The 71,609-nt window shown below is 46.6% G+C and overlaps 2 protein-coding genes, 3 long non-coding RNA genes and 1 pseudogene across 25 annotated transcripts; 2 read left to right on the plus strand and 4 right to left on the minus strand.

Annotated features, from left to right (window-relative positions):
* Positions 1-4,910: 4,910 nt before the first annotated feature.
* On the minus strand, positions 4,911-12,019 carry LOC120639216 (annotated as a pseudogene).
* Positions 12,020-19,037: 7,018 nt separating this feature from the next.
* Positions 19,038-22,509, minus strand: LOC120712560. Of its 11 annotated transcripts, none has more exons than XR_005690934.1 (4): positions 21,940-22,509; positions 21,430-21,527; positions 20,246-21,188; positions 19,038-20,154 (listed from the first exon to the last, which is right to left on the minus strand). It is a non-coding gene; the product is annotated as an uncharacterized LOC120712560 (long non-coding RNA). The 11 variants fall into 11 exon arrangements; XR_005690933.1 differs by having other exon boundaries at positions 21,899-22,509; XR_005690932.1 differs by having other exon boundaries at positions 21,806-22,509.
* Positions 22,510-23,497: 988 nt separating this feature from the next.
* LOC120712562 lies at positions 23,498-24,358 on the plus strand. The gene is made up of 2 exons (XR_005690935.1): positions 23,498-23,529; positions 23,695-24,358. It is a non-coding gene; the product is annotated as an uncharacterized LOC120712562 (long non-coding RNA).
* On the minus strand, positions 23,498-24,373 carry LOC120712563. Its single transcript, XR_005690936.1, has 2 exons — positions 23,817-24,373; positions 23,498-23,716 (listed from the first exon to the last, which is right to left on the minus strand). It is a non-coding gene; the product is annotated as an uncharacterized LOC120712563 (long non-coding RNA).
* Positions 24,374-24,762: 389 nt separating this feature from the next.
* LOC120712564 (serine/arginine repetitive matrix protein 1-like) lies at positions 24,763-26,991 on the plus strand. Of its 11 annotated transcripts, none has more exons than XM_039998377.1 (4): positions 24,763-25,454; positions 25,549-25,615; positions 25,708-25,780; positions 26,374-26,991. In XM_039998377.1, exons 1-4 carry the CDS (start codon positions 24,969-24,971, stop codon positions 26,456-26,458), a joined length of 711 nt encoding a protein of 236 aa, XP_039854311.1. In that variant the 5' UTR covers positions 24,763-24,968; the 3' UTR covers positions 26,459-26,991. The 11 variants fall into 11 exon arrangements, with proteins under 11 accessions (XP_039854311.1, XP_039854315.1, XP_039854316.1 ...); XM_039998381.1 differs by having other exon boundaries at positions 26,381-26,991; XM_039998382.1 differs by having other exon boundaries at positions 25,721-25,780.
* Positions 26,992-28,877: 1,886 nt separating this feature from the next.
* On the minus strand, positions 28,878-43,430 carry LOC120713473 (putative F-box/LRR-repeat protein 9). Its single transcript, XM_039999430.1, has 2 exons — positions 42,937-43,430; positions 28,878-29,641 (listed from the first exon to the last, which is right to left on the minus strand). Exons 1-2 carry the CDS (start codon positions 43,428-43,430, stop codon positions 29,140-29,142), a joined length of 996 nt encoding a protein of 331 aa, XP_039855364.1. The 3' UTR covers positions 28,878-29,139.
* Between the last annotated feature and the right edge of the window lie 28,179 nt (positions 43,431-71,609).

Below are 71,609 nucleotides of genomic sequence, written 5' to 3' on the forward strand. Positions count from 1 at the left end.
TCCACCGCATTGAATGCGGTAGATTTTGCTGTCGCCGACAGCTGGGCCCCACGATCGCGGAGTCTCCCACGCGCGCACTCGGCGATAATTACAGTGCGGTAACCGGCGGGCGTGGCATGACTATAGCACTGTTCCATCCGTCAGCCGCCGCCCACGCCTCTTCGCCTACCCGAGGCTGCTGCCTAAAAAGGCGTGCCCCGTACCGTGTTATGCGTACTGGGCCATGTAGCCCACGACTAGCGGGAGATTGGCGCGCATAACCGGTGACTCCGCGCCGTTTTAGCGAACCGTTACAGAATATCCCCCCCGGGGATTCCTTGCCGTCGAAGGAAATCAATTTTGAGGCCTTACTGATCAGGAGTTCGAAGCCTGGCCCGTCGTGGGTTCAACAGGCACCCCAGATCACCAGAGTCAGGGACTACATGGATGTGCCATACAAGCTACCCTCGAATGCGGAGTTTGAGACATCCTACGCAAAGTTCAAGGCCATTCGAGGGTGCCTAGTAGGGGGATCCCATCGAGGAAGAGCATCGAGCCCTCGGACCCTATCGAATGGGTCTGAGCCCCGCCTAGCGAACTTTTGCGAGCGCTTTATGTGACGTGTCCACAGACCACAAGCCGACCCTTACCGAATGGGGCACGGACGTCCACTTGAACCACCCGCTAACAGCTCACTGAAGCAGTCATAGCTCGCGGCCCGGGCATGCGTAGTATGGTGCGCTTCACCCCTCCTCCCTGCGGCAGGGCGACGAGGGTCGTAATAAAAGTCGAGGGTCCCCTGAACGCCTTCACGCAGGCCAGGGCTCGGTGGCTCCTCGCACGCCGCGGTTCAGGCCGCACCCTCGAATGGATCCACAACCGACAATTGTGAAGTTCCACGTGTTTAGCCAAAACCCCCACTCTTAACACGCACCCGCTAGATGGTTCAACAGGACCCCGAGTCGCTGCGCCAGCATGAAAAACGCTGAGGCCGGCTGAAAGGAATGCCGATGCCGGCTGAAAAGGGAGCTGAGCAGTCTCCCCAGTAAAGCAACCAAGCAGGGCGACGTTTATAGCCCTTGGACGAGTGCAAGCACTCCTCCAAGGCCTCGGGGGCTACACCTGCGGGTGCGCTGATGCGCCCCCATGGAGGAAACTTCACACATTCACGGATCGAATCCCCCGCAGACCAGCTCGAACACCCTCATCAGCACGACGGCGACATCCCCAGCGGCTGCGCCACGGTGCTCGAAGTGACTATGATCTGCATAGACAACTCGGAGTGGCCACCTCATTGCTTCTCCAGCGACGAACCCCGATCCCGGATCAGACTCCTCCAACAATGCTCCCCGGAGCACCGTTGCGCCCCCGCCGGGCAAACCAAGACCACCGCGGTCAGCACCCGAGTCACGCCCTCGAAGGGTTATGCCTCTGAAGGGCTGATGCTCACCCCTACAGAGGCTCGGGGGCTACTGTCGGGTACTATGATTAGGGGCACCCTAACCAGGGGACTAAAATCGCCCTAAAAATGCAAACACATGTTAGGTAACCGGGCCCATGAAGGCCTACAGCCTCCTTCCAATCCGGAAGAAAGGAAAAGACTCAAAGAAGCCCAATACGCGGCCCACGTACACAGTGTGGCCCATCCAAGCCCCCTCGAACCCGCGGGGCGATCTACACCGGACCCTCGACTGCGCCCCGCGTCTCCGCCTCACTCGAGGGTAGCGAGCTTACCCTCGAGAGAGCGGATCGACTCCGCCTCGCTCGAGACCACCCCTCGACGGAAAGGACAAACCACCATCCGCCCGCTCTCCTGCCGTACGGAGGCATTAAATGCCAACCACTCTTCCGCAGAGCCCGGGTCAGACGGCGTCAGGATGCCACTCTGCACATTGGCTATGATCGGAGTCCTGTCCGCCAACTCCGGTCACTGCTCCGCCATCCCGGACGCTGTGGCGTCACTGAGAGAACCTGCGACGTTGTGCAAGACGTGCTCAGCACTGCTCCAGCCACTGTGCTGCCAACTCCTTGTACTTCCTTCGTACTATCCCCTCTGCAGGAACCCTCGAGCGGTATGGGCATGACCCTCGGGCGCGGCCCGAGCCTTGACCAGATCAAGACCCCCGCCCGCAGGACCCTCGGAACACCGCCACGTCAAGCGCAGGGGACGGTACGTTCTACAGCAAATGCCACGCCACCCGCTGGAGCTATAAGGTCGCCGGCGCGATCTCCACAAGGCCAAGGACGATGCCCAGGACGACTGCCACGCCAGGCGCCATACCCCACAGTGTACTTTCTACAGTGCTCGACCACTGCACCCCTGCGATTCGAGGAGAAGACAACGACTTTCGCGATCTCCTGTACATGTACACCGCCCCTCCTTGTGTCTATAAAAGGGGGAGGCGGGCTCTGTCTTCTCCATCGACGTTCATCTGGGCTATTCTAGACACTTAGCACAACTCACAAGAGCACCTACGCTCTTCTGAGCTCCGATACCGGCACTCGCCTCAGTCAATCATCTCCTCTAGCAGAGACTTGGGAGCTTCCCTCCCTCTCTCGCCTCGTTTGTATTCCCTACAACAGGCACCCCCGGTGCAAGATAATACAGTGCCCTCGCACACCCCTTTCCTGGACGTACGGCCCCGCGGCCAGAACCAAGATAAACCGTGCGTTCCTGTGTTGCCTCTTGCATCAACCATCCAGGAAGAGAGACCACGCAGCACTTTACTAGTTGGTGCCGGACCGCCGGGTCAAGACACCGACAATGACAGACCCTGTGTTGACCAACACGAGGACCTGGGAAATTTGCTTCACTCCATTGTACAGAATCCAAATCGTTGCACGTGGTCTGCGGCTCTGCGCGGGCATGCCATTCAGTTTGACCATTCAACTGACAAGGTGAAGATGATCCTTTTGGAGTCAAAGGCAATCTACCGATCAGACCGATATGATCCTGGCACTGGTACTGTAGTAATAATGATGTAGACGAATAAAGCATGATAAATAAGTTATCAACCATGAGGCCGATTCCAGCATCCTGATGGCCATGAGCAACTTATGGCTATCTGAATTAGATCCATACTATTGATAGACAATAAAGCGTGAAAACTATCGGCTAAATAAAGTCGATAGGAAACAGAGCACTTTTGAGCTCTTGATCCACCATTAGTAAGACCATAAGCCGATGAAGGTTACAAACATTACTACCAGTATTTCTAGATGAAACGACAGCAATGCACCCGGAGGTTGCAATCTAGAAACACTGTCAGCAAAAGGTTAATCTAAACTTCACCAGTAGATAGATCTATTCACAATAGAACTCGATCCCAACAGCACTAGAGAGGTAGCCAAGATTATGATGCAACAAGCCGTTAAATAATCTATCCTCTATGTCAACAGGATAAAAGCTAATTAAAGCAGATTAGACAACAAGACAATAGATTATAAAGAAATAGTAGCTGATGCAGTCTTAATCAAGACTAGGATAACCGTGATTCTACCACTTCTCGCAAGATATCAAGTTGATGCAGCCTTACGAGATGTGATGAGAATCGATAACTAATAGATGTATCTAGACGAAAACCACAGCGATGTGTCTGATAGTTAAAGCCTAGAACACCAGGTAATGGAGACGTCTGGAGATGAGCCGGAGGCCAAGACGATGCAGCCCTGCTCATTGAAGAAGTCGCCGGAAAGCTGCATTACTCATACTCCTAGGGCAATAGCATGAACGTGAAAGGGGAAATGTGTAAAAAGGTAAATGAGTTTCATTGATCGAGATCTGATAAAAACTTTTACAATAGTCGGAGCTTACATTTATAACCTGGGCTTGACACAATTGCGTGGCAAGAAACATCCAAACAAAACATGCCTAACAAGCAATATATAATAAAAGGAAATATTAAGATGCACATACTCTGATTTTCTTTTTTAGAGTCCTTGCTAATAAAGCTTCCCTGACCGAAAGTGTCCCTCCTTGATATCAAATCATCGGCTTCCTTATACAAACTTCTAAATCATCAGAATGCATGCCCGCTCATCGCATATGGTCTCTGCCGATGCACGCTAGTAGCTGATGATCTCCATACTTCATACTATGTCAGATTTACTGACAAAATCAGATGTCAACAGGTTGTAGTAGGCTTCACAATGTATGTAAAAGACATATTATAATTTTTTCATCGTTATTTTTTCTATAATTTTATATCATAAGGGTCAATGTATTATTAAATATCATATCCTATCAAAATAATGATGAAATTAAGGTGTAAATTGGATCAATTGACATAGTTGAGGGGTAAATAGACTTTGATCTGCCGACACAAAGATATAACTGGCACAGGCGCACAGCCGACACAAAGTTTAAAGATTAGCCGTTAGGGATGCAAGTCTCATATTTTTTGGATCATTGGGTCGACCCAAAACTTAATAAAATGAAGTAGAGTGGCATGCTATGTAATTAATTTGAGAGAGAAAAAGAACTAATATGAGAAACCCAAAAACACCAATGGTAACCCACTTGCATTGCAATCGGCCGTGCACTTCACTATATTAGGACCAAGATTCTAAATAGCGGGCTAAGGGGTTTAGCGGCTGTACTCCGAAAACAGCTAATGGCGGGCTAAATGAGGCTATAGCGGCTAAATTATACGTGAGTTCAAATAGTGGCACCATGCATAAATAGCTATAGCGGTCTATAGTGGAAGCTATAGTGGGAGATTTAAAACTTGATTTGGACACGTAAAAGTATTATTGACCATCTCAACCGAAACAAAACATTAGACAGAATAACTCTCTGGGATAATGTGACGAGGACAGACATAGGTTCAACCTGACACGGGTTCACGCAGCGCATGCAAATTATTCTCACACACATCACAACCACAGCACTCGGGCCGAAGATACTGATGAAGAAGGCAGGGCAGCCTTGTTCACGACGGTACTGCACTCGGGCCGAAGAGCTTCTTGAGCGTCCTGACCTCCGCTTCACTGATGAAGGTGACCTTGGTCACGACATCCGCTGGCAGGGAGCTGCCGAACAGCGCGTAGTCGGCGATCTGCAGGCCGGGGTTGGGGCTGCTGTACGCTTTCAACACCACGGCGCTCGTCTCGCCGGTGTTGATCTGGAAGTGCAGCAGGCCCTGCGGGAACACGAAGAGCTCGCCCTTCCTCACCGTCCTGGTGAAGGCGACGTTGGTCCCAGCGCTGACGAAGCCGGCGAGCACGGCCCCCTCGACGACGATGATGATCTCGGAGGCCTTCGGGTGGGCGTGGAGGGGCACCACCCCGCCGGGGAGCATGTCGACGCGCGTGCAGCTGACGCCGAGCCCGTTCACACCCGGGAACTGCCCACTACTACAGAAATGCTAATTCGTTCCGGTTGGAAAATCCTTGTTGTCCCGGTTTTCTAACCGGGAACGCCAGATCTGGACAAAAGGGGTTCTTTTGTCTTGGGTCTAGCAACCGGGACAACCTTTTGTCCCGGTGGGTAACACCAACCGGGATAAAAGGTCCCTTTTTTTCCTGTTTTCCTTTTCTCAATTATTTTTCTATTTCAATTATACTTTTGCATTTCAATTAAACTTATGTATTGGAATTCAGTGCGTATGATCTCCACAAATATATATATATATATATATATATATATATATATATATATATATATATATATATATATATATATATATATATATATATATATATATATATAATTACTTGTATAATATTTGTCCTAAATAGTTTTCATATATACATTAATTCACTTATACATGTGAATTTCTTTACATATGAAAATATCTAGGACCAATATTATATAAATATATATATACACATATATATTATTGGAGTGCTTATATATATAATACATACATACTCATAAATAGAAATTTAATACATACACACACATATATTTACATAGGTATATTCGTTCTTAATTACATATATACGCGTATATTATCATATTTGCTGCGATTGTCAATATTAGATAGTCCATCATAATAGAATTCGCCTTTTGGATCGAGGACTTGATCAACAATAAATCCGGACAATTGTTCTTGAATCGCCATAATCTTTTCCTCCGGTATGAGTTTATCGCGCATCTCCTCGACCTATGGAAAAAGAGGATAATTAATTTCGACTAATTAAAATACGAGTTCAAATATTAACAAGTTTTTTACTTACTTCCTCCTCCCAATCTGTCCAGGCCCTTGGAAGACCTACCAGACCATGGATGTTCTCGCATACATAGTATGCGTATAAATTAGTGCCTTGTTTCTGCCTCATACACTTTAAGAGAGAAGAAATTATCAGGTATTTACATAAATATATAATAAAACTAATGAATCGTGCAACGAATCATCCAAGTGCGTACCGCAAAATCTGTCTTAATCTTCAATTTCTTGTCAAATTTGCCTGAATGATTTTTATCGAATTGTTTCCAAATCCTGTGCATGATTAGAACAATTATAGTCAAGTAACAAAGTGATTCAAATTATCGGTCATCGACAAAGTAGTGGTAGAATTATTTTTTCATCATGTTAAGAAGATTTTCGTATTGTTCTGGATTTCTTCTCAATGAGTCCATAACCACGAGTAGGCTCTTCTCGGGAATTATGACAATTAGGACCCAGTGTTCACTGCAAGATTATACGGAGACAATTCTTGGTAGTTAAGGTTTAAACAATTCGATTACAGAATAGAAAGAGTTAGACAGAAGGAATCACTCACGCAAAGTTGTAAGCAAATAATATCATTTGCTTGTTGTGATGAACGCTTATGTACTTGAACAAGTTTTGGAATAGCTCATCGGAAGTGTCGCGTAGAATCCTCAAATTACAAGTAATTGGGTTGATGAAGCCGAGGTGAGAGTATCCCTTTCTCCTGCAAGTTTGTATCTCCATTCTACATGATACCGAATAAATCAAGGGATCAGTATGTTGAGATCATGCAAAACAATACGTAAGGAGAGTAAAATAATTACAGAACCCACAAGCCGACCATAGAGATGTCGAGGTCCTCCTGATGGAATAGTTGGTAAATTTCTTCCCAGTTTATCCATATAATGGCCTTCCCCCGTAAGAAATCGTCATCTTTAATCTTTGCGCCCTGCATGAAGATACAATCGGCCATCGCACGCATGTAGTGCTGGTGCAGCTTATACATTTGCGTTGGAAGCACGGACACTACTTCGGGGGGTACAAGAGATTTGCCCAGCTCATACAGTCCATTTGACGACCACATCGGCCTTTGGAATATCTTCTCCCCCCTGCAATCTGAGCCGCCGCCAGGTTTGATTCTTTCAAAAATGTAACAAAGTCTTGTTGTTGCGTCGTCTGTCCCACTACGAGAGGCTCTATTGATTGTTTCTTTTGGGCTCCGAGCTGTGGAACGTCGGACGACGACGATTTTGATTGTCTCTTTTTTTTCTCAATAGTTTTGATAATTGTGCATTCGTAGTTTGAAGGGATATCTCTCGGAATGAATTTTCTCTTATTTGCTTCGCACATTCCCTTAAAAAATTTCAAATCTACAGGATTTATCACTTTCTCGGGCTCCGGCTCCGGCTTCGGCTTGAAGTACTCTTTAACTCTTTTTTGAGTTATCCGATCGCATTCTTCAAGGCTCATGTCCCAGGGTTTAATAGGAGCCTCCTTGATTTTCTTCTTCTTTTCCTTGTTCTTTGGAGGCTCCTTAGCCGGTGCAGCTACTTTCTTTGCCGGCGGCTGTTTCTGCTTCTTTGCCGGTGGCAGAGGGGGTGACCATGGAGGCGATGGTGACGCTTGAGTGTTCATCGACGCATGAGATGATAGTGATGGAGAATGTGCCGGTGAACCTTGTTGAGACAGTGCTGCCCTTGGGGGGTTTTGCGGAGATGGCCTTGGAGATGCATGTTGAGATGCCGGTCTTGGTGTTCGATCATCCGACTTTAGGACAATGTAGCGTTTATCCCATAGGATGTAGCCATGAATGGCTTCTGCTAGTGTACTCTCCCCATCGCCTCCAGGAATATCAAGCTCGAGCGTCTCCCAACCCTGGCACACCTGCTCCATGCCAACTCTTCCTTGCTAAGAGTATAGCTGGCAGGACTTAAGTATTGTCGTCCATTATCTCGCTGTTGTGGATGTAAGGCATCTCGTTCTTCCATACGTTGCAATTCTTGACGTGCTTCTACTGTATCTTTTGTCTTTCCGTACACTCCCAAGAATGCTATCAGGTTGACGCAAAAATTCTTCGTGAGGTGCATCACATCAATTGCATGACGAACATCTAAGACTTAACAATATGGTAGCTCCCAAAATATAGATTCCTTCTTCCACATGGGCGCCATTCCGTTTTCGTTCGGAACAGGTTGGCTACCAGATCCCTTTCCAAAAATAACTTCTAGATATTTTACCATGTTGAAGACGTCTTTACCACTACGGTGCATCGGTTTTGTTCGGTGGTCCGCTTGGCCTTTGAAATGCTTGCCCTTCTTTCGTACCGCATGCCTGATGGGAAGAAACCGATGATGACCTATGTATACAACCTTCTTACAGTGAGTCAACCATATATTATTGGTATCATCTAAACAGTGTGTGCATGCTTTGTATCTCTTATTCGAATGTCCTGACAAGTTACTAAGAGCAGGCCACTCATTGATCGTTACGAACAGCAATGCTCGTTGGTTGAAGTTTTCCTGTTTGTATTCATCCCATATCCGTACACCTTCATCGCCCCAGAGCAATAAGAGTTCTTCGACCAATGGTCTTAGGTACACATCAATGTCATTTTCCGGGCTGCTTTGGACCCGGGATAAGCACTGGCATCATGATGAACTTTCGTTTCATGCAGAGCCATGGTGGAAGATTGTACATACAAAGAGTCACAGGCCAAGTGTTATGACCACTGCTCATCTCACCAAAAGGATTCATGCCATCCGTACTCAAACCGAACCTTATGTTTCTCGCATACAAATCAAATTCAGGGTGCGTCCTATCTATTTTTCTCCACTGCGACCCATCAGTGGGGTGTCTCAACATCGAGTCTTTCTTGCGTTCCTCTTTGTGCCATCGCATCAACTTAGCATTATCTTTATTTCTAAACAGACGCTTCAAACATGGTATTATAGGCGAATACCACATGACCTTCGCAGGAACTCTCTTCTGGGGAGGCTCCCCCTCGACATCTCCAGGATCATCTTTTCTAATCTTGTAACGCAATGCACTGCATACGGGACATGCATCCAAATTCTCGTACTCGCCTCGGTAGAGGATGCAGTCGTTGGGGCATGCATGTATCTTTTGCACTTCCAATTCTAAAGGGCAAACAAGTTATTCGGCTTCATACGTTGTGGTAGGCAATTCGTTGTCCTTAGAAAGTATTTTTTAACAAGTTTGAGTAATTCACCAAATCCCTTGTCGGATACACCATTTGTCGCCTTCCATTGCAGCAACTCCAAAGTGGTGCCAAGTTTCTTCAATCCATTTTGACAATCTGGGTACAACAACTTAAGGTGGTCCTCTAACAACTTCTGGAAAACTTTGACCTCTCCGTTTCACTCTCACAGTCTGCCTTCGCATTGTGCAATGTCTGCCCCAGATTGTCGCTGGGATCATTTTCTGCTACATCTACTTCGGGCTCTTCCATGGGAATATCGTCATCGAATGCACCGAATCCAGCATTCCCGGGAAAGTGGTCGTCAAAATCTTCTTCTTCATTATCTTCTATGGTAACCCCCTATTCTCCGTGCTTCGTCCAACAAACATACTTCTCCATGAAACCATTTGCAAAAATGTGGCTGTGTAGGATTCTTGAAGATGAGTAATCCTTGTTGTTATTGCAATGAACACACGGGCAGCACATAAAACCATTCTGCTTGTTTGCCTCAGCCACAGACAAAAAATAATGCAGGCCATCAATGAATTCTTTCGAATATTGGTCAGCATTGTACATCCATTGCCGGTCCATCTGCATTTTAAATAAATCGATTTGAATTCTTTACACGTATCGAATAAATAAAATATATCAAACCTAAATTAAACTAAATGTAACATAACATGAATAATTAAAAGATCTGCAATATCCATCATACATCTTGATTAATTAAAAGGAGTACTTAATCCATTACAGAACTTAACAAAAGAGTATTATACATGAAACTTAAAAATTCGGACAACAACACATAGATTTTCAACCGTCCTTGCGTTGGAACGCAGAATGCTCTAACGGATTTCTTGCTGGCGCAGAAGAAGATGGCGGAGCTGAAACCTCCGAGTTTGGTGGTGACAAACCGTAACGCCGCAATAAATCCTCAAGATCAAACAGAGGTTCCTTGTCCCTTACCATGCATTCTCTATATTCTTTTTCCAAATAACGGAGCACTACCCTATGAAAAGCACTAGGTTTTTTGGACCGACGACCTACTCGAGTTGTGCCCTTCTCTCTAGAAGGACAACGATCACCCCCACCGGCGCCACTCCCTCCAGCTGCTAAAGCCATATTTTACTGAAAAATACCTTTATTTTTCACAAAATTATAAATTCTTACCATTACAATGCAAATATTATTTACTATTACAATTACTATGATCAAATTAATAACTCTTGCAAATAACAATAAAATCATATAAAAAAGACAAAATGTATCATTAATTGAAAGAAATCTCTAATTAATTGAAAGAAATCTCTGTAACTTCTAATTACTTTGACACCCTTTAGTTCCAGGAGTACACTCTTTTCAATATCCAGAAACCCTCTAGAAGAAAAAAAACTTTTATTTCTAAAAATGTATATGTCAGTAACCTCAACCCTGCGGTGATGACACTGCCTTTCGGGGGGACACGGTGCGGTACAAGGATGTCACCAATCGGCCAGTCGCAGCACCAACATTTACGATTAATAGGCACAGCACTTGGCACAGGCAGCGTGCTCGTTGATATGCTCTCAGTACAACAACGGCCATGCTGACTGCGTCAAATGCTGTCTTCTTATCAATCGGAAGTGCTGGTGATTAACGACGTAGTGCCATCCCCGAAAAGTAGTGCCATCACCGTTGGATGGAGATTAACGACGTATACTTATTTCGAAATAAAGATTTTTTTAGCTTCTAGATGGTTTCAATGTGAGCCTGAATAAATACATCACTAGAGTGTCAAAATAATCCATTCATAATACAAAAAAATCTAATATACTCATTTCATTAATTCGTTCATGAATACAAAAATCAACTATCCACGATATGGTCATATATACAAGTACATCACATGAAGTGTCTACACTCATTCTAAAAATTTCTACTATCCACATACTCATCTAAATCTAAAAAAAAATCACACCTACATATGCAATCTAAATGTCCAAGAAATGAGCTAGCTACACATTTTCTCTATTTCTAAAGCATGAAATGAGCTATACAAACCAAGGAAGAAGAGAAAAACAAGCCCCAACCCTTTAGCGCCGATGGATGGACGGGGAATCAAAGATCTTCACAAATATGGTGAAGAAATGAGCAAGAACTCCTCTCTCCCGAGCCAAGAACAGCAAGAACAAGTGAGCTGAATGGCTCGGGCGAGAGGAGAGGGAAGGGGATAAGGGGGCCAAGGAGTTTTGTCTCGGTTGGAGACACCAATCGGGACAAAAGGGGGGGCCTTTTGTCCCGGTTGGTGGCTCCAACCGGGACAAAAGACTCCTGTCCCCCCCCCCCCCTGCTGGCCCGGCTAGCCGTTGGACCCGGAACAAAAGCCACATATTGTCCCGGGCCCAAAAACTGCCGGCACAAATGGCCTGGAACAAAGGTCTATTCTGTAGTTGTGGCCGGACACCGGCCGAGGCCAGGCTGACGTTGAACGGCGGGATGACCGGGCCGGGCCTGGCGAGGGCGTCGGAGTGGAAGTCAGCGGCGGTGACGAGGGGCTTGGGCTTGCACGGGTAGCCGGCGGGCGTGTCCGGGAGTTGCAAGTTGGCGACGCAGAAGTCCTGGGTCAGAGCCATGGAGGAGAAGGGCAGCAGCAGGGAGAGCAAGGAGGACAGGACACGAGCACGGCGGCGGCCCTGCTCGGCGCCATGGTTTCCGGCCTGCAGGCTAGAGCTTACCGCTACCGCTGCGTCGTCAGTGTAGGCGCTACTAGGTGTGATGAACTGATGATAGCTAAGTGTGTGTGCATTGGATGTGTGATTCTTCAGGTGTTATATAGGAAAAGGAGCTGGGGTGTTCATCAGTTCATATCCGACTACGCTTGTCCTGGTTATCCATGACATTTGTTCGTACACGCATGCAGCGCGCTACCACGAGTAGTCCATGACATTCTCTGAGAGCGATGGCCAGCTCAAGGCGGCCACAAGTTCGCATCGTGTGCGTCGACCAATAATCAACCAACGTACTACGACTGGTACAGTGATGACGACGAAAATACACCGGCTGGGGCCAAACTTTGGAAATTGTTTATTTTATCTCCATATTTTCTTTTGAGAAAAAGTGTATGCCCGTTTTCAAAATTTGCAAAATTAGCATATTTGCTCTTTTTCATTGAGATCCATATAAGTTACTGCATCAAAGGGCGATGCGGCGAAAGTTCTATCCTTTTTGGAAGAGCGACAAGTACTGCTCAAGGGTCATGCTCATGCATTTCTATCCGCCGGGTAGCTTATCTTAAAAAAATTATATACTCCCTACTGATTCAAAATTTATCCAAAAAATAAGTTATTTTACTTTATTTAGTAGGTGCATGTGCATGTAACAATCAATTGGTGTCAAATATGGCTAATATAAATAGGGCAAATAAGACCATTTTACTTCCCTATTAATCTTTTATAAATTTCTAAGAATGATTTGTTTTTTGAGACGGAGTGAAGTATTGCTTAAGCTCTGCCAGATCAAAATGGACATGGAAAGTGTAGTTTTTTTATAAGATAAATTGCTTCGTAATTTAGCACATCTAGATTTGAGGTCATTTAGATGGTAAAATATTTAGATCTACATTTGCATTATAGACAAAAACTACTTTTAGTAAATTCTTTATTGGACGATATCTGACATCTTCTTGGACTTTGAAAAGTCTCAGTGGAGTTTCATGGACATAAATATCTAGATTGGGAACTAGGTAACCATGCCAGATGAGTTTCATGGTGATGAAACTCTCTTCACATTTCATGAAACTCCATCCTTCTCTCTACTTGCCACGCCAGCAAAATTGATGATATTTATTGTCATGAAACTCCCACTGAGACTGACCTAGCAATATGCCCCCAGACCTCCCATGGGGTTCAGTCCAATGCCAAAGAAAGTTTCTTCCACCACTCAGGCCATTAGGCCAATCCCAATGGATGGTTTTATTTTGTTGTTTCCAAGAGTGCCACATCACCAAAACACAAATGAAACCATGGATGAAACTCACCCCCCCCCCCAATGCATTGTTTCATGTTTGCTATTTCATAGGCTCTCATCCTATTTAATTCTAAGACTCATCAAGCGTTGTTAACTGTGCATACATGGTTTCATCTAGATGAAATTCATTTCATCTCTCTCATTAAATCAGTGCCACATCATCTAAAATGGTGACATGACACCCTATTTAATATACATGAAACTCTCATAAAATCTCCACTGTGAATGGCCTTAAGCATTGATTGGCTGAATTCTTAGCTAATACAGCTAGAAAAGAAAGTCTTGACTTCATAGCCTTGTTAGAAACAGGGAAAGATTTCAGCATCATGCACGCAGTGGTTAGAATATTTCAAACTAGGGTCTGTCAACTCTTATGGGTGCATCTGAAGGACATGAAATTAAATGACTAGCCCACTGTTATTTTCAACGTTTTTAATCATTGGAGGAATATAATGGGTTCTAGCTAGTTAATTTGTTCTAGATGTGGACAGCAACCACGGGGCGCCAGGAGGCCGAGCGCCCTGTCCTCCTCTTTCCACTCCCGCTCGCAGGAAAGGAGGCCGGGGTCCAAGCTAGCGCCGCCGTCATGGTTCCCTGCGACCCTTTCCCAACTGCGCGCCCCTCCTGACGTGCGGGACCACCCTGCTGTGTGCGACCCCATCTGCTCCACCCCCTGCATCGCCCCTCCCTCGAGCGCCACCACCAGCCACGAACAGAAACGGCCGCCTCTCCTTTTGGCTTCGATTCCCGCCGCTTTGATGCATCTCCGCCATGGGTAAGCGGTAAAACGGATTCTCCTCGACCTCATCTCTCTATTCCCCATCTTCCCGCGCTCTCCCGCGACCTAGTAGTGGGAATTTGTGCTACAGTACCCGCTGCCCTCCATGGGGCTGTTCTAAGCTTTTTGCAGATTAGATCATAGAAGATTCTATAATTCTCATAGATTTGTTTGTGTCTTGTCAAATTTGCAGAAAACACCTAGTAGATTAGATCTTTTCATCCCAGCACCAATCCTATTCATTTATGGATCTAACCATAGCTTTTGATTTATTTGCGAACTCAGATTTCTAAGTCTTGTAAAAATCAGCAGCTAGTCCTTCACGTCTATAGTTAATCGCAACTAGGTCCTTGCGATCTAGTTTCATCCACAGTTTTGGCGTTTTAGATCCGTTTCGACGCGTTCTTGTTGCGCTAGTCTCGTCTCAGCATAAGCTATCGTCGAGCGATGTTGTTGTGCCATAGTTATTGTTTTAAAATTAAATATAGATTTAATTTGATTAATGCTCTCTCATCTAGCGTTTCAACTAAAATCCAATTAAGCGACCTCAGCTTTCATAATTAATGTTAATTTGATTAGTATAAACTCAATTATGTTTGTAATTTAATTTGTTAATTCAACTTGAATCATATAAATTTGTGTGTTTAGACGCTCCCACATGTTTCTTTCAAATTAATTGTTTAATTAGTATAATTTATGCATAGACAATCATATATAAATTTGATTAAGTTCTATTTCGCCTTCACAAATAAAAGTATAATATGACCTAATTATAATTAAGGGTATTTTATTTTAAATATCCATTACATTTGTTTTCTAATTAAAATAAATGAAGCTCGTAGTTCTTTTGTTCAATAATTATATAAATCTTTCAATTCGATGGTTGTTTCTTTTGGAACCGTTGCTCTGTTTTCTGCATTTCTTGCGCTCTCTTAACCGTAGCAGCGAGCCCTATGCTTTAGTATGCTCTTTTAAAGTCTTTCTTTTGTTCTGGTGTATTGTTCTTAGTTGTACTTGTTGTTTGCTTCGTATGGTTGCCCGATGATTGCTTCGAGTATAAGGATCGATGTTCGAAGATTGAAAATCAAGTTCTCCAAGTGAGCAAGAGCTGAAGAGCAGTAAGAGTAGCTTTTTGTTGGAGAAAGGCAAGTGACCCTAACCATCCTTCTATCTATACTTATTTATGAGAATATTATGTGTTAATTAGAACATGGAGAACCACCTAAGAAAACAGTACAACCACAATACTATATGGATCTGGTTTTGGCTAATTAATTAGAAACTCCAACTTGTGACAATCTTACCGAAAGGGCAAGAGGGGATACATCGACGGGGTGTAGCTCGGTCCTCTTAAGGGTTTGATTTCGTTTATGGTCCTTGGCTAAGGTACCGCCTCATTAGGGAGGATTATGACCGCTTTGACTTGAAACTTTAGCGGGTTGTCACATGTTAGGAAATCTTTATAAATGCCTCATAGCGTCCCTATACAATCACACCTCGAAAGTGTGGTATTATGCCTGATCAGCACATGTGTGGTTGGGTTTGAAGTTTTATGAAACTTTTACGCGAACTATGGTGAAAATGTACAACCTCTGCAGAGTGTAAAACTAATATATCAACCGTACTCACGGTCAAGAGCGGCTTGGACCATCACATGATTAATTTAAATTAATGATATAATTAAATCATATTCTGGTTATTTCTTGTGGTCTTGCTGAGTACCAACTATAAGTGTACTCACCCTTGCTTACTGCTGCTCAGAAGGAAAGGTGTATGAAGTCTTTCGAAGATGATGCTAAGTTCTACGCGTACGCAACCCCCAGTCGATTGTCTATGAAGTTTGAAGCCTTCGTTTACAGGATAAGCTATATAACTTTGATAGTCTTATAGTTGTTTTTAATTCTCTTTTTCTTGATATTGTTACTAATTATTCACTTATAATGCCTCTATATGTATGAAACTTGATCCTGACATACCTATAGTTATGCATTCGGTTTGTCCTTGAAACCGGGTGTGACATGCCGTCGGCGGGTTCGAATAATGAGCCTGTAGATGATCAAGTCATGAATTCACCAGGCACTCAGTTTCCACCTTTCCCATGAACTTGTGATATATTGGGATGCACTACTCGATTTGTGGACTTATCGACTTATTACATTATTAGCGAACTTGTGGACTTGTGGATTTGTGATATATCTGTGATATTTATGTTATATATATTGTGATCGTTGTGATATATGTGACGGATGTGGTATATATGTGATGGATGTGATATATATTTGATATTTTCTGTTTGTCAAGGTGGAATGTAAATAAAAAAATAAAAAAAATGATGTTTTCAGCCACTTTGCCGAGTGCCGCACTCTGCAAAGGACCCCTTTGCCGAGTGCAATGGCGCTGGCACATGGCAAAGGAGCAAGGTTTGCCAAGTGCCGTGGCCGTGGCTCTCGGCAAAGAATCAAGGTTTGTCGAGTGCCAGCGACCGGGTGCTCGGTAAAGATTTTTTTTAAAAAAAAGAAAAAACAAAGAAAACTATGTTGAGGGCGACGCTCGGCAAAAAAAATTCAAAAAAAAGGAAAAGTACTTTGCCGAGCACCGCTGCGACACTCGGCAAAGGCTTGGCTGAGTGCCCGATAAATAGCACTCGGCAAAGACCTCTTTGCCGTGAAAAAATTCACCAAGAGTGGTTTGCCGAATGCGGCACTAGGCAAAGCCTTTGCCAAGTGCAAAAGGGGCTTTGCCGAATGCCAACCGAGCTCCAGTAGTGAGCCAGCCGAGAGAAAAAAGTGCGATAGGTTTTCACTTTTTAAACAACTAAGAGCATGTCCAACAGATGGGCTAAATCATTTTGTAAACCCAAATATAGCTATTATGAGGAAAAATCACCTCCAACAGATATGCTATGTGAGTTTGTAAGATAGCAAACTAGCCATCCCTAATTTTTCGTTTGCCATGGAAAGCAAACGCTGGACGCTGGCTATCTGGAGAAATCGCATGCAACTTGGCCTGCGCGCCCATGATATATCCCTTCCTGCGAAGCAGCAGAGCCGCTAGGACGTTGTTGCCTGGAAATTTTTCATGCGGCCAAGAATAGATATGTGGTAGTTGGTGTGATGTGGCAATTTTTCTAAAATACAGGATGGGAAATAGCAACTCTGTTGGATATCTCTTCTTTTTTGTGGAGTTCTATATATTTTACAAATAGCTAAAATGTCACATTTGGCTATTTATTTTACCACATCTGTTGGAGTTGCTCTTGTTTTACAAAGCGTTTCCATAAAACAGCTTCAGCTCCCCAAACGAAGAAACGACACCATTGCTGAGGCAGAGCTGAACTACAATGAGCTGATAAATCCAATACACATCTGAAAGGCATCGACATCATCTCAGGCTGTCGCCCCCAGCCACTCACCAAATTGAAGCCACCATTGGTTGAATCGTGACGCAAGACAAAATCAAGATTGGAACTTCATCGAGACCAAGCAGAGGACACTATACATCGAACCACGTCTGCCAAGAGATTATTATTGCAACCAGGATTAAAAGAGATTCGATAGTCCTTCAAAAAAAATCATTGATATAATGACAGTTCCTGGCTAGCAGCTATCGCAATCATGGCCTCATTGCAACTTTAACAAGTCACCCGTGTGTATTCCCTTAGTACTCCTGCAGTGAATCATCATCTTCTGAAGTGGTATTAGAATAATAGTAGTATTCATCCTCTGGATTATCAGAAATTCTAGTGGGAAGAGTCAGATTCTTCGCCCTAGCACATTTCATTCGCAGCTCCTTATCCATCTCACGCTTATCGAAATAGCCATTTATGTGCAGAGTTTCCAGTACTGGACAACTGTCAAGGATGGCTTCTAGCCCCTCAACCTCGAGGTCACAATCATATAGTTCTAAGGTGTGTAACTTGAGCATCAATGGGATTTCTCCGTCAATTAGCATCTTCAATTTATCCTCAGAGGGCAGAAAATATATCAAAATAAGTTTCTTGAGATGAGGGCAAGCTTTGCAAACGGATTGGAGCATGTTCTCATCCGTGTATTCAATATAATATTTCAAACAAAGTTCTAACTCCTCAAGGAGGGGGAGTTTCATGAGTGCTTGAACTAAATCTTCACTTGATTCGTAGTCACTGTAATGTTCACTAATGCAGAGGCATTTCAAAGAGGGTGCTCTGCAAGAAACATAAATATATACTCAATAATGCTAGAAAGAGTAGTGATGTAGATAAACCATGCATGTGAAGTGCTACATCACAGATCTATAAATCTAAAATTTTCATATCAATTATATGATATATAACAGTCCAAACAATCATGTCATATATGTTACTGTCTTCACATGCATTGCAAATTATTAACTTGCAAGATTTTATAGGAGCGACCCAAGATCTATTATATAAAATGGTATTAAAAATGGAACTTATGAGATTAATTGGGACAAAAATTAAGCTACACCTTTGCGTTAACCACGATCTAACTGTCTAGATTAATTTAAAGGATAAAATATTTACTGACAGAGCCTATAAATAACGAGTGTAATAGAAAAACTGCACCATTGGACTTTGTGATGTTCTAACGGTCTAGATCTGCCCAAAGCCCCAAAGAATCCATACCTCTTCGAATTATATTGTAAGACTAGTTGAATGCCCGTGCGTTGCTACGGGAATAAAAAAAGTGTAAACCGATGTACATCTGTCAACAAATAATAATTCATCATATTATCGTTACTGTCGCAAAAGTATTGAGATAAATCGATCCCGTCAGTACACCATTGTCCTTCCCACAAATCACGAATGTTACGACAAGATAGTCTACAACAAACTCAATCACCAGTTCACCAATCAACAATATAACTCTTCCTTCAGAATAGGATAACCATATATCGACAAGCACTTATCTTCTCAGCATTCTTGAGACAATGATTCTCTTATCTTTTTTTTTCTGATGAAAACGTGCTTATAGTTTAGTGTACATCTTCAAACCACATTTTTTACGAATATGCCAATAACACATTATGCAGTCTGTCCTTTCGATTTGGTTTTCAGTAAACTTAAAACTGGACTGAATGTGGCGTTGCAAGAAAATGAGCTTCGGAGTTCAGGTCTGAGAAACACGGCTCCATCCCCTAGGAAATCTAGTGCAGGTAATAAGCTGCTTTCTTTTGTGACACAAGAGGCATGTTCCTCAGTAGTAGCATGCTTGTAGCTTCAATCTTCTGCACCAATCCTTGGGCACCTAAATGCGTGTAGCTCTTTCATGGCACCAAAAGATATGGTAGTTGCTTTCGAAAAAAAAGATACGGTAGTTCAGGAGACTCTAGGCTTGATTTATTACTTCTCATTCAAGTGTCTAGTTGCCATAAAACAGTAAACAGTATCAGAAAGCCATCACAAATCAATTTGTCCACTGATTACTTTTCTGAAAGTAAGTTTGTTATTTTCAGGCATGAGAATAGGCAAAAGAAAAGAGGGCTACTTGCTAGTACTTATCAGGGGAAAAGGAATAATTGCCACCACCTCAGCCTCCCTGATCCAAAGCCATTGTAAGAGAAATGTATTTGCTGTAAAAGAGAACAGCTCAAGAAATTAGAAGTAGATGAAAGAGCAGAGATTTGATAATAGAAGGGTACAGATGGAATGTTTTAATTGGAACCGTACATCCGTTCTAACTTTGACACTTACTACCATTGGACAACAGCTATGACGTTCTCAGCACTGTCAAGCTATGGACAGGATAAACAAAGTCAAATCATGGCACGTCCCAAGCCTAATAAAAAATGTCAGAACAGTAATCCCCCAAATCCCATTTACTATTTTTAGATCAGATAAGTAATATAATATCTACTTACATCACTTTTCTCCTTCATCTATCCATTTAAACCAGCGAGCTCATAAATTGCTTACCAGGTCACCATCAAGCTGCCATTTGCCTTGCAGCATTATTTCCCATGACATTCGCAGACTTCCAATCTGGCAGGAGGATGGAGAGCATCATCTCAACATTCTCAACATGGCTTATCACATAGAGCTGAGTAATTGGTACATGAAAATTAGGTCAATACTATTTATACATGCAGACTCAATATGAGAAATTTAATTTTAAGCAAAAAAAAGGGCACCTTAATAAGCCTTCCTGCTGTCAACTCAATATTTCACAAATCACAACTGGGGTGCTGGAGCAATTGTTGAAGCAAGGACCCATATAAAAGAATAGGCAGGGCTCATTTAATAGGACTTATCTTATTCAACAATCAACATATAAAAAAAATAGGCAGGGCTCATTTAATAGGACTCAAAAAGTGTTGATACCTTGAACACCAGGTAGGTCGACATCAAATAACAATAGTTAAATCCAAAACATGAAAGCCAAAACTGGTCTTCTAAGTGAAAGCCGAAATTAATTGATCTGCTCAGTGAAAGCCAAAATGTGGCAATGAGCGCAGAGATCCCAGAGAACAATGTGGTACCAAATCGAACCGAACCGAAAATAGTACAAAGAATTGCCAATAGTTACTGCTATACAAGAATCATATTGTGCAACAACGAGAATTCAGAGTTCAGAAGCTTGGAGTATGCAATTATCACCACTAGATGTCCACAATGCAACTTGAGTGTCAATTCATTTATGCAGGCATTCTTACAAGAAACAAATAGAGTGTAGCCTTGTAGTTACACCTGGTTTGCACATATCTTCCACTAACAAGAAAACTCAAACTGTTATGCTCTAATAGATTGATGGAACTTCAGAGTAATGATCCACTTAAAGAAAACTTTATAACAGTATTCTACATTTACGCATAATGATCAGTCAAAGATGACAAAAGAGGAAAAACTCAGCTGGTGGCATATTTAACACATCACATTTCGTAACAGTCGTTTGATTTTTCAGTGTAAAAATAACTCAAGAAAGCATCAGTATGCGTAAATGTTGGTTGACAGTTATATAGAGATGAAAGGACCTAAGTAAGAGCTTAAACATATCTGCAGCTATGTAAAATCAAACCTGTTCTTGCCTCCTGTATTCTGGTGCCTGCTGCAATTACTGTGGCTGCAAGCTTATTACTGCAGAAATTGAACCCATTGCAAGTTACAAATTATACAATCACAGACACCCATTGGCGAATATTAGAATTCCATGTTGACCACTACCAGGCCAATATAAGCCACACCACACAACATACCATCTTTTCCTCTCATCTAGCGAAGTCAGAGCTACTTTAGCCCGACAAAACACAATCATTAATCTGCAGAACTATATATTCACTGGTCACCAGCCAACGAATAACTGACCAATCGCACTCACCTCTTCGATCTCAGATCTAAGGAAGAACGACACCCCAAGTATCTGGTATGGTTGGGAGCACTGGTGCAGATCACTACTCCCAGCAGCCATGGCCCAGCCTGCGCAGATGTACATGAAAAGAAACGAGCAAAATTTTCCTATGACTTGCAAGTTCACTTCAGTGCCCAAAAAAATAATTTCAAACTGATAATCCAACCGGACACAAACAAATAATCATTTAATTGAAATCTAGCAAGCTAATTTGGTGGTTTGCATCTTAATAGAAACAACAAAATTAGAAGAAACAAGGAAGCAAATCAGTCATGGTGCAGGCCTGAATGTGAAAGATACTATAGCCGCGGCAATGCGAGGCGAGCAAACCAGAGAGGGTGACTACCTTGCCTCGGCCTGCAGGTGTCCTACAGGCTCCAGCAAGGTGTCGATGGGATTGAATATCAGGGCCTCAGCACGCAGCAGTGAACGGGCCTACCTCCATGGCCTTCGTGTACCCATCGGCAGCGGTGTCCTTACCCATCTCGGAGGCGGTGAAGTACTGGCCCGTCTCCTCCCCCTCGTTCCTCATCGCTTTCCTCCCACTGCAGCTAGGCGGGAAGCGCCCGAGCGGAAACAGAGGCGACGCGGCACGGGGAACAGCTAGGTGGTGCCCCCAAGACCGCCAAGGGTGAGCGGGCATGGCCGCATGGCAGTCGAGGCGGCGGACGGAGCCGTGGCAGCGCGAGCGGGCGTGCGTAGGAGTGGCGCCGCGGCGCGGGAAGTCAGGGGCCCGGAGGCGGAGGATCGGAGGAGGTCGCAGGGAACCGTCGGCGCGTTTGCGAGGGAGGGGGAGCGGTGCGGTGGCGGTGGACCTCCTCGAACTGCGCTACTGCGACCTCTCCCGACGGGGCGAGGGCAAGTGGCGGGTCTCGGGCCTTCGCGGGGGGACACGGAACCGGTGAATCGGCCGGAACTGGCAACGGCGAGCGCAGGCGGAGGGCGACGACAGCGCGCGATGGGGCGGGAGAGTGGAGGCGACGGCAGAGAGGGGCGATGCGAGAGGAGAGAGGCGAGCTGAAACTGTTCGTGGGCTCGTGGGAGGTGGGGGGCAGGGTTTGAAATTTCGGCGAAATTTCGCCGAAATTCGGCGAAAAATTTCGTTTTCGCTACTTACCGGGAAAAAAAATTTCGGTTATTTTTCGGAAAATTTCGTTTGAAAATTCAAATTCAAAAAATTTCGGCCAAAAGTTACCGAAATTCGCCGAAATTACCGAAATTTCGGAACGAAATTTCGTTTCCGCTAGGATTTGCAACGAAACGAAATGGTTAACCCTGGTGGGGGGAGGCGAGGAGGGAGCGCGGGGCGTCGGGGCGAGGCGGGGCCGCCGAGAAGGAGGGGTGCGCGGAGAGGAATCGTCGAGTCATGGGAACAGTGCGCGAGCGGAAGATGGAACCGCTGGAGCGATGGCCAAGAAAGAATCAAAGAAAAGATGTTGAATTGTTTCAGGGCCACTACAGAAACCACAAAGTTTACTCCCCTGCTAGTTTCTCTTAGCAAAAGAGTATCTTTAGTTAGTATCACACCTCTTTTGAGGAACCACATAAAGACTTGGTTTCCAAAGGTACCTTGACCTGTCAAATTTCCTATGGGAAGTTGGTGCCCATATTAGTCAAGAACTTGTACATTGAGCTAACTGAGTAGGAATCGTTCTTGTTCAAAGATCAAGTAGCCCTGTCTATACTCGATTGTAAATTAATATTCGCAATATGTGCCACTAGGTGATTCCATTTTAACAGTTTCGTCCCAATTTATTTCCCTTCTAAAAGAGACATTTAGTGGGACACTGATTAGAATTTCTGAAACCGTAGCCTCTTTCTTGCGAATAACATTATACGAATTCGGGTAATGTTGCTTTAAAGGAAGGTTTCCTAACCGGATATCTTCCAAGAATATGATTTGTGAACCATCCCCTAATTTAAAATTTACTAGCCTCATGCATTGGTCCTTTACTAACATTAAGCCCATCCAAAAATGTGAATCCCCATCTTTCTTACAGACTTGAGTTAATGTCTTGTTTTTAAAGTATTTATTTCGAGGCAAAATTTGCCACAAGACACCGTTAAAAGGTGAACTTTGCTATAAACCACTAAGATTTTTTGTCACTGCTGGGAGACACTGATAAATCATGTACATTTGCCACAGGACACTACATCTATTATTCTATCCGATTTAATAGAAGAGCCACGGGATATGACTAATTTGCCCTGCTGCCTTGTCTTCTCCTCCCGCAGGCCATTTTCAGTGCTCAAATCACTATGAAAGCTCTTGATTAGTCATTGTGAAATGGGGGCTGGGATCTTTGGTAAATGGAGATCCAGGGAGCCGACTGTGAACCTTGGGTTTCGGCGTGTACCTGGTTTAGTGAATTGTCTGGAGACCTTCAGGCTTCAGCGGCGCTCCGCACGGGGCCTCGGGGTGGCCATCCTCGTCGGCTGTGCGCGCCTGCCGCTTCTTGGCTGCCCCGGCCTCGCGCTCCAGCGGAGCCACTCGTCCTCGCGGCGGCACGCTAGCTCACGCGTGCGGCTAGCTGCTGCTGCTCGAGCTCGGCGATGTGGCGGTGAGATGCACACCGGGGAAGGCTTGTCGCAAAGGGCCCCTACCACGCGCGGCCGTCGTCGGGGAGGGGCTGCGCGCTGGAGGAATCGGCGCCGCTAGCTCCGTTCGCGAACTTCTCTGCGATGCGATAGTTTCTGGAGAAAGAAAATGGCATGCGGGAGAAGATAAGGTAGGAGGGGCAAACTAGTCATTTCCCGTGGCTCTTGAATTAAATCAGATAGAATAATTCATGAAGTGTCCTGTGCCAAATGTACAAGATTTATCAGTGTCTCCCAGCAGTGACAAAATTTTTTAGTGGTTTATAGCAAAGTTCACCTTTTAACGGTGTCTTGTGGCAAATTTTGCCTTATTTCGAAGGACGGCGATGATGATACATTGGAATAATGTGTATCAGGCCTCTCTCTCTACCTCGATGATGGTCGATAAGCGTCAATGATGGGCTAGTGACAGTTTTGGCTTACTAGATCTATTGTTCTTCTTAAGATCTTGGCATATTTGGTGTGGTTATCAGAGAACACTACTACAGAATATATCATTGCCAACGCCCCATCACCGCCGGTTCCAAATGAACCCAGCGGTGATGCTCTCGACAACATCACCACCGGATCGTATTACGAACCGACGGTGATACGTAAGCATCACCGCCGGATTGTAATATGACCCGACGGTGATATGTTCTCCACCTATTTTTTTCATTCTCCCCTCCCCTCTCTCTCGGTATTTTTTTCCTCCTCCCACTGGCGCTGCCCTCCTCCCCATTCCCATTCCTCCTCCTGCGCCCTCCCATGGCGGCGGCGCCGGCCCTCCGTCCCATCCTCCTCCCTCGTCCCGCGCCCTCCCATGGCAGCGGCGGCTGGCCCTCCGCCCAATCCTCCCTCCTCCCACGCCCTCCACCCTCCTCCCGCCCCCTCCCGTAGCGGCGGCGGTGGCGGAGGCCTGCGCGGCGGCCATGGCGGCCGGATCCGTGACCCGCCCGCATACCCACAGCCGCAGGCACCGCTTGGTGTGCCTCCACGCCGCCGCAATCACCGCCCGGTTTAGGGGCTCGCAGTGCCTCCACGCCGCCAGCCGCCGGAGATCCCCTTCCTCCCACGCCAGCTCGCGTACCCAAATCGCGACGCCGTCTCCTCCCACCGCTAATCGCGCGGCCTTCCCTCGCGACGCCGCCTCCCACCGCTATCCGCGCGGCCTTCCCTCACCTCGCCGCCTCTCCTCGCCCTCCCCATCTCCCGCGACCTCCCTCCGTCTCCGTCTCGCTCGGCGACCTCGCCGCGCAGACGCCCTCCACGCCGCCGTCGCCCATGAAGCCCGCTCGTCGCCGTGCGCTGCAGACTCGTCGGTACCTTCCTCTGCGGCCGGGGCGCCCCTCCTCTCTTCAAGGCTGCTGCCGCCCTCCACGCTGGCGGAGAGGAAGGCCGTCCCCCTCGCATCACCTTCCCCCTACCCGACGCGGGCTCGCCGCGCCTCACTCCCCCACCTGAAGCTCGGACCCCTCGCGCCTCCCGTGCGCCACTCGACGCCGCCTCCGGCACGAGACCCCACGGCCCGACGCTTCCGAGACCGCGGCGCCTCCAAGCTCCTCCACCGCACGACTTGGTGAGAAATCCAGCGACTCCAAGCTCCACCGTCCCCCTCACATTTGATTTTATATTTGTTGGGATTCGATTCGCAACTGTTATTCACAAAAGTTTGGATCGGCGGCCTCGGCGGCTTCCAGATCGGCATCAAACCGTCAAGGACCTCTACAACGGCATCCGCGAGGTACATGTCCGCAAGATGGGTGTGCGTATTTGACACTGATTCCGATTTTCTGGTTTGCCCTCTAATCTGTATGGGAATTCCTCATTGCTCGATCTGCAGCCTGTATAGACAAGTTTTGTATTTCATAGTCAAGCTAATTGCACGTTCTGATGCTAATTTACTTGAATGGAGCAAATAATCTTGTCGTGAAAAAAAAATAGAACAGATTTAGTTAGCTTATGGTATGGTATGCAGTTGGAAATTGATTTGTTTAGAGTTAAGGTGCGAACATGGTCCTTGTTCATTTGTCTTATTTAGAGCAGATAATCTTATTTAGAGTTTAGAGAAGATAATCTTATTTATTGAGGGATTATACAGGCTTCCAAGTGATAAAAACAGGCCTTGCTCCCTGTTTGGTTCCTGTTTTTGTTTTATCACAGTTTGGGTAGTGGTGTGTGGGAGGAACAGCCTGCTTGATCCAAGTGATAAAAACAGCCTGCTTGATCTGTTTGGTTCCTGTTTTTGTTTGATCAGAATCTGGGGCAAGAATCATAACTCACACTGGCGTTGATATTATTTTATTTGCAATTTCATTTAATGAATTGGCTGGACAGCATGCAGATCAAGATGCTGCAATGCAAGGGGGTAAATGGCTGTGGACGAAAAGGAGGATGGCAGATCATCCAATCTTATCGTTGACAACTGGCTCTATCAGACCCCAGGTATTTTGTCCTAGACAAGATTTTACAACTGCGAGTGATAGAACATGAAATTGCTATGATGATATGTCTGAACATGGAAATAGACAAGATTTTTATTTACAAGGTGATTTTTTTCATTAGGGAAATGGAAATTTTGTTATAGTTGTATTAACAAATTTTGTTATAGTTGTATCAGCTAGCTTAGTAGTAGCTGATAGGTTGAATGCATGTTTAAGTAATGAGATGAGATTACCTAATATAATTCAGTTAAGCTAATAACTGAATCTGCTTGTTTAAGTAATGATAGGTTGAATGCATGTTTAAGTAATGAGATGAGATTACCTAATATAGTTGTATTAACAAATTTTGTTATAGTTGTATCAGCTAGCTTAGTAGTAGCTGATAGGTTGAATGCATGTTTAAGTAATGAGATGAGATTACCTAATATAATTCAGTTAAGCTAATAACTGAATCTGCTTGTTCTTGAGCAAATGAGGTGTTCCACAATGATGCAATATTATTATATGAAAATATTTTTTTATGGGAAAAAAGTCTTCACCGCCGGTTCGTGTCTTCAACCGGCGGTGTTGATGTCCCCATCACCAACGGTTCCAAATACGAATCGGCGGTGTTGATGTCCCCATCACCAACGGTTCTGGAACCGGCGGTGATGGTCCCGCTATCACCAACGACTTAAATCCAACGGTACCCAAAACCGTTGGTGATGGGGTTTAAGAACCGGCGGTGATAGGGGTGGCTGTAGTAGTGGAAAACAATTGATTGGTCATTCGATATGGCGATCTTGACATCATCTTTTCGTCTCTTCTAAAGTTTGATCCGACATATTCTTCAAGATGTTGTGATGAAGGATTCTAAGCATGCATCCTTTGGAGTTTAGAAGTTTTCTCCGGCCATCTTTCAGTGGGTACTAGATCTGGTTGTCAGCATTGAGTTTCTTTTTCGGTCTCTAAAGTCTTGTTTGGCGACGGTGTTTGTAGGTGTCCTTTCTATTTAGGGAAATTTTGCTATGAGACACTTAAAATATGTGAAATTGGCTGTGGGACACTGGAATATTTTTTCTTTGTTGCAGGACACTAATTTCTTTGATGTCGAACACTGGGAGGTGGTGTCCTACAGCAAAGAAAAAAAAAGGGCAATGTCCCACGGCCAATTTCACATAAGTGGAGTGTCCCACAGCAAAATTTTCCTTTTATTTACTATGTACACAGTGCTATCTTCAAACTCCGGCAAGCAATAGAAGTCCATGGGAAGAAGACGATGGATTTGGTAATTCAAGTACTCTTATTTGTTATATATTATTTTGTGTCATATTGTCCATCTTTTGTACTGATCTTTGTTTTGGTTAAAATATATCAGATGTGACACTTGTTTGAGAATCTTTATAAAAAAATATTTACGCCTTTATATGTAAAATGAAATTCTTGTCAACTACAAAGGTGTAGGTAGCATTGAGGACTTCAAATTTAGTACACACTACGTCCATATCAATTGATGTTTGAAAACTTTTTAAAAATGAATATAAAATTCTTAGAAATTAAAATGAATATTTGTGCATCTAAAAAATCTTAAATAGAAAAAAAATATCAACTAACAAGTTGTAAATCGCGATGAGAGCTGCAACTTTGGTAGAGACCATGTCTACATCCATGGTCATTTGAATTTTTTTAAAAGTTGACTTTAGTAACTTAAAAAATTTGTACAACTACGTACAATATCTTAAATAAAATTTTTCATGTACAAATTGTGGACCGCGGTTTGCTCTACAATTTTTGTATAATAAAGTATGTAGTCATCTAATTTCATTAATAAAAAATCATGATCTTTTGAAAAAGAAAGAGATGATATGAAATGTGGGTGTTGCCACATACACAAAACCACCCAAAACATCCTCTAAAAATGGCCATAAAGGGTATTTTCTTCTGATTTGAAAGATAATGTGTATATGTTCTCTAGTATTGGAATTTGATGGTGTTTTCAAATTCAGCGACGTTATGGAATAAATCCGACTTGACTCTTTTAATAATTAACATAATGTTCTTGACGGTGATGTAGCAAACTAGTTGTACTAATATATATTGATATCATCATCATCATAAGTAACAACAATAACAACAACAACAGCAGCAACATAGCTTGTTAGTCCTAAGCAAGTTTGGATAGGATAGAGTTGAAACCCAACAAGATACCCAAGGCACGGTTCAAGCACTTCAATTGCAACTTTCCAGAGCATTCCAATCCAAACATAGATTTCTTGGCATATCACAAGCTTTTAAATCTCTTTTCACTACCTCCACCCATGTCAACTTCGGCATTCCTCTGCCTCTCCTCACATTATATATTGATATAAACATATATAAAAAAATAAATTTAACAAAAAGTCTAACAAATTGTGAAAGTGGAACAAAAGCCAATATGTTTTCTCATCCACCATTTCCTGATAGGAAGTCCTGCATGAAGTAATTAATGTGATTATTGTTGCTACCAAGATCATAATAGATTTGAGTCTATGAAAAACAAATTATTATGATATAACGACAATAGCAGGTTTCTTTGTAACTGAGACAAATGAGGATGGGAGGCAATTTCTAGCTGGTAGCTGTTGTAATCTTGGCCCTCTCAATGCAACCTTTACTCCTTCTGTGAATCAGTACTAGAAGATTAATATTCTTCCTCAACGTCATAAATGTCGCTCCACTCTCTGGTGGGAAGAGTAAGATTCTTCACCCTAGCACATTTCATACGCAGCTCCTTATCCATCTCACACTTGTCGAAATAGCCATCTATGTGTAGAGTTTCCAGTACTGGACAACTGTCAAGTATGGCTTTTAGTCCCTCACCCTTGAGTTCGCACTCATATAGTTTTAAGGTGTGTAACTTCGGCATCAATGGAATTTCTCCATCAATTCTCTCCTTCGAATATTCATCCTCGTTGCACTCTAGGTCAAAGGACGCAGCATACATCAAAATGAGCTTATTAAGATGAGGGCAAGCCTTGCAAATGGATTGGAGCATGTTCTCGTCCCTATCTTCAATAATATTACTGAAATAAACTTGTAACTCCTCAAGGATGGGGAGTTTCATGAGTGCTTCAACTAAACCTTCATATGATTCATAATCATTGTAATAATCATCAATGTGGAGGCACTTCAAAGAGGGTCCTCTGCAAGAAACAAAAATTCAAACTAGTAAACAAATAATAATAATAATAATAATAATAATAATAATAACAGCAGTAGTAATAATAATAACAATAACAATAATATTAATAATAACAATAATTTGATTTCCATTCAAGTGGTAGTGAGATAAAATGAGATACCAGAGACAAAAAGTACATTGAGCCAAAAACTGGGAAGGTTATGAACCATCTCGTGCAATGTTTCTCTCATATGCAAAAAAATTTAGGTTGAAAGAGACATTGTAAGTTGCAACATTATTACAATATATGTTTCCATTTTAATGCCTAGCCAAAAATAAATAAATAAATATGAGGGAAGTCTGACAGCATTTTGAAATTGTGAAACATATAATGACAACACCTACAGTAGGCAATTTTTTCCCCAAAAAAAGTGTGGAAAGTAAATGCCATATTTGCAGTGAAAACATCTTCACAGTCGCCACTTTTTTATGAAAATAACTTATGGAAGTAAAGGCCATATCTGTAAGATCAACCTTATGTTTGAATCCGGACACAAAAAGTTTGTAAGATGGGCAAAGTTCATCATGACAACACTATGAAACCAGAAAATGAATATAATCAGCATAATATACTATATCTGGCTTGGAAGTAGAACAAATTAGACTCTAGCTATATAATAAGCACTTGAAAAGTGCAAAGCATAAATTAGTATTGTTATACAAATTCCAAATAACTGCTACTGTGGCATTTATTATTAGAAGAAGCTCTATAAATTGGACTTTATAATGTAATGCACTTTTTTTAAAGAAGTCAACAGGTGATGATAGTGTCCACCTAAATAACTCTGCACTAGCCAGCGAGGTCGAGCGCCTTTCACGTGGTTAGGTCATGAATGCTGAGATACAAAGCAAGAAGGCAAGAAAAGAACACAAACCAACACCATCCATACAAGGAGAATACACATCAACAACTCTATATATAATGAACAAGTAGAATCTCTCTACGTAAATACTCCCTCCATCCAATAAGACTGTTGTTAGAGCACTCGGCGTGCATACCAAGACAACATAACAATAGTGGCCCTAGGCTAGCATATGTTCTCTCTCTCTGCTCGTCCTTTCTCATCCTTGCTCTGATGGATTTGGTGCGCGGAACTGCTCCAAGCAAATAGGCACTCTTGGGTGAGCGCACCACCCCTCCGGCACGGGCCGCTCTAGTGAGCGCATCACCCCTCCATCGTGGTCCGCTCCGGTGCGCGCGCCACCCTCCGCCGTGGTCCGCTTCGGGGAGCGCGTGAAATGTCCCCTCATAAGAGAAGACTTAAATGTGTTACAAACATCAGTCCTAGGAGGCTGATGACACATTTATTACATCAGATGGTTCATTACCATACAACTCTACGCGGTAGTGAGCAGAGAAGCGCCACTATCACGAGGATTACAATCCTCACACACGCAACGATATTAAATATAAAAAGAAAGTCATCAGAGTCTTGCGCCATGCGGTATCTCCTGCGGGTGACCCTAATCCACAGGCAAGGCTGGGTGCAGGACGGTACCCCTACTCAACGTCGTCAGGTACAAAATCTGGATCTTCTTCTGTAAAAATAAAGAATGGGGTGAGCACAAACGTACTCAGCAAGTCCAACCACACCCACGGAGGGGGTATAAACAGAATATAATGCATAGGGTAAGTCAAGGATAAGGTTAAGGTTCTTTTTGCGAAAAGCTAGATTTTATGCAGGGGTTCAGTTGAAAGAAAGTATTTTCGAAACCAGTTTTCTTGTATCGAGTATCACAAAGGGTTGATCCTCACAGGATCCAAGTTTTAGGCTGCTACCGGACTCCTCATCCGCCGTAGCACACGGCACAACTGCCGGATACATTTCCAAAACAACTCACGCCATCCCATCCCAGAATAAACACTAGTTGTGAGACCACACCGTAACTCGCCCGTACCGTGGGCACGGACTATTCGAATAGATTTTAACTCTGCAGAGGTGTGCAACTTTACCCACAAGTGGGGTACCACAACACGATCACCTTAGTATTGGTGCAGATCCCAACAAAGCCATTACCCACCTTAGCTAGACCTGACTAGCCACCACGAGATCCACCAAGGGGCCATTGACCTATCTCTGAGGTTTAACCGGGGCCTAAGTCACACAGAACATATCCCTTCTCCTTGGTCACCCGTTGCTCTCAGCTCTCCTGATGGCTATCAGACTAACTAGTGGGGTTTATGCTAAGCCGTTGCCCATACAACGGTCGAGTGGTTTGCACGAAAGTGGAGTTAGGTGAGATGTAACACCAACTCGGTCCTTAGGGGTGACAAGATGGATACCTCCCTTCCTTGCCCTGCCACATAGGCACGAGCACACCAAATCGGCAAATCACACAGAAATGTCATCCATCCCGTCTAGACTCATCTTTCGAAAATCCACTTTTATCCCTTCCCACACACACACCTTTTCTTTATAAAACAAGTTGTACAAAGTCACAAGTCCTAAGCGTTCTAGAATCGATTAACGTCCAAGCAAAAACAGACATTAATCTAGGTGGTTAAGGAATGGTCATAACAAATCAAGGGGTGGCTATCCAACCGTGTTTTCAGCAAGTAAACATATGCAAGTTTATAAAACAGGCCAATAGGTTGTGTTTATAAAACTAGGACAAAAACATGCATCAAAGGGCGGGATTGAACTTGCCGTCTTCGAAGCCTTCGGGGAGGTCCTGGTCCAAGCACTGTCCTTCGGGCTCGGGGACGCGGAACTGGTCCTCGTTCACGGGCTCGCAGTACTGCTCGTCAACGGGCTCTCCTTCGTTCACACCGTGGTCTACGACACGTACAAACAAACACACAATCAAGAAAAAGAAATAAAAGTTTTATCGTTGAGCTTGAATCGGAAATAATTAAGATATGGAGCTCGGAGTAACATTTTCGGGCGGTTTCCTAATGGCATGGCCAAAACTTTATTAGAAATGGCGTGGTCGGATTTGGAGGCACTCGGAAGATTTTTGATGCATGAAATGATTGGTTAAGGAGGCGTTTAAGGGCTGAACCGTGGTTAGGGAGAGTCTAAAATAGGATGAGCAGGTAGTATATGATTTTATAGGAATTTAGGGGAAAGAATCAATGGAATCGGAGTTTATATGTGTGAGATATGGCTGTATAGTGTGTAGCTATTATTTAATTCCGAAAATGATTTGGAGCCTAGCTTCCACGGGATTGGCCGGGGTGGGTTTTGGTTTTGCTTGTGCCTCTCGAACTGGCGCATGGGCTGCTGGTTTGGGCTTCGTGTTTAGTGGGCTGGTACCTAATTTACTTAATAGGCTTGCTAGTCTAAACAAAACAGGGTGGGAGAGAGGGTCACGGGAACGAAAAGGGACTTCGTCCCCGTTTTCCCAGTGCCGCCATGGCAGCATGCCCGAGCTCTCTGAGCTCCACGGGAACGGCGCTACCGGCCTCCATTCTCGAAGCCAAGGGTATGGTGAGAGAGAGAAGGGCAAGGGGGTTCAATCTTGGGGCTTCCCGACGGGGGTTGCTGCTGAAGAAGGAGGGTGCCACGGGCGGCCATGGATGGCGGCCTGCGAGCTCGTGGGGAGCTCTGCTCGGGCAACGAGAGGGTTAGGCGCGGCTTGGGTGAGGTAGAGGAGGGTATGGGGGTGCTCACCGTCGAAGCAATCGTGCTGCGATGGCCTCGTGGAGGAGATCGACGAGAGTGCTCTGCTTTTGGGGAAAAACAGAGGAGGCGGAATTAGAGCGAGGAGGAAGACGAGCGGCGTGGTTAGGTGGTTCGGCGAGCTTGGGATGGTGGCGGAGAGCAGCCTGAGGTGCCTTTTATAGGCGCGGCGAGGTGGTGAGGCGGTGCGGGGTTGGTGGAACGCGGCGGTGGCGGCCGGCGAGTGGTGCGTGGTGGCTTAATGGCGCTCCGGCTGCTCGCCCGTTGTCGTGACGCGGCGGCGCGGGCCGCTAGGTGGGATGGGACGCGTCGGCCAGCGTCACTGTGGTTGACGGCGCGTGCGGCGAGGGCGGGGCACGGCGAGCGGCGCGGGTACGGCTCGGCGGACAGCGCGGGCACACGGAGGCGGGGCGTGGCAGCACTGTGTCCATGCGCAGCGACGGCCAATGCGGCACGCGTGCACGCGGGGCCTGTAGCGGCGCGGCTCGACGCGGGGTGAGTTCGCAGTGCAGCGGCTCGGCGGCAGCCCTGCGCGTGGCGCGGACAGGAGCGCGCGCGTGGGCAGGCCGGCGGCGAGCGGCGCGGACGCGTGCGCGTGGGCGGCGCCGAGTGGAACGACGCGTTCGCGCGCGCGGAGGGGACAGCGGCGGTGCAAGCGTGCTTGCATGTGGGCGCGTGGGTGTGAGTGTGCGTGTGTCTGTGCGAGGGGCGGGGCCGGCGTGGCGCGCACGGCTCGCGTGAGCGCTGTGAGCGCGGGCACGCGCAGCGGCTAGAGCAGAGGGGGCAGCGGCGAGCGGCGCGGCGGTGCACGTGGGGCGAGCGGGACCGGGCGGCGCGGCTTGAGCGCGAGCAGAGGGAGGTGGGCACGCGGGAGCGGGGCAGACCGGGCTGAGCGTCGCGCTCGGGGGAGGAGAGCGGGAGGGAAGGAAGGAGAGGGAAAGAAAAGAGGGAAAAGAGAAAAAGGAAAAAGGAGAAAAGAAAAGGAAAAAGGGAAAAAAGAATGGAGAAAAAGAGAAGAAAATAGGGAAAAGGGGAAAAGGGAAATAAAATGGGGAAAAGAAAAAAAAAGGGGAAGAGGGGAGTGAGTGCGCGCCGGCGGCGATCATGGGGTGCGCGGGCCAGGGGAGGCGTGCGCGACCGGGTGCGCAGGCTAGGGGAGGCATGCGCGGCCGGGTGCGCGGGCCAGGGGAGGTATGCGCGTGCGGCCGGTGCTAATCGCGGTCGGCGGTTGCGCGATGAGACGGTGGCGAGGAAAAAGAGGGAGAGAGCGAGGTATGGTCGGCGAAAAAGAAAAGGTGGCATCGACTAATAGAATCGGGTATTCGGGACAGAGAAAAGATTTTCGGGAGTTAGAGTCCAGGTTCAGGTTTTTGAGCTCAACGACGAAAAGAGTTTTTGAAAAATTTTAGCGTGTGATTTATTTGGTGAATTTTTCGGGTCGTTGCAAACCTACCCCACTTAAAATGAATCTCGTCCTCGAGATTCGGCTGGCTCCTAAACAGGTGGGGGAAGTTCTTTGGGGAGAAACATCTGGGTACTCATTTACTGCTGGGATTTCTTCCAAGGACTTGGTTTTCATGCCAAACATCCTTGGGTCTGATCTACTTTCCCGGGTATGGCAGGTCACTCGTATTCCTTCTGGGTTCGTTAGGTGTACCATTTGTCAGCACAACCCATAAGACCATTGTGCCAGTCCATTCGTCTATTCCCTTGGACTTTACTAAGTCTGCTAAAAATTCTACCCCACTTAAATTGATCCTTATCCGTAGACAACCTAGTTGACACATGATGTCACCTCCAAACATCCGGGTTATTAGGGGTGTCTTTAGTAGTACTGTAGGTATATTGTGTTTTTCCACAAAACTCGAAGATATGAACGAGTGTGATGCTCCCGAATCAAATAACACTGTTGCAAGAGCTGAGCTGACTAGGTACTCACCGAGCACTATGCCCTGAGCTCCTTGAGCCTCTTGTGCGTTGATGTGGTTGACGCGGGCTCGTCCAAATGACTGCTGGGGCTGCCTCATCTGCTGACTGTTGTTGTTGGTGTTGTTGTTGTTGTTGCGGGCGGGCACTCGGTTGGCACCTGAAGGAACTGGTCTTGGTCCATTCACAGATTTGGAGAAGGTTGAGGCTGCCGGCTTGTTGTTGGCATACGGGCAGTTAGCAATGAAATGCCCTGTCTCTCGGCAGTTGAAACATGCCTTAACATTGCTGTTGTTGGTGACCTGGCTTGCATTGCTGTGCGGGGCCTTCATGGAGTTCTGGCTCCTGAACTGCGTGTTAGAGGCTTGTGGGGCTGTCACCTGAGACTGGGTTCTATACTGCATTGGAGGCTGAGATCCTGGTGCAGTGTAGCTGAAGCTTCTTAGTTTCTGAAAGCGGTCCTGCTGGCGGGCCTTGCTTTCCATAAACTTGCGCTTGTTGTCCTTTCTTTCTTCAACTTTGGCCCTTTTAGTGAGAATGGCCTTGTTCATCAAGGTGTTGAAGTCCAGGTAGATCTGAGGGGTAAGTAGGGTCCGGAGTTCTGGGTTCAACCCCTTCTTGAACATGTCCTGCTTCTTTTCATCATCATCCACTTCCTCTGGTGCATATCGGGACAGTTCCATAAACTGATGGGTGTACTCTTCCACCGACATGCTTCCTTGCTGCAGAGCGTGGAACTCATCCGCTTTGCGCTTCATGGTGGCCGAGGGGATATGGTAGCGGCAGAATTCCTTCACGAATTCACTCCAAGTGATGGTGGGGGCATCTTTGGCAGCAGCGCAGTAATTCTCCCACCAGGCTAAGGCAGACCCGGTGAGTTGATGTGCTGCCAGCAGAACTTTATCTCGATCCGGGCACTCGAACGGCTCAAGCTTCCTCTGGATCACACGCAGCCAGTCATCTGCATCCAAAGGGTTGCTGGATCCAGCAAAGGTGGGCGGCTTGGTCCTCAGAAAAGCCGTCAGCTTGTCATTCATGGTTTGTCCTCGGAGCTACCTGTTGACAAGGGCATTGGCAAGTGTTTCCAGTATGAGGGTCTGGTTGTGTATTATTTGTGCTAAGTCTCCGAGGGGTGGTGGTGGTGGCAATGGCACTTCTCCTTGATTTTCCCCTCGGTTCTGGCTCACTTCCTGCTCTACTAGTGGAGGATTCTGCCCATTAGGTTGTGCTTCTGCATCAGTGACTGCAAGGTTTCGGATGCGGGAGGTCCTCGTAACGTTTCGGGAAGCCATCTGTAGATTGGGTAGGGTTTTGGAGAGAGTGGAATTTAGATTATGTGATGTTTAAGTTGTTTAAATCGTATTTTTGAAAAGGCAGAATCTAACTTCTGCCGATAAACACACAAGCAACAAGCATACAAACATAGCAAACAACAAACACAAACCACTTCATTACTGCAAGGGGGTACAACACGGGGCAAGACTAAACACGTACTATACGTCTGGGTACAGGTTCACACTACGGGTACAACATAAGCCAGTAGGGTTGGGAGGTACAACACTATGGTGACGTCGGATATTTTTACTCGCGGGGCGAGCCTTCTTCTGGGGCGGAGTGTGTGAGTAGTCCTTGCTCGCCGTCCTCTAAGTTCCCATTCTCCTGGGGTTGCGCAGCAGCTTCTCCTTCACTGACGGCAGTAGACCCTTCGGGGTTCTCGAGTGAGGCTTGCGGGGTTATCATGAGTGGTCCCCATCCTATGACGGGTGTCCCGAGTAGAATTTGGTCCTCTCCAATTGCCGGGACTGGGGTTCCACTTCTGGTCCATTCTTGCATACGCCGGTCTCGGGCTTGCATGAGGTTCTCCTGAGCAACCGCTTCACTATTGACCGCGGCTGCAGCTCTTGCCTCAGCTTGGGCTGCTCGTACCTGTTGCAGTCTCACCGCGAGCTCTGCTTGCTCGGCTCGATGGGTCTGTTCCCTCAGAATGTTGGCTTGCTTGTCAAAGAGCTGATCCAAGGCAGCTAGGTAGGTAGCCACTTGGTACAGAGGGTCCACTTCATGGCGGCGCCGTTCCAGACTTCTCATGCGTGCTTCCCAAACTGGGGTTCTGATGGCCGGCGGAAGGAAGCTCATTGGCGTGGGGGTTAGGTGTTCTTCGAAAATCCGGCACAGGTAGCGGAGTGTCTTTCTGATGGCCAAGGGATAGGTGTCTTGGTGCCTAAATCCCGTAGCGGTCACTCGCCATGACTGGATGTCGGGGTAGCGGTCACTTCTGGCGATGACTATGATCACCCTGCAGCGCAGAGTGCAATGATGCTCGTACTCTCTGCTGTAGTACCTTGGGCGTTCCGTGACGCCAAGGTTTTCCAGGGCATTGATCAACAGGCTGGGGAAGCCAGGTGCAGCTTGGCAATCGGCCTGGGTCCATCCTTCCTCAGCCATCTGGAAAACGAAGATTAGGTGAATCCGTTTTGCATAAAAACGGTCTGCGAGGTTAAACAGGGTTGGGCCTAATGGGAAAGGCTTGGAAAAAGGGTCTCGCTCCTAGGGGTCATGTCCTACGGCCAACCTACGGCTCTGATACCACCTGAAGCGTCCCCTCATAAGAGAAGACTTAAATGTGTTACAAACATCAGTCCCAGGAGGCTGATAACACATTTATTACATCAGATGGTTCATTACCGTACAACTCTACGCGGTAGTGAGCAGAGAAGCGCCACTATCGCGAGGATTACAATCCACACACACGCAACGATATTAAATATAAAAAGAAAGTCATCAGAGTCTTGCGCCATGCGGTATCTCCTGCGGGTGACCCTAATCCATAGGCAAGGCTGGGTGCAGGACGGTACCCCTACTCAACGTCGTCAGGTACAAAATCTGGATCTTCTTCTATAAAAATAAAGAATGGGGTGAGCACAAACGTACTCAGCAAGTCCAACCACACCCACGGAGGGGGTATAAACAGAATATAATGCATAGGGTAAGTCAAGGATAAGGTTAAGGTTCTTTTTGCGAAAAGCTAGATTTTATGCAGGGTTCAGTTCAAAGAAAGCATTTTCAAAACCAGTTTTCTTGTATCGAGTATCACAAAGGGTTGATCCTCACAGGATCCAAGTTTTAGGCTGCTACCGGACTCCTCATCCGCCGTAGCACACGGCACAACTGCCGGATACATTTCCAAAACAACTCACGCCATCCCATCCCAGAATAAACACTAGTTGTGAGACCACACCGTAACTCGCCCAGTACCGTGGGTACGAACTATTCGAATAGATTTTAACTCTGCAGAGGTGTGCAACTTTACCCACAAGTGGGGTACCACAACACGATCACCTTAGTATTGGTGCAGATCTCAACAAAGCCATTACCCACCTTAGCTAGACCTGACTAGCCACCACGGGATCCACCAAGGGGCCATTGACCTATCTCTGAGGTTTAACCGGGGCCTAAGTCACACAGAACATATCCCTTCTCCTTGGTCACCCGTTGCTCTCAGCTCTCCTGATGGCTATCAGACTAACTAGTGGGGTTTATGCTAAGCCTTTGCCCATACAACAGTCGAGTGGTTTGCACGAAAGTGGAGTTAGGTGAGATGTAGCACCAACTCGGTCCTTAGGGGTGACAAGATGGATACCTCCCTTCCTTGCCCTGCCACATAGGCACGAGCACACCAAATCGGCAAATCACACAGAAATGCCATCCATCCCGTCTAGACTCATCTTTCGAAAATCCACTTTTATCCCTTCCCACACACACCTTTTCTTTATAAAACAAGTTGTACAAAGTCGCAAGTCCTAAGCGTTCTAGAATCGATTAACGTCCAAGCAAAAACAGACATTAATCTAGGTGGTCAAGGAATGGTCATAACAAATCAAGGGGTGGCTATCCAACCGTGTTTTCAGCAAGTAAACATATGCAAGTTTATAAAACAGGCCAATAGGTTGTGTTTATAAAACTAGGACAAAAACATGCATCAAAGGGCGGGATTGAACTTGCAGTGTTCGAAGCCTTCGGGGAGGTCCTGGTCGAAGCACTGCCCTTCGGGCTCGGGGTCGCGGAACTGGTCCTCGTTCACGGGCTCGCAGTACTGCTCGTCAACGGGCTCTCCTTCGTTCACACTGTGGTCTACGACACGTACAAACAAACACACAATCAAGAAAAAGATATAAAAGTTTTATCGTTGAGCTTGAATCGGAAATAATTAAGATATGGAGCTCGGAGTAACATTTTCGGGCGGTTTCCTAATGGCATGGCCAAAACTTTATTAGAAATGGCTGTGGTCGGATTTGGAGGCACTCGGAAGATTTTTGATGCATGAAATGATAGGTTAAGGAGGCGTTTAAGGGCTGAACCGTGGTTAGGGAGAGTCTAAAATAGGATGAGCGGGTAGTATATGATTTTATAAGAATTTAGGGGAAAGAATCAATGGAATTGGAGTTTATATGTGTGAGATATGGCTGTATAGTGTGTAGCTATTATTTAATTCCGAAAATGATTTGGAGCCTAGCTTCCACGGGATTGGCCGGGGTGGGTTTTGGTTTTGCTTGTGCCTCTCGAACTGGCGCATGGGCTGCTGGTTTGGGCTTCGTGTTTAGTGGGCTGGTACCTAATTTACTTAATAGGCTTGCTAGTCTAAACAAAACAGGGTGGGAGAGAGGGTCACGGGAACGAAAAGGGACTTCATCCCCGTTTTCCCAGTGCCGCCATGGCAGCATGCCCGAGCTCTCTGAGCTCCACGGGAACGGCGCTACCGGCCTCCATTCTCGAAGCCAAGGGTATGGTGAGAGAGAGGAGGGCAAGGGGGTTCATCTTGGGGCTTCCCGACGGGGGTTGCTGCTGAAGAAGGAGGGTGCCACGGGCGGCCATGGATGGCGGCCTGCGAGCTCGTGGGGAGCTCTGCTCGGGCAACGAGAGGGTTAGGCACGGCTTGGGTGAGGTAGAGGAGGGTATGGGGGTGCTCACCGTCGAAGCAATCGAGCTGCGATGGCCTCGCGGAGGAGATCGACGAGAGTGCTCTGCTTTTGGGGAAAAACAGAGGAGGCGGAATTAGAGCGAGGAGGAAGACGAGCGGCGTGGTTAGGTGGTTCGGCGAGCTTGGGATGGTGGCGGAGAGCAGCCTGAGGTGCCTTTTATAGGCGCGGCGAGGCGGTGAGGCGGTGCGGGGTTGGTGGAACGCGGCGGTGGCGGCCGGCGAGCAGTGCGGGGTGGTTTAATGGCGCTCCGGCTGCTCGCCCGTTGTCGTGACGCGGCGGCACGGGCGGCGAGGTGGGATGGGACGCGTCGGCCAGCGTCATTGTGGTTGACGGCGCGTGCGGTGAGGGCGGGGCACGGCGAGCGGCGCGGGTACGGCTCGGCGGACGGCGCGGGCACACGGAGGCGGGGCGTGGCAGCACTGTGTCCGTGCGCAGCGACGGCCAACGCGGCACGCGTGCACGCCGGGCCTGTAGCGGCGCGGCTCGACGCGGGGTGAGTTCGCAGTGCAGCGGCTCGGCGGCAGCCCTGCGCGTGGCACGGACAGGAGCGCGCGCGTGGGCAGGCCGGCAGCGAGCGGCGCGGACGCGTGCGCGTGGGCGGCGCCGAGCGGAACGACGCGTTCGCGCGCGCGGCAGCGGCTTGTGCGGCGTGAGCGGAGGGGACAGCGGCGGTGGAAGCGTGCGTGCACGTGGGCGCGTGGGTGTGAGTGTGCGTGTGTCTGTGCGTGGGGCGGGGCCGGCGTGGCGCGCACGGCTCGCGTGAGCGCTGTGAGCACGGGCGCGCGCAGCGGCTAGAGCAGAGGGGGCAGCGGCGAGCGGCGCGGCGGTGCATGTGGGGCGAGCGGGACCGGGCGGCGCGGCTTGAGCGCGAGCAGAGGGAGGTGGGCACGCGGGAGCGAGGCAGACCGGGCTGAGCGTCGCGCTCGGGGGAGGAGAGCAGGAGGGAAGGAAGGAGAGGGAAAGAAAAGAGGGAAAAGAGAAAAAGGAAAAAGGAGAAAAGAAAAGGAAAAAGGGAAAAAGGAATGGAGAAAAAGAGAAGAAAATAGGGAAAAGGGGAAAAGGGAAATAAAATGGGGAAAAGAAAAAAAAGGGGAAGAGGGGAGTGAGTGCGCGCCGGCGGCGATCATGGGGTGCGCGGGCCAGGGGAGGCGTGCGCGGCCGGGTGCGCAGGCTAGGGGAGGCATGCGCGGCCGGGTGCGCGGGCCAGGGGAGGTATGCCCGTGCGGCCGGCGCTAATCGCGGTCGGCGGTCGCGCGATGAGACGGTGGCGAGGAAAAAGAGGGAGAGAGCGAGGTATGGTCGGCGAAAAAGAAAAGGTGGCATCGACGAATAGAATCGGGAGTTGGAAATCGGGTATTCGGGACAGAGAAAAGATTTTCGGGAGTTATAGTCCAGGTTCAGGTTTTTGAGCTCAACGACGAAAAGAGTTTTTGAAAAATTTTAGCGTGTGATTTATTTGGTGAATTTTTCGGGTCGTTACAGCGCGCCACCCCTCCGCCGTGGGCTGCTTCGGGGAGCGCGCCACCCCTCCACCGTGGTCCGCTCCGGTGAGCGGCAACACCCTCCCTCGAGCTCCATCGTGCGGCCACGCCCACCCTCTTGCGCCTTCTCTTCGAGTCGTAAGGTGGGTGACGGAGAAGGAGCCACCACAGCAGCGCAGCTCGCCGTCCAGTCGCGCGGGCTTCAACGGAGAAGCAGAGGCGGAATAGATCTAGGAAGATTTGCCTCCGCGTCGGTGTTGCAGGAGTTCTCTACCTCCGCATCCAGGCGAGCCCGGTTCCACCTCGCAGTGCCCACGCAGGGTCCTCACCCATCCGCGACCTCACCGTTGGAAGAGGAAGCCCGTGGCCACAGGCCTTGTCGGCAGCGGTCCACTCTGCTTCTCCCTCTCTCCTGCTCCTCCGTTCCGGGCTTCCGGCATTCCTCCATCAAATCCATCGCGCGCGGTCGTCGGTGCACCTGCCGCGGTGGCCTCGCTTCGCTACCGAATCTCGGCCGCGCTAGCCCACCGACGGGCGGAGAAGATGGGGGGCGCATGCGAGAGCCGAGTGGATGAGAGAGGAGCACACACGGAGGGAATAGTCCTGTAGGCTACTCGGCGGTGGGCCCTGCTGCTAGAACGACACTTTTATTGGGACATGTCTCAAGAGCTAGAACGATAGTTTTATTGGGACAGAGGGAGTATGAAGCGGTTGTACTTTAGGCTAGACATCCTGTATTTGTAAGAGGTTCTGCACAATAAAGTTCCTAGCTAATAGAACAAAATTTATAAATTGTCATCTCCTCTCCTATATTATTCTATATAATAGCCCAAGAGTCAATCCAATTTTTGACTGAGAATAGATGCAATTTTTTTTGAAAGCACCCAAAAGCACTGTCGTGTAAGATTTTGGGCGCCCACGCTGACCGGACTCAACGCAAACGAGGCTGTCCGATTAGTCTCGGAACGCGCCATACTGAAGTACTTACACCACCACGCACACACGCACACGACGCACACCTCAGCACCTGCGGGAACACTGTTCCCAGTGCGAACCCGGCGTTGAGCTGCGCTCGAACGCGGGCGGCAGGCGCCTCAAGCGGGTAGCCTTACCAACGGGCTACACGCGTGTTCGCAGAATAGATGCAAAATGAGGAGAGACGATCATTCCAATCTTTTTCAGTTTGCTAATTTGCAATAAATACAAATAAAAACTGCGTCAAAGAGAGGTTCAGATCGGTAGTCATAGTACCTTTCCACAAGATTCGGCAGATATTCATCATCAAAGTCTCCTTTGAAGGCTTCACACTCTCCCGCGGCGCGATCCACGGCGACGAGCTTCATGGCCATCTCCACACCGACGTGACGCCAACGCCAGTGCTTGTCGGAGGCCTTCTCCATGCCGAGGCGGCGCCAAAGAGAGGGTTCCTCAAGCGCGACGCTGCGCCACGGCTTGCACGCGAACTCGGCGCCCAGCATGACCTCGCGTGGCCCCAGCCTGAGGAAGATGTCCAGAACAATGTCCCGGGGCAGCGAAGCCCAGTCCCTCGCCTCCGCAGCCTGCGGGGGAGGTGCCGTGCGCCCGTGCCGGTGCCGCGGCGGCGGCGGCGGCGGCTGGAGGGGCACGACATATCGTTTATTATTGGCACGACGAGGGAAGAGGAGTTCCGGCCTTGGACTGCCGGCCTTATCATTGCCACGCGATGCACGTGGGCTGAGGAAATAGAAGGTGGACCCCCGGTCCATATATACTTCTGGGATTTGATTTTTGGTATAGAAAATTTTATACTCCAACAATTGAAGTGCCGAGTATATACTTACGTATACTAATACGGCGACGATAGCCCCGGACGTCCGGAACCCGGCGCGCGTCCGGACGCCGCTCGCTCAGCGGCGCGGCGCGCTTCCGCCGCCGCGTCGCGCCAGCGCTCCTCTGGCGGCACTCCCTCCCATCCCCGCTGGCTTTTCCCTCTGATTTCACCCTTCGATTCCTACAAAATCGACTGCCAATCGCGAGCTGGGAAACCCTAACCAAATCGTCCACAACCCCCATGGCACATCTTCTCTTGACCGTGCTTCTCTAGACCATGCATCCAGGTGGAGGCCGCAAACCAACAGAAGTCGAGGATGAGACACCCAGGCGAAGCATAAGAAGGCAAGGAGAAGGATGCAACATGCGATCTACTTTTGAAACATCTAGACGTAATAATTGCAACATACATCAGAAAATAGATGCAACATTTGAAATATGCGTTACAAAAAAGATGAAACATTTGAAATATGTGTTTGAAACAGTTGTAAAAACAACTAAAAACACTTGAAATCATTTGCAAATATGCACATCGCCTAGTAGGTCGACGCCGCCGAGGCCGGGGAAGGACGCCGCGCCGCGCCAGGGGAACCCCTGCGGGGGAGGACGACACACCGGGTGGGTCGACGCCGCCAGGACGGAGGAAGGACCCGCCGAGTGAGGGAGCTTGGTCGTCGAGGATGATGCTGGAGGCGGGGAGGGCCCCACACCGTGCCAGGGGACTCCCCATGGGAGAGGACGCCGCGCCGAGTATAGGTCGATGCCGACACCGTCGAGTGTTGAATACTATTCAACGCAGCAGCGGTGCAGCCCCAACTCCGGCGAGGGAATTCGGGAATCGCGGCATTGATTGCTATTGATTTTTGCATCCTGAATCCCATCCCCACTCTTGCCCCTCCCACACCGCCCAGGCATGCGGAACCGCCGAAGATGCTCGACGCCGGTTCCGTTACACCGCCCAGGTGATTCTGGTGGAACCGCCGGCGATGCTCGACACCGGACCGTCTCTCTTCAAGACCATCCCCGCGCAGCACATTTCCATCCTCCACGACGGGGATGCGTCAGATGAGAAGCTCTCCTCTTCTAATAGGGGGGCCACACATCGTCATCTGTGGAGGCACTATGGATGTGATCTGCTTCGGTGTTACAATATAGGACGATCCAGTTATTTTCATATGAAAGGATCACCAGGTACAAATCACACACCCAACCCAAGCAATTGTTGACTCGGTTGTTTTCCCCTTTCCATTCCTAATCTCATCTCACACCCGTGTAGGATCTGGGTGATGATTATCCGGTCTTGGGGAATTAGAAGTAATTTACAACTTATTAGTGTGTCAACTAATGAGATTTTTGGTGGGCAAGGTATCTGTATACAGTCTAATCTTTTTTTCCTAATATCGGACAGATAACTGCATATCTTCAGTTGGAGAAGCTGCAAGGTAGAAGGATGATGGGTCGGATCCATGCATGGATGTTTATTCACTTTCTTCTGTTCTTGGAAAGAGTATAGTCAAATTTTATTCATCAGTGTATATGAAGATATCTAGGAGTAATTATTTCTTTATTGTATAAATATTACTTGTTCATACATTTGGAATTAGGACTAGAAAATTACTCCAGTAGAAAAATAAAAAAGGACTAGGAACTCCTCGATTGGCATAGAAAATTACTCCTTCATTTACAAAATACTTCTTATTCTAGTAACTAATTACTCATGTCCTATGGTCATATAGTTCATTCACTTTACAAAAATAAAATTGAGTCAGATTAATTACTCCACGTCTAACTACTTCTTTTTCTATAAATAATTACTCCAGGCAACTTTTCAAATTTACTCCTTTGTTCCACATGACTAACTTTTGTGAATAACTTATTGTTTCACTCCTTGACTAATTACCCCAAAAAGTTGTTTAGGTATGCCATCTTGGTGGTAAAATTGGTCAGTGGGATAAAAGATAAACTGCACCATTAAAATTGCCTTCTTTGCAACCTCTGAAATCAATTTTACCATTGCGGATGCCAATTCATCAGACTTTTACTATTGCATGCGTTTGAGTGTTGCTTGCATATACATGTCTCCTCCAAAATCTAGTCCAGCGGCAAGCAAACCTTAATTGCTTCTAGAATCCGTCTGTTGCTTCAATTTTTTATTAATTGCAATGAACCTCCATGGAGGGGGCACATACTGCATAAAAAAAAGGTCATGAATGCATCATTACAGTATAATTAGCCATCAATCCTTGGACAAATATGAGGATAGAGATTAGTCGTTAGACCCTGGACAAATATGAGGATAGCGATGGTTATCATGCTTGTCCAATTCACATCAATGGGGAGGTGACAATGTCATTAATGGCAATAACTTAAAATGAGCCTTACACCAAAATTGTATCTAGGATGCTACATGTTTTTTACTACCCGCAATGAAAATGGAGTAAAAATTGCCCAGAGTGCTCATCGAAGTTCCGGGCAAAAGCGGCCGTGCACGTTGAATACTACTCGTTGAGATTGCTTTTTACGGGTTGTGAGATAGATTCGTTGATGAATTACTATCAGAGGACATCATTGGATCTTCAGGAGCCAGTTGTTGTTAATTATGATCACAAAACAAAAGGTTTTTACAGTCACGGAGTAGGGATACACATTTGTCGTGTGTGGTAGACAGTAAATTTTTTACTTTTCAAACAAATCAAACATGTTGCTCGCCATTTTTACTTCCCAAATATTATGTATCTGATGCCCCTAAACTCAACTCACACCTTCTTCCATAGCAAATAAAAACTTAAATCATCCTTTCATGAAAAAAAAAATAAAAACTTCAATCGAACTCATTCTTACGGATATATATTAGATGTGTGTCGTAAACTTTTTTACTCCCCAACCAAATCAAACAAAGCTGCCATGTAATGCTTTTTACTCCTGCTCACATCAATACTGTAATTGTTAGCTTGTCGGAGGTCCGGCGACCGTGCGCGACGACCTGCCAACTTAAATCGTGCCAAAACCACAGTGGAGGGCTGCCTGCTCAAGTGAGCATAACTCAGGACACAATGCTGACTACGGTGAAACTCTAACTTTTTTACTTCCCCATAATCTAATTTATACTCCATCTGATATTTCCCACATCTCTAGAGTTGATGATGTGACAACACCTCAACGCCCTTGGCATGGCGTCTTTTTTTAGTGGTTCAGAAGTGATTTATTGACATGTCAGTTAGTCAAACGTACATTAATATCCATTAACGCGACAAACCAGCGTCTTCATGGCCAACTCTGCATTAAAATCACTCATTACTTCGCATTTTACTACCCCTCAACACTTGCAGCGTAGTTTTTTTTACTTCCGCATATTCCAGTTTATACCCCATCCAAATATTTACATCAAACTCGGGAAGATATGACAAGCTCATGGTGCCATATTCACTGGTCAACCAATGCTCAAAAAATTGCAAATCATTGAAAATGTATTAAATACTCCATGGCCGCATTAGCCCATGAGAATTTGACCAGATCCACCGCAAACTACGTTAAAAGCAAGGCAAACACTAAATTTTACTACCAAATTAAGCATTAAACGTAATTTCTATGATGTTGGAAAACTACTTTTTACTCACACGCCGGGAAGCATGAACAACTTTCGAAAAAACTACTTTTTACTCCCTGGCAATCCAGTTTATACTTCAGCGATACGCGGGAAAGACAGCCACACGCTCATGGCGCCATATTCATTGGTCAACCAATGCTAAAAAATCATGCAAATTATTGAAAATGTATTAAATACTCTATGGCCGCGTCAACTCATGAGAATTTGACCAGATCCACCGCAAACTACGTTAAAAACAAACCAAACACTAAAATTTACTGGCGACTCAAGCATTAACCGTAATTTCTATGGCGCTGGAGGAGGCGCGGCGCTCCGCCCTGTGCGGATCGACAAATAGAACAGCAGGGCCCCATCGCGGATCGACGGCCTGGCAGGCTCGCGGGCGCAGGCGGCCTTGTCCGGGCGGCATCAATTCGTCGTCGCTGGCGCGGCCAAGGACACCGCCGCCGCCCTCCCCAACGTAGATCAGGACGAGGAGCGCTGGATCTGCCCACGCCGCTACAGGAAACGGGGCTTGAACTGAAGGCATCTTATTGTTGAAAACAAAATCATTTATCTCCTTCAATAGACACCATGCTGCAACCATGAAGAATGACGACTGAATCTGCCTCTTCTGAAGTTGGAGCATTTGAAATGTACTTCCTTGCACTGACCATTGCCAAACCAAGCACTGTTACACTGAATGTACTTTGAAAGAAAAGGTGTACTGCAGTTTCTTCCACGTCATCGTGACACATTGGACAATTGTATCCTTCTTCTAAGTATTTGTTCCTTCGGCGTAGGACATTCCTGGTGTTGAGTCGATCCCGCAAAACAAGCCATGCGAACAACTTGAATTGTGGATGCATTTTGATTTCCAGAGACAAACACTAGTAGAGAATCGACTTCTACTCTTGGCGTCATTTCCTCGGTTACTCCCAGAATTTTTGGCGCCCGGGAGTAAAGGGACGGTTGGAATCTCCAGCCGGGAGTAAAGTGCCCGGCGCCAGGAGGGACCCTTTACTCCCGGTTGGGGAGAGCAACCGGGAATAAAGGTTGAGCTTTACTCACAGTTGAAGCCTTTACTCACGGGATTAAAGGTTTACTCCCGGCTCGTGGCTCCGATCCAACCGGGAGTAAAGCTCAACCTTTACTCCTGATTGCTCTCTCCAGCCGGGATTAGATTTTTTTTAAAGTTTCTCTTACAACTTTTACAAAAAGGACCCCGAGGCTTTTTAATGTATCCACTGTCACCCTTAGCGTAATCCGCGATTACGTTTTCAGCTCTGGGTACTCTCGTTTTTTCAGATTCAAAATTCGTTTTCACTTATTTACAGATTTGCCATCCTGATTAAAATGCTTATATCTTTTGCGTTTTAAATCCGATTGGATCCGTTCAAGTTGCGTTAGATTCGTAGTTAAGTTTCCTACATGCTGATGCTGCTGTTATCACTTTTTGCAACTTTTAAAATTCAAGGTTAAATATAATTAATTTTCATGATTCTGTGGTCCATGTGCATTTAGTGTCATATTGGTCTCAAACTTTTTCTCAGGCTTGCAGATGCCCTATGTGAAGCAACCACCAAGTCTAAGATTTGTCTGAATTGGTTTGGTACTTTTTTAAGTTTAATTGAATTTCCACGCGACTTCACCCGGTAATTATACGTTGAACTGTGTCCATCCCCGAAAAAATCCGGAATGGTGCCAAACTTCGCCACAAGGTCTCTTGTGCCTTAGGAGACAAATTTTTGTGGAGGTCGGAGCAGAATTCTATATAATTCACCATTTTTTGTCTCACGCAACACCGATAATAATAATAATAATAATAATAATAATAATAATAATAATAATAATAATAATCAGAAAAACCTAAGATCTTGTGTGGGACCATATTCAAGATGTAGATGACTACCAAAAAACTTTTAAGCCATTTCAACATAGGGGGACTGAACATGTTTCACAAAGGTATATGGAGCCTTTCATCGAACTGTCTATACACGTGGGTTCTTACGGATTTTGTGGTCCATGTGCATTCTAGTGTCGTATCAGTCTCAAACTTTTTCTCAGACTTGCAGATGCCCTGTGTGAAGAAACTACCAAGTCTGAGATTTTTCTGAATTGGTTTGGTACTTTTTAAAATTTAATTGAATTTCCGCGCGACTTCACCCGGTAATTATACGTTGAACTGAGTCCACCCCCGAAAACATCTGGAATGGTGCCAAACTTTGCCATAAGGTCTCTTGTGCCTTAGGAGACAATTTTTGTGGAGGTCGGTGCAGAATTCTACTGGTTTCGATCCATAATTCACAATTTTTTGTCTCACGCAACACCAATAAAAATATAATAATAACAATAATCATCAGAAAAACCTAAGATCTTGTGTTGGACCATATTTTGGGTGTAGATGACTACCAAAAAAATTTCAAACGATTTCGACATAGGGGGACTGAACATGCTTCACAAAGGTATATGGAGCCTTCCATCGAATCGTGTCTATACACGTGGGTTCTTACGGATTCTGTGGTCCATGTGCTTCCCAGTGTCGTATTGGTCTCAAACTTTTTCTCAGGCTTGCAAAATGCCCTGTGTGAAGCAACCACCAAGTTTGAGATTTTTCTGAATTGGTTTGATACTTTTTTTCAGTTTAATTGAATTTTCGTACGACTTCACCCGGTAATTATACGTTGAAGTGAGTCCACCCCCGAAAAGATCCGGAATGGTGCCAGACTTTGCCACAATGTCTCTTGTGCCTTAGGAGATAAATTTTTGTGGAGGTCGCTGCAGAATTCTAGTGTTTTCGATATATAATTCACCATATTTTATCTCACACAACACCGATAAAAATATAATTATAAAAATAATTATAAAAAAAACCTAAGATGTGTGGGACCATATTTTGGGTGTAGATGACTACCAAAAAATTCCAAGCCATTTCGACATAGGCGATTGAACATGCTTCACAAAGGTATATGGAGCCTTTCATGATTTCATCGAACTGTGTCTATACATGTGGGTTCTTACGGATTCTATGGTCCATGTGCTTTTCAGTGTTTTATTGGTCTCAAACTTTTTCTCAGGCTTACAGATGCCCTGTGTGAAGCAACCACCAAGTTTGAGATTTTTCTGAATTGGTTCGGTACTTTTTTTAGTTTAATTGAATTTTCGCATGACTTCACCCGGTAATTATGCGTTGAACTGAGTCCACCCCCGAGAAGATCCGGAATGGTGCCAAACTTTGCCACAAGGTCTCCTGTGCCTTAGGAGACAAATTTTTGTGGAGGTCGCTGCAGAATTCTAGTTTTTTGGATCTATAATTTACCATATTTTGTCTCACGCGACACTGATAAAAATATAATAATAAAAATAATCATAAAAAACCCTAAAATCTTGTGTGGGAACATATTTTGGGTGTAGACGACTACCTAAAAATTTTTAAGCCATTTTGACATAGGCAGACTGAACATGCTTCACAAAAGGTATATGCAACATTTCACTACTACAGAATAGGCTTTTGTTCCAGCCCATTTGTCCCGGTTACCTTTGGGCCCGGGACAAAAAATGGCTTTTGTCCCGGGTCCAATGGCTAGCCGGGCCAACATGGGGGACAGGGGTTTTTAGTCCCGGGTGGAGCCACCAACCCGAACAAAAGGCCCCCCTTTTGTCCCGGTTGGTGGCTCCACCCGGGACAAAAGGCACAACCCTTTTATCCTGGGTGGTAACCCTTTTGTCCCGGTTGGTGTTACCAACCCGGACAAAAGGCCACTCCACGTGATAGTTCAAAAAGAAGTTATTATATACTGAGTCACGTGTACTACTTAGGTGAGTTGGCAAGGAAACCATGCGCTAGGCAAGAGGTCTTAGGATCGAATCCCGTGGTGTGTAAAAAAATTTTTAACGTCAGGCACCTTTTGTACCGGTTGTGCGAGGCTTTTGTCCCGGAAGCCTTGTCCCGGTTGCAAAACCGGGACAAAAGGCTAAATTTGTAGTAGTGTTTCATCAAACCATGACTATACAATTAGGTTTTTAGGGATTTTGTGGTCCATGTGCTTTCCAGTGACGTAGTGGTCTCAAACTTTTTCTGAGGCTTGCAAATGCCCTTTGTGAAGCAACCACCAAAATTGAGATTTTTCTGAATTGGTTTGGTACTTTTTTCATTTTAATTGAATTTCCGCGCGACTTCACCGGGTAATTATACGTTGAACTGAGTCCACCCAAGAAAAGATCCGGAATAGTGTCAAACTTTGCCAGATGGTCTCTTGTACCGTAGGAGATAAATCTTTATGGAGGTTGATGCAAAATTCTAGTGTTTTCAATCTCTAATTCACTCTATTTGGTCTCATGCAGCATGAAAAAATATAATAATAAAAATAATTATCAGAAAAACCTAAGACCTTGTGTGGGACCATATTTTTGGTACAAATGACCGCCAAAAAAATCTCAAGCCATTTCGACGTAGGCGGAGTCTACGTGCTTCACAAGGGTATATGGAACCTTTCATCGAACTGTATCTATACACATGGGTTCCTTGGGATTCTGAGGTCCATGTGCTTTCCAGTGTCGTATTGGTCTCAAACTTTTTCTCAGGCTTGCAAATGCCTTGTGTGAGCAACCACCAAGTTTGAGATTTTTCTAAATTAGTTTGATACTTTTTTCAGTTTAATTGGATTTCCGCGCGACTTCACCCAGTAATTGGTCACATATTTTTTATATGTGCAGTAAATCAAAAGCAAATCTATTTTTCTAAAAAAAATTATGCCTAGTATTTAATTTACTACACAAATAATAATAGTTTAACATTTAAATTAAAAGAAATATATAAGAAAAGACTGGGCTGGTTTAAAACGTCGGGAAACAAAAATTTTATGATGTATTTTCGTAGCCCTCCAAAAGTTACTTTAGTCTCGCGTGGTTTAACCAGCCGGGAGTAAAGGACTTTTAGTCCCTGCCGGTGGCAGAAGCATAGAGTAATAGTCCCCGGTATATTAGCCCATTCTCCTTCCCCCACCATTCTGCCGTCTTCATTGTTGTCTTGATGGATCCACCGCCCGCGCCGCCGTCCTCACCATGCTCCGGCCTCCATGCCCACACGCCACCATTGCCTCTCCACGCCCGCGGCCCTCCATCCCGACGATCCTCCATATGCCGCCCTCGCCCTGAAGTCGCCCCCGTCGAAGCCGTCCCCGCCGCTCCGTCGAAGCCAATCCCGCCGAAGCCGCCCTTGCTGCGACGCCACCCCCCCCCCCCCCCGACGCCTCCCTCGTCGACCCGGCTTTCACCCTGTCCTGCGCACTGCCTCCCACCCCCGTGCGGAACCGCCGCCCACGGCACGCGCAACGTAACCCCTGACCTCACCTCGCGCGCTGCCTCACTCCATCGCCCGAGGCGGGAGACGGCCGCCGAGCACCTTGAGGAGTGCCAGACCGACTGGGCCTACTCCAAGCCCGTCGTGCTCAACATGCTCTTGAACCTCGCCTTTGTCGTCGTCGCCGCGGCCCTCCTCACCGCGTCGATGGCGAGAGCTCCGCCGTGCCACTCCACGTCTGGTTCGCGGGCTACGTGCTCCTGGGCCTCCTCCACATCCTCTTCGTCACCGTCAAGCAATGGTGGAGCCAGAACAAAGAATTAGGGGGGCAGCTTTTGGTAATTGTGGTGCTAAATCAATAATTAGTGTCAAATTTACCATTCATTTAATAGAAATTTTGCATGGCAAGGGGGGCAATAGCCCACTTTTGCCTACACCTAGCTCCGCCAGTGCCGTCAAGTACAGGTGTCAGCGTAGGGACGCGGACAGGGAGGGAGCGGGTGATGAGGATTTCAAGCACAGGCGAGTCTCTACTTGGTTCGAGCACTGTCGAGCTCCCAATACTTCTGGATTGAATTATTTTTTCTATTGAATTCAGACCATTTATGATACAATTTAAGCCCTATTTCGTTTTTTGTAAGAAAATTGCTATGTTGAGGCAAATTTACTTTGTTATAGGCCCAACTAGATCAAACAAAGAGTATTTGTTCAAACTTCGAGAATTTTTTTTAAATAATATTATTTTAATAGTTAATTGTAGAATTAAATAGCGAAATAGAAAAATTACAAAAATAGATGTCTGTCGGCTCTTGGACAGCCGACTATTGGCCTATCGGCTTTAAGGTAGCCGACAGGCACAAGTCGGCTCTTGAGGCGCCACCGTGGATCGGGCCCTCCCACCGTGACCTATCGGCAGACAAGCCCAGTCGGCCCAACTAGGGGACCTGTCGGCCGCTGAGGGACCGACAGGCCTTATCGGCCCGATTAGGAGCTAGTCGGGCCTTGGGCAGCCGACAGGCCTGTCGGCACTTAATCCCCCCTGCGCCCTTCACTTTGACTGCCCGCCCAGCCGCCGCCGGTCACCCACCGCTAGCGCTGCCGCCGCCCCTCCACCGGCCCGTCACGCCGCCGGCGCCCCCCACCCGCACGTGAGCGCCGCCGCCTGCCCCACCCCCGGTCATCCCCGGCCGTCCACGCCGCCGCCGCCCCTTCGTCGACCGGGGCCGTGCCTGTAGGTGGGTGAGCGTGGGATGCAGGGGGCTGCCGCTCCTCCCTCGCAGCCCCGCCCGTGGGCGGCAGCAGGGGGCTGACGCCCCTCCCTCGCCGCCCAGCCCCGCCCGTGGGCGGCTGCAGGGCTGCCCCGCCGCGTCCATTTGCAAGGCGCGGCTCCGTCCTTGGCTCCCGCAAGTCCGACAACTCCATCGATCGAAGGTGAAATTTTTTAACTAAGTCTTATTTAATTATAGTTTAGTTACACTTAGGTTAGTTTATTACAGGTTTGTCGTGGACACCGTCGTGTAGTATAGGAATGACAGTAATTTAATTTTCTAAAGTGTTAGAATAACATGATGTACTTCTAGGAAATTGAAACCAATAGATTGTATGCACATGATTGAATGCGTTGATAATTAACTTTGTTTAATTGATGTTTCTGAGAGATTTTGAAGGAAGTTTTATAACTACATTGCAAGCACATGATTGTATGCACCTGTTTGTTCACTGTTTTGAACTGATGAAATGACTTTTCCATAGCTATTATTAGAAATTCGAGTTCACTATTTTGTGTCGTTATTTGTATTGTGATTATATATAATTATTGTATAGGAATACTGATTTTATTTGAATTCCTTTTATAATGTCGTTCTTTGTTCGCGGGTGGGTTATATAAAAATTGTTTAAGGATGTTCCATCTAATGTACGATCATCTGTTGCATTACCAGGATGAGTTCTGAAATAGTAGATATAAGAGTTCATTATGGCAACAGATTCATCGATTATTGTGACTCCGGGGTAGATTTGAGTCAGTTTCAGTACGTAGATACAACTGTGACCAATCCGTTGCACATGCGACATGCAGATTTGTTAAGTTGGATGCATAATTTTCTGCAAGTGGACCCAAGCCACTGGACAATAAAAGTTAGTGGTGTTGTTCCAAGGCATCATGAGCACGGTTGGCGGTGGGAATTATGTGAGTTGAGCAACTCGAAATGTTGGCGTGCATTAGTTCATATGACTATGAAACAAAATGAAATTCCCTATTGTTGTGCTCGTTGAGCAACAACTGGCTAACGAAACTCAAGGGGAGAGTACCCATGTTGTTCCTGCAGCTGAGGTGGTCGCTGAAACCGATTGGCCTCCTGAAAATTCTGTTGCAAAGAATCAGCAGTCGTAGCCTGAAGTCGACCAACAAGCTGAGCATAACACTGAAGGTGGCGATTGGGAATTCGGAGGTCACATGATTGCTAATCAGGGGGAATTAGATGAGACGATAGTTGATCAAATGGACCTAGATGACGAGGAGTACATAACCTTTGTTGAAGGTAGAGATGGTCATCTATTTAAAAATGATGATACCATCCTTGAGGATTGGGGCAACTTTGCCATGGATGAGCTTACGGTTAATGACGGCCATGATAGTAATTGGGTGTACAATCAAATGGAGATCACAAGTGGTCAATTGTTTCATGATAAGAAGCACTAGCAGAATGCTGTTAAGAAGTGGTCTTTCTTAGAAAAAGAACCATTCAAGGTGGTTGTTTTGAACTACCCAATAGACCTTGAATAAAAAATTTGGAACAGTTCGAACTACGCGTGTGCCTATATATACACACAACGCTTGCGATGCAACTTCAAAACCACAACTCAACTGAATTAGATATGTCTGGAGGGTCTTCTAGTGCAAAGGGTTTCAGTCGCGATTGCGGAAAGGGGGGCAAGAAGGGTCCTCCTATAGTGTGGGACGATGGACCTACTGTTGGTCTGGAGTTCTTTGGTGAAGCTGTGTATGAGTTTCCAGTTGAGTGCAAGTCTGATTTCACCAAAGACAGCCCACTGAGGGGATACGATCATCGCAGGGAAGAGTGGCCAAAATGTTCGCACTGCGTAGTGCAGATGATGACTGACGGGACGGATAGAGGTCGTCGCTTCTTTAGATGCCTGCGAGCATGGGTACTTGCTATTACTCTTCGTTTCCACAAAACTTTTCTCATGTTTTCTAAAATTAACACGGGTTTATTTGTTTTAGTCTTCCGAGGCTCCAGAAGGCTGCAAATTCGCTAGATGGGTTGATCCTCTTCCTATTCATCTGCATGCGGTGTACATCTACTACATGCAGAATCATATCTTCGATCTAGAAAGGGAAGTGAGCGCCAGTGACGTGGAAGATAATATCAACAGCGATGATACCGATTCACAGCAAGTACTCTGCACTGATCCCTATTGCAAGTGCCCGTATCACAAGAACTAGGGTCCTCCGCCTCCCCCTCCTCTCCCCCACCCCCTGCAGCCGGCAAGCATGGGAGGATACTATGGAGAAGGTTCAACTCAGTTTGCTAGGTGGGATCATTACTAAGTGCATTACCGCTTCCTGTAATGACGTTAGATCGTTTGTCGTCATTTATCTTCCATAAGGCATGTTAGGTTTAGTTATGGCACATCTGCCATTACATGCCACTGCAACGATTGTCTTGTTTAAATTTCCTAAGGCATGTTAGGTTTAGTTATGGCACCTCTGCCATTACATGCCACTGCAACGGTTCTGTAATTTAAATTTGAGTAAATTCCCTCTATGCCATTGTAAAATTGAGGTGATCCCTTATGTGCCATTGAAAATTAGCTCATCCCTTTTATGCCATTGTTTATTATTTTCCATCCCCTCCAAGCCATTGCCGTTAACTCTCCCTAACAGATCCATCAAACCTTATGACGAAAAGACCAAAATACCCCTATGTAGGATGAAACATATTTGAGTACTCAACATATTTCTTACCTTCATTCCTTCCATGCCATTAGAAACAAGAACAGTATATATATTGACCTGATTATTTTATCAGGAGATGGAGGGCAAACATAATGACCGAACAACCCATATAAAGAGATGTCAAATATATAAAATTCATTGCAAGCTGCCAGTGGTGTTCATACAACTAGTTTTTGATGCCCAAACATGCATCATTACAAGCAACCAGTGCTGTCAATACATGCCAAAAAGTAGTACAGGCCTCAAACTAGTAGCAGCAACATCACAAGGTTGAGCTCCACAAGGTTCCAGCAAAATAACAGTGCATAGACTAGGTTTCACAGAAGAGGAAGCAAAATATATCACATCAACTTGCAGCCCATACACAATGAATTGTATCAACTAGACATTCAGATCTGGCAGGGAAAGCTTTCTTTTGCTTCTAGTATGTGAGGCAGGGCTATCCTTGTGGGGCGTTGTCTTGCTTCTAGTACCCATCGCTGGACTATCATGTGGCACTGGAACTTGATTCTCCTTCTCCTCCTCCTCCTTCTTCTTTGTTGCTGCCTTCCCTTCAGTCTTTGCCTTCCCTTTTGCTTTCTTCTCTTTTGTAGGCTTCGATATAGCTGCTGATGGGGTGCTTTCATGTGTAGGTAGCATTCGGTACTCAATGCAAAGTTGCTCTATCCGAGTCAAACACTCCAACTGCAACTGGATACATCCAATTGTGTCCATCTACAGCGACTGCACATGCTAGATGGCCCCTAAACTTTCCTGTCAAAAATGTGCTATTTATTGCCAAATATGGTCTACATCCATTGAGAAAACCATCAATGCATGGTTTCATAGCAAAAAATAGCCTATTAAATCTGATTTGCCCTGCTATTGTGTGATGATCTATAACTACAAAACTGCTAGGAGATACCCTTTCAAACTCTGCCTTAAACCTATACATGTTATTGAAGCTGCTGTCCCAACTACCAAACAACCTTTTGTGTGCCAATTCCTTACCAGCATACACTCTCTTGTAGGGCACCTCAACCTTGTGCTTGTCTTTGATCCTCCTCTGCAATTCTTTAGCTGTCAAATTTGAATCCTCCATCAGCCAATCCTTTACTTGATCACAGATCCAAAATTTGGTTGCGTTCTTCACAACCTTGCTTCTTCTTGCTCTTGAACAAGTATGCCGCCGTGGATTTTTCTTCACCTACCATGGTGCGTACAAGAAAAAATGTCAAATGTAGATGTTATCGCCATAAATTAACAGGATTAATTTATGGGCCGAAAGCAAGATGGGCTCAAAGCAGAAGACTAAGAAGACTTGTAAATCGGCTCCTGCGTGAGCATCTGGGCCACATGGGCCATGTATCCTTAGATTTAGTTTAAGATTAGAGATAGAGTCCGATCGGGACAAGATTAGTTTAGATTGTTTCCCAAGTCTCCGGACTATAAATATGTATCCTTTGTTATTCGTAAAGGAGAGCGTCATCACGTCTCGCAAACAACAACTCTCGGCGCATCGCCACCCCTAATCCTAGGTTTTCATCCAAGTAAGTGCCATGCTATCCTGATCACTTCTTGCGATCAGGGCAGTATTGTTCTTGTTTTTACCTTGGTATTACTCGTACTGAAGCATTTCTGATGGCGAGTAATACCAGTTATCCTAATGTTCGTAGCATGGCTTTTAGTAGATCTGTTATGCTTCGTTGTTTATCATCTACGAATATCATGTTGTCTCTGTGCAGTCATGTTTCAATCTCATGCTAGTTCTTGTCACATAGAATTAGCTGCACAGAGGTAACACCCTGCTTCTTTTATGTCTAGTAGATCTAATCTGTTATGGTTTGCTCTTATCTTAAGAGTTGGCGTAATATCTGCTAGGTTAGGCCTTGCAAACGGATTGGATGATCCGGTGGTGTAATAGATGCTTTATCTTAGCCTTGATAGGGATTGTTCCGGAAATCGGCTCTTGCTAGTTCTTAGGCCTCTGTTTTGGGTTGTGGTTTAGTTGTCTATTATGTTCATTAGGCCTAGTCACATGTAGGATGTTCCGATCTAGCAGTGAAGCTGTTACCATCGTGGATTAGATTAATTAGATTTAATTGTAGCAGTTTTATAGTTATTTGCTTTATTCATCAATATCCGGATAGACACAGATCCAATCTGACACCGGGACTCGATCGGCTCTTTAAAGCCGATGCAAGAGTCGTCCCGGGGAGCCGACCACGGCTCGGACTTACATTTACATGTGTCTTTGTATGCAGGAAACTGTTTGGAGCACGTTCGCACCCTCCTGATCGGGTATAGGTCAGGTGGCACGCTCGGCTTTTCATACATTCTCCGGGCGCGTGACGGAATTGCGGGCCGTCGACGAGGGAGCAGTGCCTGCCAGCACCCCGGCGACCTCCCGGCTCTTCGTGTTGCCCTTCGATGCTCGCCGGTGGGTTTCGACCGACAACACATTCTGGCACGCCTGGTGGGACCACTCTCGGCAACAACGTCCACTGCAACAATGACTGGAGCTCAAGATCAAGAACCCGCTCCCAAGCCCGTCACATATGAAGAGCTCCCTCCTGAACACAAGAAGAAGTATGATGAGATCAAAGCTCTACTGGAAGCCGATCTCATCGGCTCTTTTGAGAAGACCCGCAACCATGACATCAGGTGGAAGGGGTTCTCACCAGAAGGCACTCTTGACAATGTAAATCTGTCTGTACCATCTAAAGAGTGCACCAGAGCCCTGCATTAGGAGATGAACTACATGGTGGCCCATGCGCTTCATCGGCACTCTCAGAGCCTGATGAACGAGCTTGAGCGCATGGCACACCGTGTCATCCAGGAGATAATCAAGAACCAGTACTCTCCATCGGGGCTAGCCCTGGGGAGTCACACAGAGGAAGTTGCACTGCATTCTAGGCCGCAATTGCCATTCTCATTTGCGGCTCCAAGACCACAGAGCTCGCCGATCTATGTCGTCCACAAGATCGGCGGTGATCCTAGAGAAGGCCAGTTCCTCACTGAGCCACCCAAGGAGATTCCGCACGGCTACACGTGCGCCTACATTCATGACAGTGTCAATCCAACATGCTCGGTGCAGATGGTGAACCCAGGAGCTTCTGGAGCAGACACGGAGAAACAAGCGTGGCTGGCAAAGTACGCTACTGGGCCGAGTGCTGAGCCATCGGCACCAGGAGTTCTTAGCGTGGAGCAAGTCAGTGCGATACTGAGAGACCAGTTTGGCATCCTACCCAAGACGAAAGCGATCGGCTATTCTAAGCCGTATCCAAGTGACTATGACTTGATCCCACTGCCACCCAAGTATCGGCTTCCTGAGTTCACTAAGTTCAACGGGTCAGAAGGAGCCAGCTCCATTGAGCATGTGAGCCGATACTTAACGCAGCTTGGGATGATCTCAGTGTCGGATCCGTTGAGGGTCCGGTTCTTCGGCCAATCCCTTACAGGCCCATCTTTTGGATGGTATGCATCACTGGCTCCGGATTCGATTCGGACCTGGAGGCAGCTTGAAGATCAATCCCATACCCAGTACCACTCGGAGGCTGCTGAAGCTGGAATTGCCGACCTCGCCCAAGTCAGGCAGAAGTGAGGAGAGACTGTGTCAGAATACATACAACGCTTCAGGGAGGTCAAGAACCGATGCTACTCGTCGCGCATCACAGAGAAGGAGGCAGTCGATCTGGCTGTCCTGGGACTTGCTAAGCCGATCAAGGATGCGGCTTTTCAGTTAGAGTTCACATCTCTGGCGCACCTGGTGTAGAAGCTTACAGCATACGAGCATTACCATCCTGAGCTGTACCAGGACAAGTTCAAGCGCCATGTAAATATGGCACAAGCGGAAGAATCTGACGACTTTGGCGAGGAGCAAGAAGTAGCCGTGGCAGAGTGGACTCGGGGGGCAAACCCTGTCCCGTGCAAGTGGGTCAAATAGCAGGGGCTTCTGAAGGGCTTCGACTTCGACGTGACCAAGGCGGAGCAGATATTTGATCTGCTCCTCAAAGAAAAACAGCTGAAGCTCCCAGAGAATCACAAGTTGCCGACGGCCCAAGAGCTGCAGGGAAGACTGTACTGCAAATGGCACCACTCGTTCACTCATTCCACGAGTGAGTGCAAGGAGCTACGTCGTCAGATACAATCGGCTATCGAGCAAGGCCGATTAATCCTGGCTCAACACACAATGAAGGTTGACACCAAGCCCTTCTCGCAAGCTAACGTGGTGGAGCTGTCAGATTTCGGATCCAAGGGCCAGGATTTGGCGTTCCAGATCAACATGGTGGGACCCGTGCGCCGCCATGACTAGCAGAAGAGAGAGGCCGCTTCTGGCAAGCGGCCGCAGGACGAAGACAAGCCAGGGCAGCAACATATGACCGAAGAACAGGTGCGTCACATCCGCAATCAACTTCCAGCTTCTAATCGGCTTCTGGAAAAGTACCAGTACCAGTACAAGTTGTGGCACCGATATGAATCGGAAGAAGACGAGTATGAGCACCACTCAGGAAGGACATTGGGAAGACGCCAGGCTATACGCGACCACTGGCATTGCCCGTTCTTCAGGTACTATTGGAATTCCGGCATGAGCCGATTGCCTACTATAGATGATTGCTTGGAGTGCAGGCCTCGAGGACACCAACAGGACAAGACATCAGTGTTCCGGCGCTTAGGGCCCGGAACACGTCATGATGACCGTATGAAGAGGCCAACCAGGGGCGATTCCGAGCAAGAAGAAGAAGAAGACAGGTACCATCGCCCACGGTGGTGTCCTGACGGGCTAAATCGGTCGCAGAAGCGCAGAGTACAGCGCTTGCGCAATCTGGAAGAGGCAGAAGCAAAGTACCTCGACGTGCTGAGGAAAGCGCGTCCGGATCTCGTGGAGCAAGTCAGGCGACCGCGAAGGGAGGAGAGACGCCTTCCGAGAAAAGAGTGGCGCCCCAAGCAGACAAAAGCTGATGAGAAGCCATCGGCTGATGTGAACATGGTATTCGTGCTCCCATCGGAGTTTCGGGCACCCCAACCGGAAGAATCGGCTATCGCACAGCTGGATCTGGGCCCACAGCCGATCATCTTTGAGAAGCGCAAGAAGAAAAGCTACAAGCACCTGAAGGGATTGTATCTCAAGGGCTTCATCAATGGCAAGCCTGTGAACAGGATGTTGGTCGACACTGGCGCCGCAGTCAACCTGATGCCATACTCTGTGCTGCGCCGATTGGGTCGTTCTTCTGCCGATCTAATCAAGACCAATGTGATGCTTAATGACTTCAATGGACAGCCATCAGAGGCGATGGGGGTCCTAAATGTGGAGCTGAAAGTGGGTCGCAAGACTGTGCCAACATCGTTCTTCATCGTCAACAGCAAGAGTACATACACAGTACTGCTTGGGAGGGACTGGATTCATGCCAACTGCTGTATCCCTTCCACAATGCATCAGTATCTAGTCCAATGGGATGGCGATGAAGTAGAAGTGGTCCATGCAGACGATTCCAGCGAAGTCTCGCTTGCAGATATGAATGCCTGGGACGCAGATGGACAAGAGCCGATCTCAAGGATCGCCCTGGAAGACTGTGATCGGATCGAGGCGACAAAAAACGGACTGAGGCTAGTCTTATCCACCTGCCTCACAGAGTAGACGCACCCTGGCATGCTACGGGATGTAATAGAAATAGAGAGGCCGTTCCTAGCGATCGGCCCCAAAAAATAGGAAAATCTTGTTTGGGTTCGGAATTGTTACATCATGTACATACGATGGCCTGCTCTGGCAGTTGGCCACTTATCGACTATTGGGTTTCGAATGATAATGGAAGTGTAGAAGCGGCCAGCCCACTTAGGGACTGGATTTATCAGCAAGAAGTTGGATCCGGCCTTGCGAGAGGAGATGATTGCACTACTGAAAGAGTACCGGGACTGCTTTGCATGGGACTACACTGAGATGCCCGGTCTAGATAGAAGCATCATCGAGCATCGGCTCCCACTCAAGAAAGGGTTTCGGCCGTTTCAGCAACGAGCACGTCAGATGAAGGCCGAAGTCCTAGAAGAAGTCAAGAAAGAGGTGGAGAAGATGTTGGATGCTGGGTTCATCAGGCTGTGCCGGTATGCAGAATGGATCTCTAGCGTGGTACCGGTACAAAAGAAGGATGGCCGATGGCGTGTTTGCGTCGATTTTAGAGATCTCAACAGAGCGACGCCAAAAGACGAATACCCGATGCCTATTGCAGAGACATTGATCAACGCAGCTGCCGGCCACAAGATGATGAGTTTTATGGACGGTAATGCCAGCTACAACCAGATCTTCATGGCCCCAGAAGATGTGAACAAGACTGCGTTCAGAGTACCAGGCGCAGTCGGCTTGTTCGAATATTTGGTGATGACCTTTGGACTGAAAAATGCCGGTGCAACGTACCAACGTGCCATGAATTATATTTTTCATGATCTCATCGGCAAATTGGTAGAGATTTATATTGATGATGTTGTGGTCAAGTCCAAATCAGCTGGGGGGCATCTAGAAGATCTACGTCAAGTTCTAGAGCGAACTCGAGTGTTTGGGCTCAAAATGAACCCAAAGAAATGTGCCTTTGGAGTATCGGCCGGTCCATTTTTGGGATTCCTGGTGCATGAACGGGGAATCGAGATCGGCCTGAAAAGTCAAGAAGCTGTGAAGACGATGAAGCCACCTACTACAAAGAAAGAGTTACAGAGGCTTATCGGTAAAATTAATTTTGTCAGACGATTTATTTCTAATCTATCTGGGCGCATTGAACCATTCATGGGTTTAGTAAAGATCAAATCCGATGATGAGTTTTGCTGGGGGGCAGAACAGAAGCAAGCTTTCGATGAAATCAAAGAATATTTGTCAAACCCTCCAGTGTTGGTTCCTCCTCAGCAAGATAGGTCATTCTATGTGTACCTATCTGTGGGTGACACTTCCATTGCTTCAGTGTTAGTCCAGAAGCACGACAGCCAGGAGAGGGTGGTTTTCTACCTCAGCAGGCGCATGTTAGACGCCGACACCAGGTATCCTGAAATCGAGAAGCTTTGTCTTTGCTTATACTTTACATGTACAAAGCTTCGCCATATTTTGCTCTCGGCGGAAACAATTGTCATATGCAAATCGGATGTCATAAAGCATATGCTATCGGCTCCTGTCCTAAAAGGCCGGCTGGGAAAATGGATGTTTGCATTGTCAGAGTTCGATATTCGGTATCAGCCTGCGAAAGCGGTCAAAGGACAAGCACTGGCGGATCTTGTTGCAGACAGGATCAGCACTGATATCGCTGCATTATTTATTCATGCTTGGGCTATGTTTTTTGACGGATCGGCTTGTGATGATGGGTGCGGTGTGGGAATTCTGTTGGTCTCGCCTCGTGGAGCGACTTACTCCTTTTTCATCAGAATGACTGCCCCATGCACTAATAATTTGGTGGAATATGAAGCCGTTCGCAAAGGGATGGAACTGCTCCTTGAAGCTGGTGCATAAGCGGTGGAAATTTTTTGAGATTCAAAGCTGGTGATCTCTCAGCTCACGGAAGAATATAGATGCGAGAGCGAGGCTCTTTTCCCAATATGGATGCAGTGCCGTGAGTTGATGTCGCAATTCAGGTACATCAATTTCCACTGGATACGTAGAACTCTGAACAATGAAGCCAATGATTTGGCACAGATGGCTTCCGGGTACAGGGAAGCAGCCGATGGAGTTGACGTGGAGGTTTAGTTTCTAGAACCCGGAGACTGGAGAGCCGATATCTTCAATTACTTGAAGGATTCGGCTCGGGGGGCACCCAGAAGGATAAGACTCAAGGCCATGAAGTATGTTCGGATAGGGGATGACATGTTCTACAGGACCTTGGAAGGACTACTACTTAAATGTCTGGGACCTTCAGAATCAAATCGGCTCTTGCATGAGGTTCATGAAGGAGCTTGCGGTACTCATCAATTGGCTCATAAGATGAGGTGGTTGATTAGGCGATCGTCATATTATTGGCCTACCATGCTTGAAGATTGTTTCAAATATTATAAAGGATGTCAGGCATGTCAGAGGTTTGGCAAAATTCAGATAGTGCCAGCATCAGTAATGAATCCTATCATCAAGCCGTGGCCATTCAGAGGTTGGGGCATGGATATGATTGGACAGATCAACCCGTCGTCTAGCAAGGGTCACCAATGGGTTCTAGCTGCTACATATTATTTCACAAAGTGGGTGGAGGCAGTGCCCATGAGATCAGTAGCATCAAGAGATGTGATCATCTTTGTCAAAGAGCACATCATCCACAGATTTGGAATTCCTCAAACTATTACGACCGATGGGGGATCGGTCTTCATATCGGAGGAGTTCAGAAAGTTTGCCGATGACATGGGGATTAAGCTGATCAGATCATCTCCATATTATGCCCAAGCTAATGGACAGGCTGAAGCATCCAACTAGAGCCTCATCAAGCTCATAAAGAGAAAAATCGATGAATATCCTAGGCGCTGGCATGAGGTGTTATCAGAAGCTTTGTGGGCATATCGTATTTCATGTCATGGGTCCACCAAGACGTCGCCGTACCATCTAGTCTATGGCCAAGACGCTGTGTTACCATGGGAGATCACGGCCGGATCAAGGCGTGTTGAGTTTCAGAATGATTTATCCGCTGAACAGTATGCAGCCTTGATGAACGATAATGTGGAGGACCTGACAGAACTAAGGCTTTGGTCGCTGGAGAAGATCAAAGAAAATAAGGCTAAAGTTGCTCGTGCGTACAACAAGAAGGTCAGGCCTAAGGATTTCCAGGTTGGAGACTTGGTTTGGGAGGCAGTATTGCCATTGGGGACTAAAGATAAAAAAGTTTGGTAAATGGTCTCCAACTTGGCATGGGCCGTACAAGGTTGATCAGATCTTGCCTGGGAATGCATACATGCTCGAGGAATTGGACGGCGTCAAGTTTCCTGTTGCTGTCAATGGCCAACATCTCAAGAAGTATTTCCCGAGCATGTGGGAAGGCGAGTAACGAAAAGCCGATGAGATCCATCTGGCTGCAGTGTAATAGGCCAACACGTTGAGTTGGCCGCAAAAAAAAATCATGACAGGCCAACACGCTGAGTTGGCCAGTAAAAAAAAGAGAGAAAAGAAAAGAGATAGGCCAACAAGTTGAGTTGGCCGGTAAAAAAATATAGTAAAATATATATGAGGAACGAAACAGCCGATGTGTAACCATCGACTTAAGATGTTTTTAAATAAGTACAAGTTTCAGGTTAACAGGCAGTACTAATTGTATCTTGAGCCTATCTACTGGTTCAGGAATTCTTCTATGACATGGATGGCTTCTATACGGACGGCGTCTGCTCGTGCTATGATTGCTTCGTCATCCTTGTCATCGCCTGTTACTATCTGCCGACTCAAGGTGCTTATCTCTGCAAACTCTGCTTGTATCTGCTCGGTTATTTCCTGGGTCTCTTGTTCGGAGTTTGCAATGGAAGTTTCTTCGGCCTGGATGAGCTTCTTGGTGGTACGAACCTTTTCTTCGAGTTCTGCCAGTTCTTTCTTCAGGAGGTCGAGTCGCTTCTTGTTGACAGACACGTCAGCTTTGGTATCTAGAGTTGCCTTCTTCTGGTTGAGGGCCTTGCACTTTTGGGTAATGTCAGCTTTCAGATAAGCTTGAGAGCGACGTGCTTCCATCCGTTGTTGTGCTTTATTCACTTCTATCCGAAAGAATGGAAGGTTGCTGGCTGGCCAGAGCTTGATTTGCAATGGCTCCTGAAGTTGGGTTTCTATTTGCTCGAAGATGTTCTTTATCTTGCTGGAATCATCAACCAGAGCAGTAATCGGAGCAGATAGTAGATCCTTGATGAGTTGAAGCTGATGTGCCAAGCTAGCCGATTGCTGTAAAGATGATGTTTCTGCTCCAGGGAGAGTTAGACCCATTGATGCCGGCTCAATGAAAAGCAAACCTGAAATGTCAAAGCACTATGGACATATCTAGAGTTAGAGCAAGGTGCATTTATAAAGCTATCGGCTGATTCAGAATTGGTTTTATAATGTTACCTGTTCTGAAGAGGTGTTGGGCGATTTAGGAGCAATCGTCCTGTTAGAGTTTGTGTTGACATCGAGAACATCAACCGTGTCGGCTTGTTCTTCGTTTGCATCCATCAGTGCATCAGGAGTTGCAGCTAGCTCATGTTGATCCAGGTTTTCTGCATTGGGGATTTCTTCAGCTGCGTCCTGAAAATAGAATTACAGTCAACCAGAGTACACATGTATGAGATAAAGAAGAAGTTTCAGACAAATGAGTTACCTGGTTGGTATTAGACTCTGATGGACTCGAAGAAGCTGGTGCTGGTTTCTTGATCACTCGCCTCGTGATCATCTTCCTTTTCTTGGTCAAGACTCGGGGGGCAACGCTTGCAGAAGTTTGCCTTCGCTTGGAAGCCGACTGAAGTAAGTCTGGCTAAACAGACATTATCACTTTCTTCATTGGTGGTGATCCTTTGCAGAAGAGTACATCAGGAGCAGTTGGAAGAAAGTGGAATGGCTTCCCAGTGCTGGTCGTAGGTTCTGGACCATCTTGTTGCTGCTAACAGGATGAGCAGGATTAGCCAAGAGAAAGGGATAGATGACTCAGAAGGAATAAAGTGCATAAATTCAGTACCTCTTCCTCGGGGATTACATATTCAGGATCGATTTGCTGCAGTCGAGGACCTAGAGCTTTTCTGAAGACATGAGTTTTCCACATGTTCCACCAAGTATCAAAGCCGATTGATGAAGGGGTAAAGGACAGATCGGCTGGTATTGGGATGTGGAGGTCATCAAACATGATGTAGCATCTTGAACTGGTAAGACCGTCAGGCAGATCGGCTCTGCTCTCCACCAAGTGGTGAATATGGAAGTGAGGAGGGACCTGTCCTAGGCCAAATTGCCGAGCTGCTATGGCTGGTTGGTAAGATTCATAACCTGGCTTGATAATTCTATTAGAGGTGCTGATGCCAATGGGGAGGAAGCCAGGTCGAATCATCAGAGAATATATATGCTGAGTGCTATCGTCATCGGCAAAGTTATCTAATCTGAAGGCAGTTGGGTTCTCAAAGGATTCAGATTCAGTAAATGGGAAGTAGAGAGGATTATCTAGTCCTTTGTAGAAGACTCCGAACCAATTTGCTACATCTGTTGAGTTCAATTTTCTACCAGGAAGGCTGAAGAAAGCTTGGCCGTAGCTAGTACATCTAATTGGTTTGCCACTCTCATCAGGGAAAGAGTTCTTGGTCAGGCCTTGGAAATTTAGGATATGGTGCTGAAAGTACAGTTGTGCCTACAACTGAATAAACCACCAAGGGCCTCCAGTTCTCAGTTTCTTTTGGTTAAGCAAGTTAGATGTCATCAAATGAAGATATCTGTAGGTTTCTCCAAGGAAAAGTTTACCTAGGCCAGTGCGATTGCCATGGGCCAGGTGATAGGCCAAGGGAAGATAATTCTTAGTTGGAGCTAAAGGAGGACCACAGAAGATGAAGTGCTCTAGCCAAATATTTAAAAAGACTGTGTGTTCCTTCTCAGTCACTGGACCTTTTGTTTTCATGTGCTGACTCATGTAAGTGCCCCAGTTTGTGCAGTTAACTTTGGAAGAAAGCTTGAAGGGGACTTCTGCCATTTTGTGAGCAGCATGATTAGGAGAATTAATGTCTAGGCCAGTGATCATGGTAACATCCAGTAGAGTAATGGTCATGGGTCCATGACCAAAGAGAAAATAATTCAGGGCATCAGACCAGAAGTAGCCAATGGTTTTTAAAAGATTTTCATCTTTGTCAAGTGGAGACAGTGATAAACTAAGTGCATCGGCTATGTTCAAATCCTGCCACAAGGGCATATGAGCTTTTGCAACTCTGCTGTACCATGTAATCCAGCTCTCAGGGGGGTTAGGCCAGGCTCTTAAGCAGTCGACCCAGAGGTTCAGATTGATGTTTTGACTCACAAAAGGGATCCTATTTGCTTCACAAGATATCAAATCTATGGGGTTTTCATGGGTTTGTGGGCCAAGACAGAAAGATTTTTGATTGGAGGGATGCGGCAAAAGGATGTCTGACACCTGAAGTTCAGAAATTTAGAAGTATGCGTATGGTGTCATGTTTCAGAGTTTCAGTTTCAGAAGCTTGGTAAGCTGAAGAAAACTAAAGGATTGGGCCGAATATTACCTACAGGCCACAGATTGCCGCATCATCGATTGCAGAGCTTGTCGTCTGAGTTGCAGAATCTGCCATGGTTCAGATCCGTTGTCTTAGGGTTTGATTGCTGCAGGCTCTGATTCGAATTCCGGCTGCTTGGAGAATTTTTGCTCTAATTTGTGGAGATTGGTTTTCGAATTATGCTCGGTTTCAAGAGTTTGTCGAGTTCAGGGTGGAAGGAATACTCTACTCTTGTGCGGATTGCTTTTAGTTTGAATTCCGTCGGCTCTTGGATATTTATAGAAGGCTGATGCGTTGCCATCGGCTTTTTAGAAAGTAAATATCAGACACATGGAATTGAAAGGAAACTGATTTCATTAATGGAAAGTTCATTACAAGGAAAGCCGATTGTTACAAAGGAATTAATCCTTCGGCTTTATGATCCTACCCCTACAATGCTACCTACATCTACCAGTCGTAGGTGTATGAAGTCCTACGGCGCTTCGGGCTTCGCGACGGTATGTCTCCGCTGTCGTCATCGTCGTCATCGCCGTCATCGCCACTGTTGCTGTCGTCGTCCTCGCCGCCGCTGCTACTTCGCCCGCCGCTGCTGCTGCTTCGCCCGCCGCTGCTGCTGCTTCGCCCGCCGCTGCTGCTGCTTCCCTCTTCGCTTCCCTCCATGGGGGCTTTGAGGAACTGGTGGGGGTTTCCTCCTGCAGCTGTATCGTCGCTGGAAGAAGAGCCGATCTCTTCGGAGGAGTCGGCTCCTTCCCAGGAGAAGGCGTCGTCTTCACTGCTCTCCAGTTCCTCTTGGAAGAGGAACTGGAGGTCTCCCTCTCCTTCAGTCATGGGTTCGTCCTCCTCAGAGGCGACCCCAAAGTCGAACTCCTCTGCATCCCAGTGCAGAGGAGCCAGCGCCTCATAGGCTGCTGTTGGGTCCCATTCAGGGGTCGGCTCTCGGCTCTCTGAAGTAGGATCAATGGAGGAGGCGGAAAGGGAAGAAGAGGAAGAGGGAGAAGAGGAAGAAGAGGAATCTCCAAAGGAGTTGGAGCCGGAGGAAGAAGAGATGGCCATGGCTAGTGAAGGATTGGGGTTTCTGCGCTACTGGCTCTAGGAGGAAGAAGGAGTTTGCTGTGAAAAAGAGCCGATTCGGGTGAGATTAAATAGTGAAAAGATGGAAGACGAATTGACAGTTTTCACATTCTACGAGGAGCCAGTTGCAGAGACGTTGCGTCTTCCTTGGAGGTTGCAGTGTGTTTAATGAACATTAACGGGAAGACGAAGCGACGGATTGGTTTTGGAACTATCATTGCCAAAACCAGTGGGGCATGTGTTCCGAAAGCAAGATGGGCTCAAAGCAGAAGACTAAGAAGACTTGTAAATCGGCTCCTGCGTGAGCATCTGGGCCACATGGGCCATGTATCCTTAGATTTAGTTTAAGATTAGAGATAGAGTCCTGATCAGGACAAGATTAGTTTAGATTGTTTCCCAAGTCTCCGGACTATAAATATGTATCCTTTGTTATTCGTAAAGGAGAGCGTCATCACGTCTCGCAAACAACAACTCTCGGCGCATCGCCACCCCTAATCCTAGGGTTTCATCCAAGTAAGTGCCATGCTGCCCTGATCACTTCTTGCGATCAGGGCAGTATTGTTCTTGCTTTTACCTTGGTATTACTCGTACTGAAGCGTTTTTGATGGCGAGTAATACCAGTTATCCTGATGTTCGTAGCATGGCTTTTGGTAGATCTGTTATGCTTCGTTGTTTATCATCTATGAATATCATGTTGTCTCTGTACAGTCACGTTTCAATCTCATGCTAGTTCTTGTCACATAGAATTAGCTGCACAGAGGCAACACCCTGCTTCTTTTACGTCTAGTAGATCTAATCTGTTATGGTTTGCTCTTATCTTAAGAGTTGGCGTAATATCTGCTAGGTTAGGCCTTGCAAACGGATTGGATGATCCGGTGGTGTAATAGATGCTTTATCTTAGCCTTGATAGGGATTGTTCCGGGAATCGGCTCTTGCTAGTTCTTAGGCCTCTGTTTTGGGTTGTGGTTTAGTTGTCTGTTATGTTCATTAGGCCTAGTCACGTGTAGGATGTTCCGATCTAGCAGTGAAGCTGTTACCATCGTGGATTAGATTAATTAGATTTAATTGAAGCAGTTTTATAGTTATTTGCTTTATTCATCAATATCCGGATAGATACAGATCCAATCTGACACCGGGACTCGATCGGCTCTTTAAAGCCGATGCAAGAGTCGTCCCGGGGAGCCGACCACGGCTCGGACTTACATTTACACGTGTCTTTGTATGCAAGAAACTGTTTGGAGCACGTTCGCACCCTCCTGATCGGGTATAGGTCAGGTGGCACGCCCGGCTTTCCATACATTCTCCGGGGGCGTGACGGAATTGCGGGCCGTCGACGAGGGAGCAGTGCCTGCCAGCGCCCCGGCGACCTCCCGGCTCTTCGTGTTGCCCGTCCCTGCTCGCCGGTGGGTTTCGACCGACAATAGTAGAAAAATACATGTTAAATCTATGTACTAACAGCACAAGTCAAAGTTGACAAGAATAAACAATTATCTTTATTGTGACGCCATCTCTATATGTAGAAGCATGTAACCTCCATCTACATCCTTCTTCTTCCTTCTTTGAACAGTAAGCCCTCAATCTCTCTGGATCACTTTTCTCAGTATTATACTCAAATTCATTCATTATAGCATGTTGAGAAAGAGCCAATCTAAATTGCGCAATATTGGGATATAGGCTGCCTACGCTCATTGGAAGATCATCCCGATCATATGCTACATTGGGCATAGGTAGCACAGGATCTTTTCCAATCAATCCATCCTCTTCCTCATAGTCCTCATCAGATTCAGATCCAGATTCAGAATCAGACTCACTTTGCGCACCCAAATCACCACCCTCCACATGAGTTTTAGGAGCAGCATAGTACACGCCTTCATCATGAACTCCCACATGTTCTTTGTGTGGTTTAGGATTTGCCAAGTAGCCATCATCATCATCAGGTTCATCACTAGGTTCTACAGGTTGTTTGGTAGTTGTTGGCTTACTATGTCGGCTGGATACATGCTCAGTTGACTGGCTTGTTGTTGACCTACAATGTTGGCTGC

This window comes from Panicum virgatum, chromosome 6K (genome assembly GCF_016808335.1).
Source record: "Panicum virgatum strain AP13 chromosome 6K, P.virgatum_v5, whole genome shotgun sequence".
Taxonomy (NCBI): Eukaryota; Viridiplantae; Streptophyta; class Magnoliopsida; order Poales; family Poaceae; genus Panicum; species Panicum virgatum.

Coding starts and splice junctions, on each gene's coding strand:
- LOC120713473 (XM_039999430.1), bottom strand. CDS start 43,430: ATGGACCGGGGGTCCACCTTCTATTTCCTCAGCCCACGTGCATCGCGT. Junction 29,642..42,936: donor CTGCCGAATCTTGTGGAAAG/GTACTATGACTA, acceptor TGTTTCTTGCAG/AGGACCCTCTTTGAAGTGCC.
- LOC120712564 (XM_039998371.1), top strand. CDS start 24,969: ATGGCGGCCGGATCCGTGACCCGCCCGCATACCCACAGCCGCAGGCAC. Junction 25,616..25,707: donor CTCCTCCACCGCACGACTTG/GTGAGAAATCCA, acceptor TATTCACAAAAG/TTTGGATCGGCGGCCTCGGC. Junction 25,781..26,373: donor TCTACAACGGCATCCGCGAG/GTACATGTCCGC, acceptor TTGGCTGGACAG/CATGCAGATCAAGATGCTGC.